Below are 57,798 nucleotides of genomic sequence, written 5' to 3'. Positions count from 1 at the left end.
TCACCTTTATGGTTTGAGTGAGAAACTATTTTTCTCCATTAATTAAAGATGGAATAGTTGAGAGAACAGGAATGGAATGTAGGTATAATGATGATCCATGAAACATGGAAAAAGCTAATAATTATTCACAAGAAGTATTTGTGCTTAGAAAAACATTAGATATGAAAGGAAAATTGTTAAGATGATTTGCTGTTGGAAAACTTTTTGAGATGCATTCCATGAAGCTAAAAAAAAATTAAATGACAGTAGTAACAGTAGTAACAGTTTACATAATTCAAATATTAATAATAATAATAATCTTCCACAGTCTCTATTTAGACCTGTATGCATTCAAAAAGACAACTGTGATGTTATAATTTTTCCCTCATTTTGGTTTTTAAAAAGTTATAAATATTATTCATAGAAAATACATAAAAAGAGAGAAAGGATAAGAGCGTATATGTGCATGGAAGTCAAAGTAACCTATCAGAAGATATTAAAAGATGATGTGATAAAAGACAAAAAAGCTTTAATAAATGTTTGCTCTCACAGATTCAGTGATGATGAATCAAAGCCCACCCAATGACTGATTGAATAACAAGCCTTCAGTACACCAGCAGAATGTTAAGTTATATTGGGCCATATATATATATATATATATATATATATATATATATATATATATATATATATATATATATATATATACTTAAATGAATATATATATATATATATATATATATATATATATATATATATATATATATATATACTTAAATATATATATACTAAATACTGATAAAATCACATTTAAGGTCGTCCAAATTAAGTCCTTAGCAACAAATATTACTAATGATAATATATTTTTGATACAGTAGGGAATGCACTTAATATCTTCATGGAATATGATCTTTACTTAATATCCTAATGATTTTAGGCATAAAAGAAAAATTGACAATTTCGAACCATACAATGTATTGTTGGCAAAAAATATACTCGTGTGACTTAATGCTGGTTTTGTGGTTGTCCCGGGTCTCACACACACACACACACACACACACACACATATCTATATGGATATGTTTTTGTGACATATCAGGACACAACTCTGTATAATGACGTGGGTATGACACAGGTATTACAAGGAGAGGGTGACTTATGAGGACATAACCCATGTCCCCATTTTTCAAAATGCTTATAAACCATAAAGAATGAGTTTTTTTTTTTTTTAGAAAGTAAAAATGCACAAAGTTTCCTGTGGGGGTTAGGGTTAGTTGTAGGGTTGGTGTAGGGCCATAGAATATACAGTTTGTACAGTATAAAAACCATTACGCCTATGGGATGTCCCCACTTTTCACAAAAACAAATGTGTGTTTGTGTGTGTGTGTGTGTATGTATAAAGTGGATATAGAAAAGAATTACCCCCCTTTAAAATAATAAAATTTTGTTGCTTTGCAGCCTAAAATGAAGATGCACACAGTTTTTGTTTTATCAAGCTATAACACACTTTTTTTTTTTTTTTTTAATTAGTATGGCACGCTCCAAATGGTTTTGATAGCAGATAAATGGTTTCCATTGTGTAATAGTATTTTCTAGTCATAATACCATCTTGTATCTCTTAAAAAAAAAGAAAAAAAAGAAAGAAAAAAAAACAGGCTTGTAAAAATTAGGGGATTTTTTCTTTTTTGCTCCGCTATGGCCCTCTCCAAGAATAATATTTCACTACCTCCACTGAAATTGATTGAAAGAGATACAAATCAAATAGGAGCCCTGACTCACTGTTTAAATCGGACACAATTTGACTTTACTCTAGCTGTATTTCAGATGAATTATGGATTATTGCAAAACACAAAGGTATGCTTGAAAGTAATATTGTGTAATAAATAAATGCATTGTGAGGAAGATAAAACAGATAATCCCTGTTTAATTAAAACAACAACAAACAAATGGATTATTCTCACGCATAGGGTTTACTATGAATAACCATATATCAAAACTCTCTAGACAAAAAACAAGATAGCCAAAATGACTACCCTTAATCAAGAGCTGAATCTTTATCTTTGTTTTATTACAGTTGTTGGTCCTAGAAGATACTGACACCCTACAGTAGGTCAGAGATTTGATCTCTGTGCTTTCTGATGTTCTTATACAAGCACTATATTTTTGCTCATGCTGGAATGGAAAATGTGAGCGTATAGTATTTGATGGGCTGACACTGAAACAGGTTACGCAAGTGTGTTGTGCAAGTGAACATTCCTTCAACCGCCACAGGATAGTAATTAAATAAACATACTACCCTTTACAGCAAATCCCTCTCTCTTTATGATCCGAGCATTATTATAATTCTGTCTCAGTGGATTTAGAAAAGTCAACATCCAAGATAAGTGTAAGGCATCTTGCCATTTTCAAACTTTCCTTCAAAACAAAGAAAACATTTGTTTTAAATCATTTAATTATGGCTGTCTATAGGACAATAATGGACTCAAATATACAAAGAGTTTAAAGAGTTTATCTGTATGTTTTTGGTGTATTTTCTGGACACATGCTTTTTTTTTCTTTTTCTTTTTTGCATTTATATTTTGATTGGTAATAAAGTGTAACATAAAACAGCAAAACTGACAATTATTGGCAGTGATTTTTGATTGAGTCTTTTTGTACGTTACATCAATACACCAGTAGGTGGTGACAAATGAGTAATGTTAGATAAGTGAATCAGTGAATCATTTACTCAAACGATTCGATCACAATCCTCATTCATTCAGGAACGAAATAAGTGTATTAATGAATGACTCACTGAATATTCATACAAGATTATTTTAGCCATGAAAAATAAGCAAGTACTATCACTATGTAACTCTGAATTTAGCCACTGATACATCTATATAGTCTAAGTTATGTATGACTGGATGAGTCCTTGATTCACTCACTTAACTGATTCATTCAAAAAAAAAAAAAAATTAGGAATTAAGAAATCTCTGTCTCTAATATGGCATTTTGAAATCACAAAGTTCACAAATGTCGGGTTTGTACATTTGTTTGTCTCGGATTCCAACATTCTGCATGTTTCTGTCATCACTACCATGCAGACTGATTGATGAAAGCTGACATAAACGGATAGTGATGCCTATGTTCTGACGTAAATCGGCCAGACGTCCTGTCAATGTCAGTGCCAGTGCCAACAGCCAAAGCAATTAAGAATCATGCCTTTATGCTGACCTGAGGAGCATTGGAAGGTAATTTGGGTGGAACCGTTGTCTAACTCCAAGGCGGTTGAAGTAAAAAAAAAAAAAAAGGATGAAAGCCTTCGATTTGATCCAGCTCACCATGCACAGGTCATGATCCTGCCTTTAATCTTTAGTCAGATACCAGTTTTGGATTAAAGGGTGGCCGGGTGCTAGTAGGCCTACCAGCTTCCTAAACTCTTTCACACAGAAACCGCCTTTGTGCAATTCAGTTTCATTTAATTACTAACTCTTTAAGTTCACACTGACCGAGCTCAGATGGTTTACTAGTTTCACTGATTGGAGGCAAAGATGGTTCAAGCTTTCAAGGGTGAAAAGAACTAAATTGTGAAGCTGAAGGCACGCAGATTAAAGATGTACATTTCGGTTGATTGGCATCAAAGAATCAAAGCAGGTGCTGCTGAAGGGCATTGGAATAGCACAGTGAATGATCCACTTCAGTAATTAACTTGCATTTTTGCCACAAGCATGACAGTACGTGCAGATCTCAGTTATGCATTTTATGAACCAAATCTTGGGGCTGACAGTTCTACAATTTCAGAGAAGCAAGGCATTCAAGTAAAAGTTTCACTTTTATAATATTGTGCAGCACTATAGGACTATTCATTGTTTGCATAATTTGTCTTATCTATGTTTATGCGTTCCTGAACAGACTGTCAATCTTTTCATATTGAATTTAGATCAGTATTAAAATGTAATATAAAAAGAGAAAGGACAGAGTGTTAGTTTGCTTTAGTTGTGTGGTGGGGATGTATGACTCTTTTTACATTGTTATAGTAGGTGATGCAACAACTTTATGATTCTTACGAGACAATTTAATCTGATTCGTTCAAAATTCTGTTATATTTTGATATGTTATACTGCTATATAAATATATGCCAGAAATAGTAAATAACGACAGTATGCTATTCTGAATTCAGTCTCGGGTTTATTTTGTGAAATAAATTAATTACTGTCTATTAAATAAATAAATACTGTCAATCAACTTATTCATTTAAAAACAATTATACAGTATATTTAGAAACAAAATAAGGGACTATTTATGAGTGAATCTTTGATTCATTCAGTCAAATAATTTGTTTGAAAATGCTGAAACGAGAAGCCTATGTCTAGGCTAGGTTCTAGCTCTAGGCTATTCAGAACCTTTTCATTCAAAACATTTCAGTAAAATAAATTAGCCGGGTTTCAAAATATAAAACAATGGATACTTATTTTAAACTGTAATGAACTACACATATGTACTTGGGGAAAATACTGTACATCCACTAAATTTACATCGGGGTCAATTTTTTTAAGCTTTTACAAAAATAAATAAATCAAAGAAAATAAATAAATAAATACAATTTTAAAAAAAATTCATATGCTTACACATTTATTATATAGTTAAATAAAACTAAAACATTTTGTTAATTGAAATAAAGCTGAATTAAAGTATAACATTGGATGAAAAACTTAAAGTAAACAAAAATGTTTTCTACAATAAAAATAAACCTAGAGAGAGAGAGATACTTATTATGCCCACTGCATAATGCCCAAAATTAAATCAGTGACAAAGTAAGAGAATCATCAAGAATTTGTGTGAATATTGTCACAAGGTTCATAACTTCCTTTGAGCATCTTTATCATAGGAATAGCCAATGTTTCTCTCAGTGGCTTCCCCTCCTCGAGCTGAACACTGGCTTCCCAGGAACACAACAATGTATTTTTAGTCTGACTGATAAGGATGAAGAGGGAAGACCATTATCTGTAAGAAGCAGCACACTCCTACTGTAAGTGTGTAGGATGGACAGAAGTGTTTGAGCCTCGACTGTTGACAGCCAGGACAGGGGCCACCCATGCAACACTATCACACAAAACTTATTGCAACTGCTCCATAAGTGATCTATGGCCATATTACAGAGTGATATATGAATCTTATTGTAATTGTTTTGATAGTCACTTTTATTAAAGACATTCTGTTTAATAAGACATATCAGTGTATATTAGGTGTAAATATTCTCTCAACAGCAATTGCGACACGCTTACTTCCTGGACATAGTGTTTTTTTTTGTGTGTGTTTGTTTGTTTAAACCAGGCTAGTTTCAGTGTGATTTACAGTGTGCTGTTGAGCTGACGAATCGTATCATTCCTCCTACTTGCCGATAGCATGCAGAGGTTATCTGTAGGGATGTACTACATACACGACCATACTGCCAGCTTTGAACAATGTACGCCCTTTTCTGATACCTACACAATGAAAGGCAGGGTTGAGCGGCCTCCAGGGTGTGACAGAAAATGATAGCGCTAAGGTCTGATGAGAATTTGTGATGGAAAGCACAATGAGAGGGGTAAAGAGCGAAGCTCCTTGACTCTGCAGGCTGTTCCAAAAGCTGAAAACAGCCCACCTTTCTAATATAAATGGCAACACATAATACAGAGTTTTTGTTTTTTGTCTTTAGGCTACTTCTTGACAGTCAAATGTTGTTCGCAACTCGTTTTACTATTATAATATGTAGTTTTGAGTGGAACAGGACATGTAATATGCAGAAGCTTTTTTATTCATTGGTATTTAGATTGATCGTGTTTTTACTCAAATAAATAGATAGCATTCAGAATTGTGATTGTCTCAGAATTCAAGTTTTACATCTTACAATTTTGATTTTGTTTCATTCACAAAATAAGAAATGAAAAAGGTAATTGTGACTTTTCTCACAGTGGACTTTTTTCCCCTCATGATTGCAAGTTTATCCTTTTCAATTCTGTGTTTATATCTTTCAATTCTGATTTTATATAACACAACTCTGAGAATTGTGAGATATAAACTCGCAGTTGAGAGAAATAAGAAGTCAGAATTATGAGATAAAATTTCACAATTTACATAATTTACTAATTGACCAAAATTGTGAGATATACACAATTGACCTTTTTATTGTGTTAATCAATTGATTAACGTTTTCAAAATCCCACAAAGAAAAGTCCTTTCAGAGAAAGAGCAAGATATTGCTTTTTTTATTAAAGATTACAAGCATTTTTTCTTTTTAATAACAAGCGCTGATAAATCGTTTACAAAAAGACCAGGGGGGACATCGATTGAACAAAAATAATGTTGACTTTAAATGCATTTGATAGTACAATAAAATGCATCATTACTTGTGCAATTATATCATCATAAAATTTGATGGTGGTTTATTGCTAATGCAACATGCCGAAATCACAGTGAGCCTCAGGCCACAAGCTATACTTCATCTTTCCACCACTAGGAGGTGGTCTTTTATTTTTTATAAAAACGGAACAAACAAATGAAGTGACAAACATCTGAAGTAATCTCTAAGATCATAATAAAAGTATTGATGTTGCTTTTATTGAAGAACTGAATCCACTAAGACAGATATGTACTACATTATTACACTGATACATTTGGTTGTTGCATGAATTTAATGAAAATGAAGCTCTTTTATGTTGATATTCAATATGATTTCCGATATGATGTGCATTACAGAGTATATCGAGATTATTTTATGCTTTACCCTGAGACGGATTTTCAAGACAGTAATTCAATAAAATAGGTCCAGTATTACAAAATAACAATGAAAACATTCTCAGTGCTGCTTTGGAGCTCACACACTCTTCATGTATGCGTGTCAAATGTTTCCAAAATGGTATATTAGCACCAAGAGCTACATAGGAAGCGCAACTGAAACAAACATCAGAATCTATAATAACAATCATACACCTTTTTAATTGCAAGTGTTCAATGCAATGATTACAGATGTTCTCTTTGGCGGGCTGGTTTGCTCCGAACTGAGGCACTCATGTGAATTATACATTTTCAAATACAGTTATCAGTTATTTCGAATGAGCTGTGAAATTAATAGATGTTTAAATGGCACAGTACTTCAACGGCTTATGTTTGAAACGTGACAGCCATTACAAATATGTAACTCTACCTCAGCTCTATTCTGCTAACCCCCCCGAGGAGTAACATAGTGATGTTAGAAAAATAATGAAGTGCTATAAAAAGCAGTTTCAGGCAATCAGGATAAATTGGTACAGTATAAATAGCAGCTGGTGTAAAGTACTTTCAAAACTTTGAAGAGGAAAAGCCAGGACTTTTTAAAGCCAAATGTTTCTGTCAGTCTCTGTACTCCATCCTGTTTGTTCTCACTCTACTCAAAAAATATAAAAATAAAATAAAATACAAAAAGCGGTTGGATCCCACTGGGAGAGTCCCATCAAAGTCTCTCTGAGCAAAATCGGTTAGGCAAACAGAAGCCTAAAGATCTAAGATGACCACTTCAAGGCAAAAGCTTGAAGAGTTTAGCACCATGTGGAATCAAAGGCATTATTAAAGACGAGTGTAACATCACATGGAGTTTGCAGTGATGAACACGTAGATGCGGGCCAGGAAAGTTGTGAAAGTTCCTTGACGCAGCAGCTTCATTTCCACATCGATGAGGAAGTCCCGCGGCTCCCGCACCTGCCGGTGCAGGTACACCGCGCCCGTGAAGCTGTTAAGCTTCCGTGTGCTGAAGTAGCCTTCCTCATTTCCTCGCGGGATGCTGATGATGATGTTGTCACCCGAGTAGGCGGGCGAGGGTCCGATGCGGAAGATCTGAGCTGGGATGATGATGTTGGTCTGGAAGCTCAGCTGGTAGTACGTGATGCGTAATGGCATGGTCTGGCATTGCTGGAAGTTGGGGCAACTTATTCGCTCGCAGCGTCTAAAAGCAGGGGAGAGGTCAGGGTTTTGGCATACAGAATGTGTAAGGTTTGTCCTGCAAAGACCCTGGCCAAATTTATGTTTTAATGTCAAACATCTAAAATTGCTCTTAGGACAGGCTATCTTAAAGTGATAGCTCAATATGTCATTCCAAAGATGTTTGTCTTTCTGCCGTGGAACATACAAGGTGATATTTTGAAAGAAATGTCTCACTGTTGTTCTTTCCATACAATAAAAATAATTGGAGTTTGGTGTCGTTTCAGTTTTCTGTTGTTGTAGCATTTATCAAAATGTTTAAACTGTATTGAAAAATGCTTCACTGCCCTGTTTATAAACTGAAATTTGTTATTTATTCATTTATTAGTTTTATTCAAAAGAATTTAAGCAAAACGAAACATTCTCCAAAATATCTTCTTTTGTGTTCAACAGAAAAAAAAACACTGGAATAACAAATCGATAAATAAACAAATAGAACATTAAAGCACAGTACAAAACAACAACAGAACACATGAGGTGTGCTGTTCGGTGATAATATGAAGGAGCCATATAGATACTTAGGGGTGGGCTCTTTTGATGTGGATTAATAAGGACCACCCATTTGAAAACACCCTGACTTGATTGTCTTGATCCGCTGTTTAACTAAATCTTCTACAGCATGACATACAGTACATGGGCAACATTAGAGTAATACAGTGATACGGTCTCCTTAAATGACCACAACGTAGTCAGCGCAGGTGTTTCGGGACCTGCTGACTCCTAGCTGCTGTTAAATCTCTGACAAAGCTACGAATCTCAGGGGGGCTGATGGTGAGCAGTGGGAGTTCCCACCAGTCAGAGTCCATGCTGACACTGGCCAGACGTGTGTGTTTGAACTACTGCCTAATCAACACAATCTGCCTCCATTCCCTTTGCTTAGCAGGAACCATGCTCTGTAAGGAGCCGGCGTCAATACAGAAGACACAAGGATGCTGTAATGAATGTATTTATGCTCTAAGCAATGCGGATGTACAGAGCTAGTACAGCAGGTGTGCATGTGCATCTGGATAATTTCCAGTTTCACCATTATGTAATAATACTTTAAATCAGACAGATCATTTAATTCTTGTATTAAAAGGGCAGTTAATCAAAACTTAAAAGCTCCAAAAAGGTTATAAATGTTATAAAGTTTTATTGATGGATGCACTTTATTTTGCTTTAAAATCTCAACCACCATTCACTGCCATTATAAAGCTTGGAACAGCCAAGACATTTTTTTTTTTATATATAACACCCATTTGTATTTGTCTGAAAGAAGAAAGTCATATACACCTAGGATGGTTTGAGGGTGAGTAAATCATGGGGTAATTTTCATTTTTGGGTGAACTATCCCTTTAAGTTTGTTGTGGTTCTTGGTTTGATTGGGATCCTGGGTGAACTATCCCTTTAAGAGTTATGAAACTTTTTGATCACGGTGGTGAGTTGGACAGGCTCCATCCACGCTGGCAGGTTCACTGTTGGAGCCCACATGTGTTCTGCATGATAAATGTGATTGGGGAAAACCCCGCAGGCCATACTTACATGTCTGACACTCTCCTGTAGTTGTCTGGACAAGCAAATGACAAGCAACGGAAGCCTCCTTGGATGTTGAAACAAGTCTGGGAAGCAGAGCAATTGTGCGATCCAGTGGCACATTCATCAATATCTGAGAACAAAAGGGAAGACAACAGCTAAATAGATGTCATATATCCATTCGATTAACTGCTTAAATCTTTCAGGTCAACAATTCCTTTCCTAAGTATTCTTTTTAGTTCTCATTTCTTACATAAAAAAAGTAAATGGAAATTCAATGGGGAATAAAAAAGTAAACTATTAGATTTTGTAAGGCTTTATTACATAAATAAATAGCTAAATGGCAGCGCATGTAACATTTTATCTGGCCCCAATCAATGCTAGCAGGGTTGTCAGGGGCTTCATTCTGGTAGGAGTCGATTTTGGCCCCTCCAGAAGTAATTTATTATTCATCTCATTTTACAAAAGCAAAGTCCTCGTTACAGCTCGCCGGCTCCAATCCGCAGACTAATTTGTTTGGTGCAGGCTAGCGCTACCCTTCGGGAGCAAGTATAGGCTCTTCTTCACCTCTCATCGACTTTCCTATCTTGAGAGCCTGAGGGAGTTTCGTCAATTTCGTGATCTTTTGGTGAGCGATGGAGGACACCGAGCAGCTCTGTGTTGAACCTGAGGTTAGCTCTTCACAACACAATGTGCCAATTAGAGAAATTAAGGCTCAGGATTAGGTTTGTAGCATTTGGCTTTAGAAAGGAGTTGGCAAGAATATGAACCACAGTCTAAAAGAACTGTTCACCCAAAAACTGCACTTACTTCTTTGTGCTAAATAAGACTGAGATACTTAGCAGAATGTCCGAACTGCTTTTTGTGAAAGGAGAGCAGCGACATCAATGGGGGAAATATAATATAATATAATATAATATAATATAATATAATATAATATAATATAATATAATATAATATAATAGCCACTGAAACACAATCAGCAGTGAAAGAGGAATCAATTTGCTACATGTGCGCCCTGTCTGAGAGACTGTCAGAGCAGTGTTGCCAGCTTGGATGGATGATTCCCAGCCTAAAACCTAATCAATACCCAACCACTCCAACAACAAGAAAAAAAAAACACCCAAAACGATAACTGTCAAAATAATGTTACAGAATGTTATTGCCATGTCAATCAAGGCATTGATAAGGACCATTTGAACTCCTTAAAATAAAATAATGATGACAAAATAATATGAAAATAGATACATTTCCCAGGAAAATGGATAAAATCTGTGCAAATACATTAAAGAAAATGACCAGATATAACTAAAATATGCAGACAGACACTATGACACAACAGCAATCATGAATTTAACCAATGCCCTAGAAAAAAACATGCATCATTTTCAGTGTTAACAGTCAGAATAAGCCAATTTAAATGCAAAAAGAGGCCAATATAAGTAACTGAAAAAATCAAAGTAAATAACAGGTATTTCATGGTGTTGCATTTTACTATTAGACACTCCACATGCCCAAACCAATTTTAAAGCTAAATTATTTAAAGCAAATATAACTATTCTGTGATATATATTGTTACCATGAAATAAAATTACTCGTGATATAAGATTTTGGTCATATTCCCCACCCCTACATACAGGTTTGTAACAGTTAATGATGACAGAATTTTAATTTTGAGAAGACTATCATTTTAATAGGACAGTCAGAACATAAATCCTAAACATTTGGTCTTATGAAATGTTATTTTATTCATACAGAAGATGAAGCAAAGACTTATATGTAATAAGATGAAGTAAAATATGACTTTAGTGTTACCTTGACAAGTGCGTCCATTAGGTGACATAGAGTAACCATGGGGAGGACAGGCACATGTGTAGCTGCCTGGGACGTTCACACACTGGAATTCACAGAGGTTTCCAATGCTCTGTGAACACTCGTCGATATCTAGAAATCAAATAAGAGCATTTCATCTGTATCACTGAGAAAACTAGCTATTTATAAAGAACATCACAACAAACCTCTGTGAGATGGATTTGGCCATTAACCAGAAAGATTTGTGTTTAAGAAAATGTGCCAACAGCACACTAATTGTTACACTGTGCTGAAAAAAAAATCCATTCTTATTCAAATATTCAAGACATTATCGATCTCATATCCCCATCATCTTTTTAATCAACATACAGTATAATGTGAATGTGTCCTTGCTCTTTCATCCTTAATGGGTACAAATGAAATGATGAAAACTAATTTTTATATATTTCCTGGCTTAAGGACATCAATAGCACCTCACCTTCACACGAGTGCCCATCCTCTTTCAGGTAGTAGCCCATTCGGCAATAACACTGGTAAGAGCCGTAAATGTTTGCACACTCCTGACTGCAGGGATTGCCGTCACATTCATTAATATCTATGAGAGAACACAGAAAACATCAAGTTTCTGGACTAAAAACCGTTTGTTTGTACAAATTTGCATAAATCATTACAGTCTTGGCGGGTGTCATATATCAGTGCATATATAAACGGGGTCCAAAAGTCTGATACCACACAGAAATTTGGGGATTGAAAATCTAATTAAAACCTGGGGAAAAGGTTAGACAGCTGCCAAATAAAATAAAATAAATATAATAAAAAAAGAGTTAATATTTATGATTCTGCACTATTTATGTATGACTAATGGATTATTCTCGGATCATAATGGAGAACATGAATAGCTGTTTCTTATATTCAACTATCATGTTCATGAATAAAAAAAAATTGTATTATTAAACTACTAACTCTGCAAATGGCACATGGAGTATATTTTTGTTTACTGTTTATTTTACTCCCTCCCTCACCTCATAAAAAGTTCCTCAGGCTATATCACCCGCCAAGTCCTTGAAACAAACTCTGAATAAATTAATGGATCTGGCCATAATAGAACTAGTAAAAAAAAGGGTGCTTCAGTCCTCTAGAAAACTCTTCAGCTGACAGTTTGCTCGTCTATTTTTGTTTTTCACTCTATTCGTGTCTCACTCTAATTGGAAAGAAAGAAGATTCATACTGCCAAAACGCAACACATTCTTCGCAGGCAGACAGATCCCTGTTCAATTCCGCTAGTGCAAATGGATGTACCTTCACAGTTCTTGCCATCAAAGGCCAGGGAGAAGCCAGTGGTACAGGAGCACTGGTAGGAGCCCGGCGTGTTATCACAGGTCTGGGCGCACAGGCGGCCCGTGTACCGCCAACACTCATTTACATCTGCCAGCAGAAAAGATGCAGAGAACTGCATTAGTTAAAAAACATACTATAGTCTGGGGAGCATCTCTCTCTCTCTTCCTGCCTTGCTGTCTTCTTTCACTCTGCTATAGGAATAAAAGAGATAAGACATTAGGATAATCTGCATGCTCTATGGCGCATGAGCTGCTGTCAGCTTCTTTTATCCGCACACTGTTAGTCTGGCTAATCACAGAGAAGATGATATCCTTCAGGTGATTCAGTCACGGTATCCAAACTCTTTTTAAACCCTTCAAGTGCTTTATTTTGTAGGTGTGGTTTCAGGTACTTCTTTTTTTTTTTTTAGGTTTAAGGTCAGAAGTCAGTTTTCCTGTGATACAGATGCTAATGCTAATGTAAACAAAACACACAAACAAACTTCCTCCTGTATTGCATAGTATTCTGTAAGATCATATTTGTAGTGAAGTTCTGGTCAGCATGCCTACTGTGTGAACTTGCTATTCTGACTAAAGATGTGTTGTGGCTGTGTATTTGTTGTGTGTGTCATTGTGTGTGTTGATACGCACCCACACAGAGCTGGCGAACGGCGTCGTACTGGTAGCCGGTTTGGCAGTCACAGCGGTAGCTGCCGGGCAGGTTGTGACAGATTTGGCCCTCTCCACAGCGGTGGGTGCCCGTCTGACATTCATCTACATCTGTACATATTAAACAGTCTTACTAGTTATTGCAGACTTTACAAGTCCAGTTAGCATATGCTTACAGAAATGGCAACAAAAATGTCCATGCTAATAAAGTGGTTTTTCAAAATTGTAATGCACCATGATACAAACAGCATGATTTTTTTGTACATGCGTCATAGTAGTAGCTTGGTATTTTTCAGGTTCCTTGGTATATGAATGAGGTTATCGTTCAGTATCATGGTATTATCATGTCATACCATAGTTTACTATAGTACAGACACAGTACTTCTTAGGTATGTTGTTTAAACAAGTGGAACTGGCTTTTGTCAAGCCTTGCTTCAAAAAAACAAAAACAAAAAAAGTAATCATAATATGTATAATTAATATGTATCTATAAACAATATTTTATCTAATATTGTACACTACCAGTTTGGGGTCAGTATGATTTTTGAATGTTTTTAAAAGAAGGATCATGCTTACCATTTATTTAATCAAAAATAAAGTTAAAATAGTAATATTGTGAAATATGATTACAATCTAAAATTCCTGTTTTTTCTGTAATATATTTGTCATAAATGTCATTTATTCCTGTGATGGCAAAGCTGAATTTGGACAGTCTTCAGTGTCACATGATCCTTCACAAATTATTCTATGCTGATTTGGTCCTCAAGAAACATTTTTTTTTTCATCAATGTTGAAAACAGTTATGCTGCTTATATTTTTGTGGAACCATGATACAAGGATTCAGGATTCTAATAAAAATAATTGAAATAAAAATCTTTTGTAATCCTCACTAAATAACAGTATTGGTTTCTTAAAAAATACATCTTGCTGACCCCAAACTTTTCAATATTAATGTATGTCTATTTTTATATATTAAATTTAAATTAAATTAAATGTATGCATTTAGCAGATGCTTGTATCCAAAGCGACTTACAGTGCATTCAGGCTAACATTTTTTACAGAATGTATATATACTGTATATATAATAAAAAATATCTAAAACCATTGAAAGGTTTGAAAGAGTTTGTTCTTAGAAGTTGTAGGATTAAGGTATAGGTGTTTATATTCATGTGCATCATTACCGATACATCGTGCTCCATCAGGACTGGAATGGTAACCCCGACTGCACATGATAATCTTGCGCTGACAGGTGTAAGAGCCCACAGTATTTATGCAGTTAAAGCCGGATGTACATGGGTCTTTCACACTACTGCATTCATCGATGTCTAAAATACAATTAGAGAGAGCATAAAAATCACAAAAGTGTAGGCAAAAGAAACAAAAAGCAACTTTCTTGTAACAAAAAAAACAAAAAAAAAACGTGTTTGTCATGTAAGTGTTTTTGCTTGATGGGACATTAAATTAAATTAAAATTTTCAGATTTTGGTATTCTTCATGCATATGTCCACTAGGGGGCACTGAGTGACTCTCCTGTCTTACCGATGCAGTTGCCATGTGAGTCCTGAGTGAAGCCTGTGAGGCAGCCTTGCTTTGGGATACACGTGAATGAGCCGTCAGTGTTCTGACACTGGAAGCCCATCCCACAGTTATGGGTTCGAGTAACACACTCATCGATGTCTAGAAATGAAAGAGTACATCAGATGTCAAAACAGGCCAGTGGAACAGACAGCAGGACACCACAGTCGGGTTCCTGCTCTGATAGATTTGTTTAGCTTACGAGACTGATGCTGTTATAATGTCCAAACAGTTTACGTTTTTCTCTCTTAAAACCTTCAGGAAAATCTGTAAATCTCACCAAATTTGGCAAGCATAGCAGCATAATGAATAGACAGAGCTCATCTGAGATATCTGATGGAGGAGATGGTTTTGGACAGAGATCACAACACTACTCAATTACAAGTTAGAACTTCACATTAGGTGGCACTGTGGCTCAATAACAGGCCAGGAAAGCATGCTTCCACTTCAAGGCAGATGATCTCACAGGATCAAACCCTGGTTTCTTTACAGTCATCCACAATTGCATGCTATTAAAGTAAAAAAAAAAAGGATTTTTTATTTCACAAGTTGTTGACATAAAACTTTCTTCATCATTACAGTGATTAAACTTTCTTCATCATTACACCATTAAAAGCAATAATAACCTGCATTTCAAGTAACTGCGTCAAATGTTGATTCAATATCCGTTCTGATGGAATAAGTTCAGAGAAGGATTCAAACTGGTATCTTGTCTTTTTGAACTCATAATCATTAAAATAACCATAAGAATCAGTGATTGACTTGGGAACTGAATTTCCACCGTCTGAACCATCCATCATTTGATTCATTAAAAAATTAATAAATATATAACATCAGCTTATAAGACTCATTTGTTCATGAATCACATTGCACTGGTCATGCTGTGTGTTTCTGATTCACTAAAAATAATTGGCTTATAATGAGTCATTTGTTTATGAATTGGACAGGGGCGGATTTAGTGATTTGTTGGGGGCCACAGGCAAAATATATGAATGGGCCCCAATGTATTTGCACACATTTATAAATTTAGCCTTAAGGTTCCTTTTTTTGTAGTGATGCTTGCTGCTGCATAGTGGTGCCCCACAGTTGTGTCCAGTGTTTCTACATTTTCCATGTACGTTATAATTGCTTTTTTTTTTTTACCTTGTAGACCATGAAATAGCAATTGATTTACAGTTTTTTACAAAAACAAATAAAATTATAAAACCTCACAGCTGAGCCTTTAAAAAGTTTTTTAAGATAAGAAATGAGTCGGAAATATAAATTATGATATTAATTTAAAACGGGGTTATCTGGGTGGATTTTCACATTGGTCTGAACAAAAACTGCAAATGTGTTTATAAAAAAATGCACATTGATTCTCTGCCAGCAGTAATCTCTTTTGGAACATCAGAAATACAGCGGTTTCCCCGGTAACAAATGTAAACAAAGCAGCACTGCGCTCATAAACGCTACTTTATCAGATAAAATGAAAATGCCATGGAATGTTTTCTGAAGACGATTCTTTTCATTCATTGAATAAGTGTGAGCAGCATAAGCCTGCCAAAGGCTGTCTAATTATAAACTTTAAAATACACTTATTTTAGTTATTTCAATTACAAATTTGAATGAAAAAAAAAAAAATATATATATATATATATATATATATATATATATATATATATATATATATATATATATATATATATATATATATATATATATATATATATATATACATAAAAAATAAATTATACATTTACAAACCTAAGGATCATATCAACCAAACACACTGTGTATGTGTCCTCTACTTGGGTTGTTATGAACAAGTAAGCCGCATTTAAACCAATAAACATATAATACGCACTGTTGCTCAATATAAAATCACAGCTTCAGATTCATGATATTTTCAAGTGTGTTCAACTCCGACACGCAGATGGTTGTCGTGGTGATAAACAAAGTAAAAAGCACCCGTGGGGGCCCTTGACTTTTGGGGTCCCATGGTGGTTGCCTACCTTTGGCTAATGGGTAAGTCCACCTCTGGAATTGGACTACACTGGTCACACTGTATGTTGTTGTTTCACTAAAAAATAACCAGCTTAAAAAAGAGATTCGTTTGGAATCAGATTACCATGATCATGCAGTTTTTAATTCACAAAAAAAGAATCCTCTAAAAATTAATACATTTTTCATGAATCATACTGTATGGTCATGCTGTATATTTATTAAAAAGAACAAGCTCATTAATGTCATTTGTTTTTTAACTGGAGTGCACTGCTCATGTTTGAATGTTGTTTTAGCATGTAGCCCGAAGACAAGTCAACAGAAAAAAATTCATGATATTGTCTGGTACACCATTTTCATTGCATTATATTCAACATTCAGAAATCAGGTAAAATATAATTTCTTAGAACCATTACATAAACATGCAACATGAAGCCTACTTTCCCACCCCCTCAATTTCAGATATCCAAAGCCTGCAATTAGTTAAAATCCACTATTTCCATTCTGACACTTATTCTGATTATTATTCTTCCACATTTACAGTATTAGAATGCTTCAGGCCAATCCTGACAAGAGTCAGAGACTCTTGCAAAGTTTTCTCTGTTCAAAGGCAATGGTTAGATGTGTCTAGGCATCTGCTTTGTGTAAAAACAGACTGCGAGAATCTTTAGATGTTAGCAAGCAAGAGCCGGAGGCAATCAGCTGTGGCCTCTTTCGAACTGCGAAGGCCTGCAAAATTCACATTTTACTGCACAGATTAATGAATGGTTTCTGGTTCTTCTCTGAAGCGGTGACGGTGGTGTGTTTAGATGATGAAGACACTGGTCCATGATCTGTGGAATAGTATGTGCTAGAGGACTCTGACAAGGATGGAAGACCGTTTGTTATTGATTTTGTCCATATGCATCACCACAAGATGACTCTTATAGCAGGGCGAGAGTTGGGTCGCTGTCATGTTTCTGCTGATCTGTTTTCCTGATCACTTCTCCGTTTCTCACTGGTGACACAAACTGACAGTCCCACCCCCAAATTCACACTGTTGCTTGAACAAATATTGCTAAATGCAATGGACCACAAAACCAGTCACTGAGGTATATTTGTAGGTAAGATACACATTAAATTAAACACAGTTTAAGTATTTTAATTAAATATAGTTGAATTTGTTTAACTGAATACAAATACTTGCATTATATTTATGCTTTCCCTAAAACATTTTAATTTTAAAAATTATTTCAGATTTATTTATCTGTTGTGCACTGATTTATTTGGTAACAGACTGAATGTTATTTTTATTTTTCGAAAATATCTATTCCTTAAAAGTACTAAGAGACTCATTAATGGAAATTAAGAAATTAGGAAAAGGTGAATTAGGTAAATTAGGAAAACAAAATTGCATGTGTGTTGTGTGTGTGTATATGTGTGAGCATTTGTTGATATTTTGCCCACCTTCACACACTCCATTCCTCAGCTGGTAACCGCTCGAACATGAGATCTGCCTCTCACACACAAACCCTCCTATCGTGTTCACGCAGCGTTCCTCAGCCTGGCAGGTATGTGTGTTTGTCACACACTCGTTCATATCTGCAAAGCAAAAGCACAGCATAATTTTACAGAGCTCAAAAGTATAACATCCTCACACAGAGCCAGGGAAACAAATGGAGAGTTGCATCCACAAAAACCTATAATGGAGAAGCTGATGCTGATGGAGACGCAAGCAGGTGAGAAAGCAGTGTAAAAAACAAAGACCGGCAGAACCTGCAGCATAATTTCATTAGACATGGCACACATAAGGCATTTTATTTCAAGTTCTTTATAGTTCTGGCACTGTGGTGAACTGTCAAGATATTTGGTTAGCCAGATTCATTCAATAACTCTAGACTATATTGAAGAAAGTAAAAAAAAAATCTAAACAAGATTGGAAAACAATCATGGCCCAGGGAGAGGAGAAAATAATTACTTGAAGCCTAGGCAATGGCTTATTGGTGGGCCAATAAAGGGATTCAATCTGTCATGTTATAGCCAGAGTAAATAATTTCAGGGGACTGGGTGGAAATGTTTGAGCTTTCTTCTGGCCACATTAGGAGAAAAAAACAACAACAACACATGATACCTTAAATGTTCCACACAACAACTGGTAACATCAAAAACATTTTCATGAAAGTTTTATTGGGCACCCATATTTGGACTTTCCACCACGAAAGCTTTTAGGTAAAACAGAGTCACTTCACTATTGTAATGACAGTGACCACACATTGTGAACCTTGTTTTCAGGAAGCACACATTAATAGTCAATGCCATTGAATGTGTGTTAATATGTGAATATGTGAAAGTCTATTGAGTTGTTTTGAGAGAAAAAGGGAGAAGTTTGAAAAAAAAGAGATTACTCTAAATAAAAATATCTATAAACAATTTTTTATACAGTTTACAAATCAGGACATACGTCAGGCACACCAGCTATTAAAGGGTCTTTTTATGTTCCACAGAGAATGACATGAACTCAAGTAAACGATGACAGGTTTTTTTTTTTTATGTGGACGAACCCTTTAATGATCCACACTTGTGGCTCCAGGCAAGTGAGATCACTGTAAGATCTTTTTTTAAAGCTTCCTGCATTCATGTGCATGTTATTTAGCACCAAAAGGCAGACAGAAAGCAGCTTTGACACCCTCTTGCACTCTGTTGCAGATCCAGCACAGAAGTGTCATAAGCTGCCTCATCAGCGTACACGAACAGTGGCACTTATTCAAAAAATTTGCTTTATCATAACAATATGGTCTATTCTCTTTTAAAACGTGGTGCTCTTTAATGCATTAGAGGAAATGCATGGGATGAATAATACATTTCTGTAGACCAGAGGCAAAGGGCAGTGGGTTAGTGCTATTGCAAGGGGATGTGACTTCAGTGCAAGATATCACGATTATGGTATATCAACATTATTTCTACATCAGTGGTGTTGCCGTGATCGATCAAGGTTAGGATGAAAGGGTGATGATGACCTGCAAAGATGGCTTCATGCTTGGGTTCACATGTTTGTCAGTGTTGTTTTTTAACTAAAACTAAAACTAAATAAAACATTATTGTCACAACCCTGGACTTTCTTTGTGTGTGTTTTGCTCCCTGTGTGTTCCCCTTGACCCAGTTTCTCCCTCGTTTGATTTTCTTTCATTTGGTTCAGGTGTGTCTTGTCTATTCCCCTCATTTACCCCTGTATTTATAGTGTTGTCTGTCCCGTGTTGTCTGTCCTGCATTGTTCGTCTCCTGATGGTGCTATGTGTGTCTCCTGCCTACCCTGTGTAACCTTTGGTTTGTCTATTAAAGACTGTTATTCCTGCAACCTCCTACGTCCCCTTGTTCCTCGTTCCTACACAGTAGATAACCATGACAATTGTAATGTATTACAAATATTATTGTCTCTTTGACAAATTGCTTTTGTTCCTCTTTTTACTTTGCCACTTTGGATAAAAGCGTACAAATGTAAAATGAAAAACTTTATTTTTTAAACTTAAAAATTAGAAATGTTGCCTGTTAACTGAAATAAATAAGATTAAGTCTAGGTACTAAAACTGAAATAAAAATGTAAGCTAAATATAAATATATTTTGCACGTAAAAATGCATGCAAAAGTACAAAAGCTTAATTTCAAATTAAAACTGAAAATTAAAAAAATAAGAGATAATTCTAATAAATACTACTGTAGCTGATAAAGTTAGTTAATAAATAACATAATAGTATATAAATAATACTAAAATAACATTATTATGAACACGCATACAAACACATTTCAATTCTTCATTTTGTAGATACTTATGAAAGTACTAAGAAGTCATATATAAATCAATTCATTACAAATGTATTAAAGTATTAAACCATAAACTGTATGATAAAATTATTTAGAATAAGATATAAATAATATAAATATGAGGGCAAATTTTGTCAACAAAAATGAACAACAATTAGTAAATAGTAAAAGAAATTTCATTTTTGGTGCACTGGTCCTTTAACCAAGAGCATTTTTGAAAAAAGTTGCCAGCCACTGCCAGCGATTTTGATGATTTTCATTAAAATGTTATGGCCTACAGTATATTTTGCTGTATGAATATTTGAATATGCAATACACCAAAATAAAGATCAAAGCCTCTACTTTTTTTTTTTATTATTTTTTTTTTTTAAGCATTTTATTCTAGCTTAAAGCATTCTTTTTTTTTTTTAATCCACACTTGAATATAGGTAGGTTTCATAAAAATGTATAATTTAGAGCAAAAAGGTAAGAAAATCACATTTTTATGAAAAACTACATCTGGACAATATTCAGTATGATTATCAAACTATAAATCCAGTAAATCACTTCCACCAACACCTCCAAAGCTTGCACAGACATATACCACTTCCTGTTTCATCAAACTTTATGCAGTTTTCACTTATATGCTGTCCATTGCTGACAATCACATTATTTTTCATATGCATCTGTTTCCATAAGAGATCGCTAGTTTTTCCATCCTGTTCATGCGTGCTTTTGTTCAAGAGGTTTTGTACTCGTTCATTATACCCCTGAGTATATAATAGTGAAAACACAAAAAGCAGTAAAGATTCGTCAATGGCTGGAAAACGTTGTCTTCTAAATGACGAGATAACTCGTCAATGTCAGGGAAATTGTTGACATGCATGATCATTATTTGCTTCATCATTCGTTTTTCAAAACCATTAAAAAACTGTCCAAATGTAAAAACTGAACTATAATTTTCAAAGCCTACACCCATTTTCCGTCTGTACTACGGCATTTCTTCTATTTGGTTTAGAGGCCATTCTAAGACTCCCATTAACTTTCTCAAGAATCAAACTGTTTTGTAATTAATTGAGACATTCGTGTATGCTAACCACCAATGCCTGCTATGTTTTGGTTATGTCTGGAGCAAGGCAACACAAATTCAGTGGGGCCCCTCAGCTTCTGGTGAGAATTCTGAGCAAACATAATACCCATAATGCAAACATATGTATGTGAGCTAGTTGTAAGAGCATGCTGATGAGTTTTGTATTTCCTCCTTGTGTGTTAGTGAGTGTTTATCTGGGCAAGAAATGGACAAACATGCCCCAACAGTGAGCTAAAATGGTCCCACAGTGCCAGTTGAAACCTCTTATCCACACAATCTCTATTCTGGTTGAGAATAAAGCCCTCATAGCACATCTCATTCAGCCGCACACACTGGTAGGACCCCTCCTGGTTCACACACACCATGTCCCGAGAGCACTTGTGTCTGCCGCTTGTGCACTCATTCACATCTAAGGTGCACAACAGTTTAGTGGAAGAAAACAACACATGCACACATGCAAAAACACATGTAATATATAAACGCCACCTCCACCATCATGAATTCATACTAGCATTTTACGAGGTACAAAACCAGACCAGGTTTTGTTTCTAATAATGCGGTTTGCTCTCAGTTAATCAACCATTTTATTGTTGTTCAAAATGGGGCAAAATCAAATGCATGCATGGCTTTATGAATCTATAACTCTTAATGTTTACCATGTGAATATGACTTACAAAGAGAAACAGATGCTAGAGAAACTCCAGGAAGGATTTAAATATGTAGTCTTCTATTTTGCATTTGGAAGTGTAAATTGATCTGATATGTTGAATGATAGCTAATACTAAAACATTTTATAAAAAAAAATCCATCCAGTTTCTGTAAGTTTTTGGCTTGTTACTTCCAAAAACGAAATCAAGGTCTCTGCCCACCCACATTCAGCATATGGGAACGCTTTGACGGAGAGACACAGAAAGAGAGAGAAATAAACTCTTGAAATACTGAGATAATTCAACAGTAAAAACTGCTCTCTCAGCTGAAGCCATTTCAATTTTATCATCCCTTAAATTGTCCTCACATGCAAAAATTACACTGATTTACAGTTTAGGTCTCCTGAATCAAGTATATAGTAAAATTTGACATTCATGTTGTGCCTCATGTAGGCAATTCAAGTTTCAGTCAGATACAAAATATTAATTGTTGTTGAATGTCACCGTACGTAATTCAAAACAAGCTTAAGTCAATCAGAGAATGTGAAATGACTATTTGTTACTTCTACATTTGCTGTAGAAGTTAAAAGCTGATGTACACTGTGCAATTTGTTCTGTCCTTTACGACCATTGCTGGTCAGATTGTAGAATATGATCCCAGTGAGATCTTGGGTGAAGGCCAAGCAGATACATAAACAGTATTTTATGCCAGACTGTATGATATAAAGCTAATATTAGTCACAACTGACAGAACTGACAGGCCATTTAATGTTATTAATCCACATCACGTTTTGAAATCCTCATTGCAATTTAAAATGGTACAACATAAACCCAAATCCTTTGAATGTTGAAAAAAATCATTGAAAAATTAGCAAAAATGTAGAAATAAAGGAGTCTAAGAATGTTTTTAATTGCATTTATGTATTTTAGTATATTTAATACATTACATAAACGTTTTTCTTACTGTATCGCATTTTTCACCTGTCACAGTCGTTTATAGTCAGGTGTCATACCGTAAATTAAAAAAAGAAATCTGTATCAACAAAATATTGTGTTTCTGATCCGGTTTATAGTAACAGCGGTGTATGGCAATTTTATTAGCCCCCTCCATGACAAGTTCAGGATATGGATTGGAAAGACCTTGAAATATATTGTCTGCAATACTATCAGTCCATTAAATAAACATGCGGTAAAAGTGTCGGATCGGACAGGAAGATGTATTGTGAGAGAGCGGAGCTGTCGAACCCGAGGCTGAGGTCACTGTTTATTATTGTAGTCAGGGCTGAAGGAGAGTAATTGGTCATGGATCAGGGAAGATGAAGGAAGCAGATCCTCAGGTAAGACTGTGATGTTCAGGTCATGAAAAATCTCTTGTCTTAATCCTTTGGGCATAACTGTTATACATGAGTGATTCAGTCCAATAAAGGATTGATTCGTGGGGTAGTTTTCCCAGCAAACCGGGAACTTTCCCATAACTTTCACTGACGTTCTTTCAAAGAAATGTAAATGTTAGGACAAAACATTCTGAAGATAATGTTTATCGGACGTTCTTATAACGTTATTGATATTCAATTATGTTCTCGTAACGTAGAGAGAAAATGTTCTTAGAAGTTCTTAAGACATCCTTATGATATTATTTGTACTTAATGAATGTTCTTATAATGTTGAGAGAAAACATTCCATGACTAATATTCTCAAAGCATCCTTATAATATTTTTATATGCTGAATGTTTTCATTATCATCACATCCATGGAACATCCATAAACTGTTATTTTTACTCTGTGTACATTCTCATATCATTGAGATAAAACATTCTTGGAACAACATACTTATGATGTTATTTTTACTTGAAGAATGTTTGAATGAATGTTTGTTCAAAGTTATCATGGTCTTTAAAAATTAGAAACAAAAATGTTATATATACATCATACATGGAACATATTTTTTGGAATGGTTTAGTTGGACGTTCATCAAATCTTTTTTTAAACATTAATTCTTATTTGATCATTAAAGAGAACTGAAGACAACATGTAGTCACAAGACATGCATAAGGAATAAACAAAGACTGCATGTTGTATATACCCTAACTTCATCCCAGCTAACAAAAAATGATCCTCTAAAGTTGAGTTAACATTCCCATTAACTTTTAGTGAACTAATACAGTAAAATAACAGTAGTACAATACTACTACAGTAAAATGTCAATTTTAAAGTGAAGTCTTATTTATTATTTTTGTAATTTAGACATTTAATGCACTCTGGAAAAATGCAAACACTCTTAAAAATGTGTCTAAACTTTTTATTACTTACAATTTCTGTTCATTTTAAAATCTATACCTGTGGCTTTAAGAAATTAATTAATTTTCATAATTTAAATAATATCAACATTACTATAAGCAGGGCAGCACAGTGGCTCAGTGGGGAGCTCTGTTACCTCACAAACTGTTTTCATAACTTAATGGGAATGCTAGCAAAACTTTCGAAGAACATATTTTTTGTTACCAAAGTTATCAGGGTTTTCTGACAGCTGGGCTGAGAAGTGATTGTGTGTGTAGTTTTAGACCAATTTAGAGTACTTTACCTTCACAGGTGTGTCCATCAGCCATCAGAGAGAATCCTGGGAAACAGGAACATTGGGCCAGTCCTCTAACAACCGAGCACTTCTGAGAGCAAGGCCCATTACCTGCAGACCATAGCAAAACCCAGTTAATGAATCTTTCACACTTCGTTTTTAGACATTACATTATACCTACTACAGCAAGGATCACTATCGTTATTGTTCATACTTGAGGTTATAAGGATTTGAACTACCCCCTAAATATTAAAAGTTGCAAAATTTGTGCTATAGACATGAATGATACCTCAAACCTGAAAAGACTTTCCAGGATGTGTGAGAGAATGATCAAATGTCATGAAAAAAAACAACAACATAAAAATAATAAAATAATAAAAAATTTAATATAATGTTTAAAACACTAGTGTGAACACATAGAAGTTGTTTAAATTTGTGTTATTTTTAGTATCATTAATGTAATGTTATAGTGTATAATAATAGTTTAAATTTGGTTTTATTTTTACATTTTAAATTAATTGATAAGTTTTAGTAGTCATTTGTCATTTTTCTTATTATTTTCTCTTAAATATGTCTATAGTTCTAAATAATTTTATTTCAGTTTTTGTTCTTTTAGTACTTAAAGTTAAATTAAAAGTAAATGAGAATGGATGCTTTGGCAGCTAGTTTTTAGATACAGTATATTTCATTTTATTTCCTCTTCCGTTTATTTCAAGTGATGAAACAATTTTTTATGGTTTTAATTTTTCATTTTAGAAGCAAGAGCCCAGATATAAAAGCACCTTGCTGAGTGCGGGCCTTCTGTATGGCCCTAACAGATTTACTTGAAAATTAAACTGTAATCAGCATGACTTAATGAGTCACCCAGATACTTCCAGATCATTTCCGTACTGATTGATACTCCAGAAACACGACAGTGCCCCAGACAACACAGACTTCCAGTAAATGCTTAAGTCCTTAAACGCCTACCATCAGTCCCAAACCAGATATACATTAAACCTTGTGGCGTACTACAGACTATATCTTGTAAAGTGCTATATCTTCTGGATGGCCAGCTGGATGAGGAGGGAAAAAGAGTCAGTGATGATTTTCCTTCTCTGTTCAGCATGTTTCTATTAAGATAACATATGTAGTGCAGAATACTGGAATGACCTTACAGTACCTGTGAGAGGCTACACGATTTGGAATTTAGTTCTCTGTCACAGTGCCAGAATGTTACAGATCATTGAAATAGTATATCCATCTCATGACAATTGAAAGAACAATGTTATATGCACATCAAAACAACCCAATATGTCAAGACATGACTAATAGGCCGGCTACTGATCAAAATAATAAAAAAATGTAAAAAGTATTTTGTGATATGTGATCATATGTGATGCTGTAATAGGTACAAAAACTAATAAAATGAGGTTAATAGTCAATATAAATAAAAAAATTTATGTATGATAAATAGATAAATATTATAAAACTATATAATTATTAATATATTACATAACTATAATGTAATAATAAAATATGCTACCATGTTTATTGTTATAGTGAAAATCAATGAGATCGATGGCATCGTATACCACATACCTGAACATGGGTTACGTAAGTCTAGGGTTTGAGTTGCAGTTTCTTGTCTTGCTGGAGCTACAGTAAGCAGCCTGTCTTCCTCACCTACTCTGTTGTCTTCTTCCTGGTTCTCTGTGGAAAAAACAGAGAGAAAACAGTGAGTCATTCTTTTTCATTCTGCATCTGTTAGATGGCCTTAGAATAACTGCATATGATGGAGAGTTTTTCTCCAACATTTAATCATGACCAGATGATAAATTATGGAAAGTGCTTTGATTTGTGACATTTGCCAACATATATCTTGTCATCAGAATTCCTTCCATTCCTAAAGTAGGCTGAAGATTGCTGGAGAGAAGTTTGTACTGTATCATTAGTTCATTCCAGACATGAGATCATGAGTCAAGTGTCACACTGGAGCAGAACAACACTTTCTCTATCAACACGTCCAATATTGACACATGATTGTAATCCCATCATGCAGTGGCATTGCTAGGGTTTGGCCATATAACTAGGGAAGCAAGATAAATAATTACAAACTGCAGTGAATCAGGCAACACAAAGGTAGAATCTTTAGGAATAGTTCCATATCAGTTAGTAACGTTCAGTGTTACATCAGTGACTGAATAATTGGGATCTTGCCTGAAAGCTCCAATCACCTTCAAGTGGTACAAAACAAACCAATGAATAATGGAGATTGAGATTTGCATCTCAATCCACAACCATTTACTAAGAGTATGTAAGGAAGCATCGCATCTCACTTATTCATCTTTTGCTTCGGAGCCAAGCATTCAATACTTCTCTGCTCTTCTTTCATCTTTAAGCAAGCTCTTCTGTGTGTTGGTGTTACGCGGTGGTCGTTGAGACAGTGGTGCAGAGTGCCTGTTGTTTTTAGCTATTCCCAGAGCATTTCAGCATTAAAAGATTTATTAAAAGACTTCTTAAAAGAGCAAGCATGGGTGTGACGCTGCTAGTGCCTCCTCCACCCTCGCTACCCTCAGAGGCGAGGTAGCCAAGGGATAATTGGAGATTCCTCAGGTTAAACCTGCAGTTGCGATGCAGCTTTGCAACCAAATTCACTATAGCACCCAATGCTTACAATGCCAAGGCACTCAAGGAATTGCACAAGGGTAGTGCTGACCCAGAGTTGATGCAGGATCTGCACACAGTTACGGATCTCACCCTCCAGGCAATGAAAGTCACCGTCTGCCCAAGGGAGCACACAATGTCCTCACTTCTGGTCCAGGAACCTTACTCTGGCATATATGAGGGATGCTGACAAAACTCATTTTCTTGACTCCCTGATCTCTCAGGGCGGCCTCTTCAGTGATGCTGTCAAGAACTTTGCTCAGCAATTTTCTGCAATACAGAAGCAGACGATAGCGATTAAACACATCCTTCTGCTGCCACCCAGCCACCTGCGGCAGTCCCCCAACCTGCTCATTGCAGAGGGCATCCTAATCCACCTCCGCTCCAGGACAGCACAAGCAGCAGCCTCCACCTAGGGAGGAGCGAGATGCAGGAAGCTGACGCTACCCATCCCAGCCTCCACTGCACCTTCTAAGTGTCCAGCGAAGCATAGTACCTGAGACGGGCAACCTGGAGATGGAGGAAGTTGCACTTCATGAGTCGGTGACCGCACTGCTCCTTTCTCCAGAGGAACACAGTGTGGACAGTGTTTTACTTATTTTTCCTTCTGTTGACACCAATGACCCCTCTTTCATGAGTACTTAATCACTCAAAGAAAGAGCAGTTTCCTCAATCTCAGGGTCACAAGAGGGTCCAGATGATAGTGAGCGACACTGGGCCTTGCCACTCTCATCCCCTCCTATTGCCAGTAGTCAAGAGTTCACAATTTGAGGACACAATGGATTCTCACATTACTTCTGTCATTCCCTCAGTGGAACTTTGGAGTCTGGCGAGTGCTACACAGCTGCAGGTACATCTGTGGTCCCATTAGTCCTGCTTGCATGGTCTTTGGCTCTTTCCAATCTCTGGCTCATTCAGACAGTAAGACTCTGCTATGCGATTCAGTTCGCCCAGCGCCCAGGTTCAATGGCATTTGGTTCACCTAATTGGCGGGCAAGAATGCTTATGTCCTGTGTGTGGAAAATTGCAGTCTTACTGGCATAGAACGCGATAGAGCAAGACCCTCCAGCTGACATGAAGTTGAGCTTTACAGCCCAAACTTTATAGTACCAAAGAAAGGCAGTGGGCTACAACCAATCTTGGAATGGCATGTCTTGAATCAGGCATTTCACAAGCTCCCATTCAAGATCTTCGAGTGCATTTGGCCCCAAAATTGGTTTGCAGTTGTCGACCTGAAGGACACAAAATTTCATGTCTCTATCCTCCCTTGAAACAGAATATTCTATGCTTTATGTTAGATGGGCGAGTATATCAGTACAAGGTCCTACCCTTTGGGATTTCCCTGTCACCCCATGTCTTTATGAAGATCGTGGAGGCCGCCCTTGTTCTGTTCATGATCTCGGTGACTGGCTCATTTTGGCCCACTCGCGAGGTATGTTGTGTTTGCGTTCGCGAGTGTGCCAAAATGAGCCACTCACCGAGACACAGGCCAAACACAGGGACCTGGTGCTCATCACCTCACCCATCTGGCACGTCTGGTCAACTGGGAAAAAGAACTCTCCCCTCTGCAGAAGATCTCTTTTCTCATTATTTAAAATGACAGCATGTCTCACAGAGGAGCTGCAGAACGTTCAGCCCATAGTCTTGACTTTTTTTTCTTTGTGTGTTATATTTTTCACTTGGATGTTTTAAAATTGTGTAAATACAGCTGGATGAAACAAAAACTGTCCATCTTCATTTCAGGTTGCAAAGCAACAAAAAGTGATTATTTTTTAAGGGTGATTGGGGCTTTCAAGCAAGATCCCAATTCGTCAGTCACTGACTTCTCCTTTCCCTCCTTCAAGAAACAAAGGTTACATACTGTATGTAACCGAGATGTTCACCCAGAAATGAACTACTTTTATGTTGCTTTTTAAACATTTTCCTCCAAGTTCTCCATGATTTTATAATACTGAAAAGATATTCTTCAAAAATGTGTTTTATGTTTTAAGATGAATCTTATAGAGGTTTAAAATAACATACAGTGTTGTTACTGTTAGCAAAAAAACAAAAAACAACTAAAACTAATTTTAGATAATTGAAATAAAGAATTGTTAATGTTGAGAGAGAGCTGTTTTGTGCTGTATTTTATAATTAAAGTTTGATTTAAATGTCTGCCAGTTCCCACCTCCTTCTTTCCAACTTACAAACAGTGTCACAAAAATATAAATATTAGATAAAAAAAAAAAAAAATTCAAATAAAGCTAGAAATGCTGATCAGACAACTAACTACATATATACTATAATTCAGCGATATTTATATGGCAATTTTACTGTATTTCATCTTTATGTAAAATCACATATGTTTTATAATGAATTAATATTATTCAAGTGGTTCCTTGGAGTTCCAAGTTTTGAAAAATAATATATCAGGACGTCAAATTCACTGATTCATCATAAAAATCTTACTGTATACACAAGCACGTATCTAAAGGCACTCACAGCACAGAGTTAATTTAGAAGTAATTTTGAATCCAAATAAGATCTAAGTAACACACACACAGTGCAGGCAGGATGTTGAGCAGGTACTAAGATTAATACCTATATTTAATGCAGGGCAGATAATGTGTGTTTTGAGTGCATAAAGGCTAGACTTAAATAATCTATGTTGTATACAAAAGCAGATCTCTGCTGTGAAAGTTTATAAATAACAAACCCTGCTGGTTTTCAATCTTTATGCATATTCAAATAGTATATTTTATTGAACTACACCAGTTACATCTAAAAACTGTTGACATATATGAAACTGACTCTGTATGAAACAAGTATATGGGTTTTTCTTAGTATGCAAAGTCACCAGAACTCAAAGAGGGGCTGATCTTACCTGGCACACAGGTGCGGGCATCCTGCAGGAGTGTGTATCCAGGGTAGCAGGCGCACAGGTAGGATTCACGAACGTTGATGCAGGTGTGATCGCAGTGCGGTGCAAATCTCTGGCACTTGTCATCATGCTTCAAATCCTCCAGTGAATTTGCTGCAGGATCCACATCCCCAACCGACAATGCCTGCTTCGGAAACTGACTGCCTGATACTGAGGAAGGGAAGAGATAGTAAGATTAAAGTCATCAAACAGAGTTAGATATGACTGTATACCTCTTGCATATGACTCTATTTACTTTATTTACTGTACATTACTTGCCTACCAGTGAATCATCTGCTATGAATGGGTGCCGTCAGAATGACCCTTCAAGCAGCTGATAAAAACATCATAATCCACAAGCAATCCATGCAAATTCAGTCCAACAAAACATCTTGTGAAGTGAATAGCTGTGTGTTTGGATTACATGTGGACTATTATGAAGTTTTTCTCAGCTGTTTGAACTCATTCTGACGGCACCCACTCACTGCAGACAATCCACTGGTGAGCAAGCCATGTGATGCTACATTTCTCCAAATCTGTTTTGATGAAGAAACAAACTCATCTACGTTTTGGATGGCCTAAGGATGAGAACATTTTTATGAAATTATCTTCACTATTTCTTTAAACATTATCTGAAAAAAATGTTTTCTTTTTAAAAAAAAATGAATTAAATAAATAAGAAAATCTCCTCTGTTAGCTGATAACTGTACTTTATATATATATTGTGTATCCCTAAATGTCATTGGAAATGATTTTCAAAATGAGGATTTAATGAAAAACTAATTTAAAAATCTGATTTAAAAAACAAAATTAGAAATGCAAAGTTAATTTCACAGTATATCTGTATTAATGTTGGTTTCATGGGTATTAGAAAATGTTTGTTTTTTTTAAACAAAGATTTCAATTTAATCAAATAACATAACACAAATACATTACTTAACCGAACATTTTAAGGTAAAAAAATGTTTTACACATTTTATCAGGGTAATACAATTTGATGTGAACCTGAAATAACCTTCCCATGTCATAAAAAGGATAAATTGACTGTTATTTTGAGAGACTTACAGACTTTGACTCATAGAAAGCGTTTGATTTGAAGGGCCCTTTGAAGAAGTTATTTCTGAGCACTTCTGTCTGGAACAGCTGCTGTGATTGTCTCCCTTCGAAATGCCCTGAATAGTTATCATTTATGCCATCTGAAATGGCATGACAGTCATAAGGGGCTACAGGGGTCCTCTCTTTGATAATATTTCCAATCTTTTTTTCTTTTCTTTTTTCACATAATGGCTTTCACACTAACTTTTGGGAAAGTGATTTGCAGGATTTGCAAGTTTTTTCAAATATCAGGAATGTTTTACAACCAATGACCTTCATTCCTTATTCTATTTAAATTATTAACAATATATACAGTAAATATATATTTTTTCCCTCCAAAACAATCCAAGGATCATTTCATGACATCTTGAACTTAATATCCAAAATTCACTTTTTTGTTTGTTTTTAAATCAGTGATATATGTATCATGGTGTCTTACTATGCTGATCAGTCGATACTGTTTCTCAACTGAACTTTTATCAATAATACATTAATGTAAAGAAATCAGCTGAATTCAGATTTGAAATCCCTTTCTTGCATTCTTGGAGAACTGTGAAGTCGAGGAAACTCTGGACACTTGAAGGCGATAAGTCCCTAACTGTTGATACCTCCTAAGCTGTGTATGATTATATAATGTCATTACCCAGTTTTTTGTTTTTGTTTTTTTTTTCTCTTTCTTTTGGGGTGTGGATACTTTTATAGTTTGGCTGTTATAGGTTTTTGTAAACTGTTACAACTCAATAAATACATGTTTATAAAAAAATTATAATACATGAATATAATTTAATAATACATAATGAAAATTGAGTCTCTGATGAAGGATAAACCAGATGTCAACCAGCATGACACGCCAATAAAGAACTATTCGTACATAAAAAAATACATATTAAAGCCACACGCCAGTCAACATCTGTCATTTCACTGCTGCCAGCTGTTCCTGTCACGCCCTGTGTGTCCTCCATCTGCCAATCACGTCCTGTCAATCCCAAATCACCATATTCTACACAACAACTGACCCAGGCTTTCCAGCATTGCGCATCAATTTGGCAAAGTGTTCGACTGACTTGGAAATGAACTTCTGTCTAAACATAATAAACAGGCTCAGCTTCACCTTACACGGCATGCTGGTGTAAAGTAAATATTTCTCATAGTCATTAACTGAATGTAAATGCAATGGAGCGAGAAAGAGATTAAACATTTCCGCTATAATTAATCACGTTATACGGGTGTGAGGTGACAGGGGTCCTGAGAAACCAGCCCTTATAGAAATAATTACCTCTCAACTGTTTTTATATCGCTTAAACCTCTGATGCAACTGAAACGCCTGACGTAGTTAGCAACAGACTCATTAAAAAGAGAAAGAACAGACATCTCTGTGGGTACCGGAATGGAGGCATTTTCACTGAACCTATTTTAGTGTTCCATCATCTGTGTGTGCACCACGAAAAGGAAATAAGTCAGTCCTAATGTACTGACACGGCTACAGCAAATCTCACCTTGCCTCGGGATATCAGGTAGGCTGTTTAGGGGAAGCAAGGCACTGGGCCAAAGGAATGTGCCACTTGAGACATACCAAGAGGTAAAGTCTGGGTTTTATGTCTCATTCAAAGGAATAGTGACCTGGGTCTATTGATTGGGGCTTTGCTGATAACTTTGGAAGTGCTAGTTGCACAATGAGTGTCTGCCGTTACATTGATATGGCACTTTGGGTCTCAGGGTGATAGAATAAAAGCCAGGACAGTGTTGTGCAACTTTATTCAGCTGTAAGCCACAAACAGATTTAATGCATTAATTAAACTGAGGGAAATTTCCAAGCAATTTTCCACCACCTAATTTATTAGACCATGTTCACAAATGTTCCATAATATAAAATAATTTTATTGAGCAGAGTACTAAATTAAATAAACTTCACAGGCTGGTTATTTTAGATAAAAAGTATGAAAAACTATTACAACTTATATTACAAATTTGAATGCATTTTTTTTTCTATTGCCTTTTTATCAAACATGGATTATTTTTTATATAAATATATTTTATATTAGATGCCATGTAACAAGTTAAAAACATATTTAAAAAAATAATAAAAATACATATTTTACTTTGAAGTTAAATAAACCATGCACAGGCAGGTAATTAATGAATCTTGACTCTTTGTCTTCTGTGTCTGTGCTGATCTGGATTTCTGATGGATTTTCTCCAAATGTATTCCCATATATGTATACAATTTTTTTTTTCAAAATTTAAATAGATTTCACGTAATGAGATCAGGTTAAGATGAAATAATTGTTTTGCATTAGCTCATTTGAACAAATCTGAATTAAAAAAAAAAATGTAATTGATTTCTGAAGTGTACACAGTCTGTTTCTAAAGCTAATACCAGGTCTCATCACAGGGTAAACACATAGCACATTTCACAGGATGAATAGAAATCCAAAAAGATAACAATGTTTCCATGCAAATCCTGTTAAAAATTAGTGAAATTTGTCAGCTGAAACATTTGAGACAGAAGGAAAGTTTGCTGGCACGGGCGGAAAAGCAACAGCCTGCTTTGCCATTTGCCACTGATTCAGCCCAGCTTGCCAGCATCTTTGTGTGTTATTCTGAACGGTAACGTGACACCTGACCAATCAGCTCTGGGCATCTTTCTTTCCTCTGATTCATCAATGTCAACCTCTCGGTCAGCAGTGTGATGAACTTGAATGTGAAACTGAAGGCCAAGACACATCAAGGCCTCAGACGCTTCCAAATATGAGCCAGGCTTCAAAAAACAAACAAGCAAAATCATGACTGAGGCTCTGATGTTAATATGAAGACATAAATTCAAAACATTTAGAGATAACTGGGACATTGTGTTAAAAACTGCAGCTCAAAACCGAGACCTTCCAGGTCCTCGTGTGGTGTCACATCATATGGTGTGTCTCCATGACAACGCTTTCTTGGCATGACATCCTGTCTAGATCTGTTCGTCAAAATAAAATATGAACTCTCCCTCACCCCAGACCCCAGCCACTGGAATTCAGCCATATGCTACAGGATACACATTGCAAACCATGGGTACATTCTGCTGTAAAAACAAAACACCTGGTTGTGTAAAAGAAAAGTATTTCACCTTTCTTAGGAAGAGCGGTCGGTTTAGGCATCTGTTTCTTCTTGATCATAGGTGGAGCAAGTCCTTCCTCACCCTCCTCGCAGCACGTGAGGAAGACGTGTCCACATGGGTAGCTCAGGTGCTGATGTGCTTCACAACCTTTACCTTCCCTCCGAAAAACCAGACCCAGCGCACAGCAGTTACAGCAATCCTACAGAACACATATTCATTAAAAACTGCATTTTGTTTTATATAAATCCTCATTATTTGTGATGTAACTGTCGACCAACAAGTGATTTCCACACAAAAGTGAAAATTATGTGTGCCAATCATGGCCAATCAGAATTTTTTTTAGGGTTTAAGCTGAAAACGTTTGGGGTCAAGTAAGATTTCATTTTTTACAAACACATTTAATAACGTTAAAACTATGTAAAATCAGTTCCATAAAATGAGAACTTTTATTCAGCTATGACCTGTTAAACTGATTAAAAGTGACAGTAAAGACATCTATAGTGTTACATCTATTTCAAATTAATGCTGTTCGTTTGAACAGACATTTTTTCTTTTTTTTATTAATCTTCTGTTCTTTCTATAGTTTCTATAATCAATAAATGAATCACAGTTTCCACATAAATAGTCAGCAGAACAATTATCAACAATGATACTAAGAAATGTTTCTTGAACACCAAAAGAACATATCAGAATGATTTCTGATGGATGATGCGACACAAAATACTGGAGTTATGCCTTCACAGGAATAAATTACATTTTACAAATATAAATACTAATTTATAAATTACAAATTACATATCATGTAAAAAAAAGTTTATTAAAATAGAAAACAATGTACAAATTAATTTTAATAAATTTTTACAATATTTTTGTCTTTATTTTTTTATTTCAAAAAATAAATAAATGAAAAAATAAATGCTGCCTTGGTGAGCATAAGACAATTCTCTTTAAACAGCAAAAATATCTGTAAAAAAATCTTACTGTCCCCAAACTTTTAAATAGTTTTATTTATTATTGGTAGTGTAGTTATGGAATTTCACTGTAGGTGGTCAAATAGAAATAAAAAGACAAAATGTCATGCTGCTTGTTGTGTTCACAACTGGTTAAGACAGAAATGTTTAGTTTTTGGCCTGGACATGTAATATTCAGCCATTCACAAGACCAGATAGTATTTAGTAAATAATTCTGAGTTGCCAAAATAATGAATGTTTCCAAACACGTGGAATCCCACAGAGATTATACATCATTAGTATTTTTCTGTCATTATTTTGTGGTCTCTATGGACTTTAAAAACAGTTATTATTGTGTAGTCGGTTTGATGCCACCATTTAAGATCTTACCGCTAGGGAATCTTCTCCACAGAGTGGGCTGTTTCCCTCACAGGCATGTCCGGCCCTAGCTGCATTCATGCCAGCCTGACACCTGCTCTCTCTCAGAGCACCTGAACAACACTGCTTCTGGACCACACTTCAACAAAGCACGAAAAAAGAGTTTCAGCATAATTTAATACCTGATTCTTAAACAAAGGATGTCAACGCCTTTCCCATGTTTATAGTTATTTATTATGTTAATTCTTGTGCATCAAATCATCATAACAGAATGGTTTCTGAAGGGTTTAGTAATGACTGAACAGAGAAATTACTTTAAATTGTAATATTATTTTACAGTATTCTTGTTTTATTACTGTATTGTTGATATTTCTGTATTTTCTGCTTTGGTGAGCAATCCTCTAAAAAAAATGTTTAAATCTTACCAACCCCCAAACCCCCAAATTTGAAACAGTATTCTATTCTATTCTATTCTATTCTATTCTATTCTATTATATTATATTATATTATATTATATTAAAGACTAATAAACTTTCCCTTCTACTGCTTGACTGAATATCAAAAGAAGCTCACAAGCCACAACTGGTCCTGTAGCTTTAAACATTATAAAAGGGATAGTTCACCCAAAAATACAAATTCTGTCATCATTTACTGACCTTTAAGTTGTTCCAAAACCATATGGGTTTCTTTCTTCTGTTGAGCACAAAAGAAGATAATTTTTTTGATGAATGTTAGTAATCAAACAGTTGACGGTAACCATTGATTTGCATAATATGGAAGTCAGTGGCTACCGTCAACTGTCTAGTTACCATCGTTCTTCAATATATCTTCTTTTGTGCTCAAAAGGGGAAATAACCTCATACAGTTTTGGACCAAACGGTGGGTAAGTAAATGATGACAGAATTTGCATTTTTGGGTGAACTACGCCTTTAATTTTTGTGGTTGGTGGTTTTTGGGTCACCAACATATACTGCTGGTCAGAGGACATATAAAAAGGATTCTGTGATGTGTTGAGGAGCATTACCAAGGCATTGAAATAGTCAGCCAGCTTACCCACATACAGAGTTGAGGTCTTCTGTTTTTACAGGCATACGGTTGCAGTGCTGCTTCTCCTCTGCCCATTTCTGCCCGGCCACACAACAGCTCTGGATCTCCACCAGTCCTGGAGGTAAAATCACCAAGATGACACCAATGTTTTAGCTAACATAAACCAGCCAAAAGCATATAGATAGATTACAGTCAATGCTTTTCTGACAAGAAAAGGGCAGACAGGCAGACAAGAAACTCAGCAATGATAGAGCCCCAGAGGTGAGCCAGACATCGGATCCATAGAAGCAGCATACAAAATGTAATTTGCAGCCTTTGTATAGAGGGAAACAGAGAGACTGACTCAAAGAGTTGATGGGACACTGTCAAGGCATGTGCATCATCATTAGCACAAACTAACTCAGCCTTCAAATAATTTAGTTTAAAAAGCACCGATTTTGATAAGCCGGCTATTGAATGTGATTTCGAGGAGCACATCTGCCTGATCTTTTCAATAAATTGTTACAAAGAAACAAGAATTTAATAATGACTCATTTCAACACTTGACATTTTGAATTATTCATCCCTCAGTGTGAACGAAGGTCTGAATTAAATTACGTGTACAAAATCAGCTTGCTAGAGTGATGGATGGAAATCATATAAAAATATTTTTTTTTTTTTTTTTTTTACATGCTGTGAATCAGCTAAATGAATTTTATATGATTAAATCCCATTACTTCTACCAGTGCAGAGAGTATGGAAATGTAGAGGGGACTTGAAAACCCTGAATTACAAGTCAAGGGTTACTTCCCATCAGATCATAAGAGGGTAATAAAAAATGCCTGCTTAGGTGTCAGTCTTAAAGCCCTTTCATACCAAATGCTAATATTCAGTGCAAACATTTGGACCGGATAATACTTGAAATAGAAACAATGGATTCCCATGGAGTTATCCAGCCCAGGAGTGAACATTCAGCTGCAGAAGAAGGGGGACAGGGCTAGTTGTCACAAGGACTTTATTTTCTGAAATAAAAGCTATTTTATGAATTGCTTTGTATTTCATAATTATATATTTAATTGTAATGCATATAAGCGAGGGATTTTGTGTTCAGTAAAATATGTAGTATACAGTATATATATTTTTAATTCCTGGGCAAAACTGTGAAAATGTTGAATATCTTGAATATCCAAAAGAAAAGGCTCTCAAATAGTTATGTTTAAGGACCCAGATTTTAAAAATCATAAAAATATATCTATATATAATTATTAAGGTTTGAGCTCAGAAATGAGCCCCATTTTGGGTCCTCTGCCCTCCTGCTTTAAGGTATGTGTTTCCACAAAAACTGACTAACTAACTTTTCATTTAAATAAATACATCCTGAAAAATATTCACTGAGGGAAAAATTGTGACAACTAGCCCCAATCTCCCCTAAAACCAGACACATTCATAATCTTTGAATTTACATGGAGAAGATCTGATTGAATAATCGCTGGAGCAGTGACATGAGGCCCAGAGCACTCTGGGATTCCGGGAATGCTCGACAAGGGTCACTAGCTGCTGTTCCAGGTGACTTTTTGAACTTTGTGATTAACTACCATCTGTACTAAATATTTCAGAAACAATAGTGCCTCTAAGCTATTTATATCTAGTCAGTGGACAGACATACAAGAGATAAACAGAGTGGAAGGTCTGATTGACTTCCATAGAACGAACAACAAATACATACTAATTCAGCCACATGCACAATTTGTGCCTGCAGAACTCACAGGAAAAAAATGCTAGCAGAACTGAAACAGTAGTTATTCACAGTTCTTTACACCCCTTGTATGTATGTTTTTTTTTTTTTTTTGATTTTTGCTAATTTGATTGTGTTTGTAGCTGCCAATAAAATACTCTCACCTCTGATCTTCCATTTACAAAAAAGTTAGACAAGTAATCATCAACAAAAAAGGTCACCATATAAAGCCTAACGGCCCCGATATACTTTAAACGAAGTTTGTTTTCGTTCATCATTTGGGGGCAAAAATATGTTCAAAAAGGCTGAGCGACGTTATGTTTTCCAAAATTTCAACACCCCGCGCAGCTGTAGGCAGGTCGTAGATTAATGTAAAAATGTGTCGCGATGCTCGCATGTATCCCCTAAACACAACAGTGATGAAATTAGGAAGTGTAGGCAATGTAGGTGTGAGACGGGCACCAAATTTCTTTCTAGGAATGTAATGCTTTCTCTGTATCTTTAAAGTGTAATCGCGAGCGGTCGTACAGGTGTGGATATATTTGTGCCAGATCAGCTAATCGACAATCCAGTGTATTCATGTTGCTAGTGACTAGGCCGGAGATATATAGTTCTACTGCATGACCTTCGTTGAATAATAAACAAATCAGGAAAAAAGAAAAATCGCAGGTCAAAGAGGGTGGAGTTTCAGAACACACCCACCGATTGCGCAACCACCACGGACCAATGGAAGCTCAAAGGTTTTTAGGAGCCAAAACGAACTTTCCCAGAAACAAACTCAAAACTAACTTCATTTCTGCATGATTTTGTTCGCAATGTCATAATATCAGTTCGTTCCTCAATTTCATTTTAGGTATATCCGGGCATTAACTGTTTCCAAATTCCAAAAATATAAAATTGCTTAAATTTTCTTGTTGTTTGATTTCCATTTTTGTCGCATTGTGCCAGATCGCAAAGAAAAGGCATTGGACCAAAATCCTGCTTAAACATCACAACATTATTAGCAAAACCATAAAAAGAATGGAGAAGCACCATGTGTTCTTAGTTTTCTTTGAGTTTCCAGTGCAGTAAGTCCTGTGGCACTTTCACTTTCAATGTGGACAAAAGAAAAAAAAATGTGTGCACTGGAATCTAGTCATTTCATCAACATTTATTAGGACATTGTGTAATGCTTAAAAAGTGTTTCATGTTTGTCTTTAAATTCCTCTAAATACAGCAGAGGTAACACTCTTTAACAAAGAGTCTCCAGAGACAGAGTGATAAGAGGTAAAAACTGACTTCAAGACAAAACAACTCAAGTCTTAGAGCAATCAGCTAAAAAACAACTTCTCTGCTTTTCCTGATTAACTTTCACAACCATAAAAAGTGTGTGATGCTATTTTTTGAGCCTTGAATTGCACTGGGGTTTGTTTATTTGTACAAGGGTATATATGTTGTGTTCCTCTTTTTGCAATGTATGCCAACACCATAAAAGCAGGAGGGCTTAAAGGTATAGTACACCCAAAAATAAAAACTCAATCATCATTTACTCACCCACATGCTGTTCCGGATCCCATTGACATCCATTGTACTTTGTCTATACAATGGAGGTCAATAAAAACTTAAACTGTTTATTTACCAGCATTCTTAGAAATATATTATTTTGTGCTCAGAAGAATACAATCACTTGGTTTGACATGAGGGTGAGTAAACATGATGGTAAGTAAATGAAAACAGACTTAATTTATGGGCTGACTATCTCTTTAATTGGTGATTCATAACAGTCGAATATGTAGCACCAAATGAATGGTAAAATCAGTAAATGCACTTTTCAAAAATAAAAGTCTAATAAAACAATGCATGTGTCTCTCATTAATTCCAGACTTTTTTTGAATGAAGGCCTTTTGCAGTAAGATAAACAAAGTTAATGTTTAGACTTTGACTTCATTAAAACATCATTCTGAAGGATTTTCTTCAAATAGTTACTAAAAGACTGTATATTAAGAGGCTGATGATTCTCAGTATTGATCAAGTTGTTCTTGAAGTTTATCTGTAACAAATCCCACGGATAAGACGTGGTGATAAATGTTCACATGAAGGGGTGGGTGCTAAAACGAGAGCCGTTGCCATTGCTCATCATTAGATCATCATTAGGTCATCTGTAAAGCAGATGGTTACAATACAAAGCGCTCTTCAAAACAGGTCCTCTCTGAGCTCGACAGAATTCACCTTTTATTTTGCAGATGATCACAAAACATCTGCAGGATCAAAACAAGAGAGATTTGTGAAAGCCTTGAAACAATTTCGACTTTCATCATTTCAGTATTTTCCTTAAAAAGTCATTGATCAATCAACATCTTTAAAAAATATAGCAGTTCAGTTTGTAAATCAAGAAGAAAAATATATATTTAAAATTTTTAGAACAATTTAACTTTTTAGAAAAACAGCTTTCACTTTGTTATTATAATTTTTTCTATTCAAATAAATAATCAGTATATAACAGGAATATAATTCATAAATAAAAATTTGTATTTGTAAATGTGTAAAACCATCGTTCTAAAAAAAACAACAACAATCAATTAACAATTCCCAAAGGAACTCAAAACAAATTAGCTTAGGTTGACCTACAAATTGATGTCAAGGCTGAACAGATCTTTTGGGTCGCACAGATGCCATAATTAGCCAAAAACTGCAGATTCAGTCACCTTAATTATCTCACTTTTAATCTTCTCAAAAGTGTTCATGGCTCACTGGCATTCAACGACATATCTGTGATGACAAACTTGAGGTCATAAGTTAACCATATGCCCCTTTAACTAGTGACAGAATCACATTTTGACCTCAAAGTAACAATTGTCTGGGCAACCATGTGGAAGAGATCTTGACATTGGTTATTTACTCCCAGATAATAATGAGAAATCCATTGTTCATGGGAAGCCGTGGCCTAATGGTTAGACAGTCGGACTTGTAACCGAAAGGGAGGGATTGTAGGATGAGGGAGTGAATGTACAGCGCTCTCTCCCACCTTCAGTACTATGAATGAGGTGCCCTTGAGCAAAGCACTGAACCCCCAACTGCTCCCTGGGTGCTGCAGCAAAAAAAATGGCTTCCCACTGCTCCTTGTGTGTGTACACTGGTGTGTGTGTCACGTCACTCTTCATTCCCACAGAAAAAACAGATGTTAAACAACCAATGCATTCTGTTTTGATTTAAACTTTTATCAAATGTCACAAATCTTTCCTTCCCTGTTTGAATCCGGAAGTTCAATGTTAATGTCTGTCTATACATTAGTCAGAAACATCAACATTGTGCATGCATCATGATACAGTATATTCCATATACAAACAAAGACAGTACATCATCAGAAAGCCAGTGTTTTAAGGAAATTGACATTTTTCCTGTTGTTTGGACTGAGGAGGAAACTGAGGAACTAAACACTTCTAACTAGACCCAGACACAATCTGCTGACACTTTTCTGCATTGGTTTGGAGGGAACAATCGGTGGAGGTCTGTGAAATGAATGTAAATAGGGTAAAATTAGTTACATAAATATATTTGCCAATATACTCAATAAGCAAACCAACAGGGTACTGGAGATACATATAAAATCTCCAAGACGTCCTAAAATCTAAATTATGGCTTTCCAAAACCATCACTGCATACACTGGGACTTATGACAAAATTGTCACTTCACAGGGGACACAATTTAAAATCCGAGCACTCTGATTTCTGGCTGCATTTCAACACAGGGCCCCAAATGTACATTTTCCCATGTACTTCTAAATATGCAGCATACTCTGTTTTATAATAAACAATATCTATGAACTCAGCGTTTTGAATAAGTGCCTGAAGCTTTTCAATGTTAAGCGAGCATGCCGAGCTGCTCTCCGCTCATGACTGAAAATTGATTTCTTCTAAATTAGTAGACTTATTCTCACATTCTCACATGAATGTGGTCTTCATTTTTTTTGTTTTTCTATATCAAGTAAATGGAAACGCACTGCACAAATAGGTTTGAGAAAAAAGAACATAAAATGGCTTGCCTTGGAAATTAGACATGGACATAATGCAAAACCAATACCATGACATCTTCTGGATGTCCCTTTCTATTCCATCATTATAATAACTGACGCACTCGTAATGGCAAATGACGCTTCATACTTGATCTTATACCTCTGAGCTATATACACATTCCTTATTATTTTACTCTAGCCTGTGAAAAGCAAAAAAGTCACCTCTAAATTCCCCTATAAGCAAAAATAAATGTAAAACAAGTAAGCCTTGAGTAAACCTTGTTATTTGAGTAATTATAGAGCTCTTTGTTCATGTTAACTCTTATGTGTAAATAATAGGTGTAAACTCATGTATATAACAGCAATCAGCTCTATTAAATTCAACATCTCCTCCTCCCATCATTGATCTGTAGAAGTCATCCTTTGATAACTGTACTAAAAGCCTTTAGATGCATAATGCATTTCCTGGAACAATGAACTCCCGGGCTTTGTTGGTAAAACTCTAGATAAAAAGTCTCTTTGTTTAACAAGTCTAATCTCTTGCAGTGACCTGCATCTCCATCCAGTTCTCCATACTCCATCCAGTTGTTCTTGTCTGGTAATCTATCACTCTCAGGAACACGTCAACATGCTTTTGCATACAAAGGAACATCCAGGAAAGAGGCTGAGGCATAGCTGGCATGTGTCAGAGAATTGTGCATTTCTGCTAATGTGAAGGAGCACAAAGAGGATTTAGACTGGAGTCCTGCATTCCAGCACTTGCATTCCAGGTCAAGTCATTTCCTATTCTGCTAACCGATATCATTGTAACATCACTCAAATGGTTTCTGCACACTGCGCAGTAATAAACTGAATTATTAAAAGAATGAACAAAATTTGAGATATAAAACCCTTAAACAGAACTGCTAGTGTTGTATGTGATTTTTGCAATTGTAGGTGGTCAAAGTATTACGTCTATAATAATATTATCTAAATAAATATTATTTAATACATTTAAAATAACAACGTTTTTACCTATTTTATCATCCAATGAAAAAAAGTATATTACAATATTTTAAATCAATATTGTATAATAAATGTTATTTAAAATATAAATAGTTTAATCTATACTAAAAAATGATAGATGTATAATTTAAAATATTATAATTATTGTGTAATTTGTTATAATAAAATAACAAATAAATATCATAGATATTACTTAAAAATAAATAACATATATACTTTTTTTTTTTAAAGTAAGCATATACTAATAACAAGTAGAGAAAATCAGTTCTATAATAAGGCAGATCATCTCATTTACACAAGCAGTGTTATGACTCACCAGATGGAATTACATTACTGTCATCATCTGAATCTTTAACCAATAATTTCTTCATTTCCTGGGAATGATTACTGTATAAAGCAGTGCTCCGCCTGCCAGAAACGCAACATCCAATAAAATGATTAGATCTGGACAAATCAATAGCCTAAATAATGTCATAACTATGAAACCTCCACAAAAAACCTGCACTATACAATATTTACTAGTTTGGATACATTTCTGCAAAGACATTGCAATGTGTCCATAACTTCACCCAAAAAATGACATTATTTATTCCCCATTGTCACGATGAGCTGTGTACAAAAACACACAAAGATGAAGGTGAGAGTTCATGAGTCTGTAATAATCCACACAGGGTTAATTCAACAAAGAAACTGGCAATCCAACACAACAGATTTAGTCACTGTTATGCTTTTGCAGGACAGATTAGCTACTTGTAAAGGAATAGTGACACACAATATAAATCAGATCCCCCCCCATACACCTTTATTTTTTTCATTGAGTCAACTGCACTTACTAGCTGAGTAAGAGATCTATAGACTAGGGTCAGCCAGAATCTTAGTTCTTTTTATTGAGAGCCTTTTATGAGCTAACACAATTATACTGCATCATTATCTTGAGATGCTGAGAGTATAATGTCAGCCGCTTTTATCTAAACTCTTATTTAATAATAATACAAAAAAACCTAGGTTATTGATTGTTAAAAAGATAAATGCTTGCTAAGAGCACCATTGTTCCACATTGAGATCCCTTTCTTAATTGCTATTCAAAATACAATCAACTCCCTATGTTGATTTCTTGAGGCATTTAAGCAGCCCATGAGTGATTTTCCAAAACAGACGTTTCACTTATGTCAAACTCAAAATAATTGCAAATGGCTATCCATGATGGCCTGCTTTTTAGAGAAAATATGCAGAACAGAAAAAAAATAAATAAGGTGAAATGAAAAACTAAACAAAAGGAGGAAAGCCCCGAGCATGGTTGTCCAACTGCATTTCCAGATAAGCTAAAAAATGTAAATAAAGCAGAAACGGCACTGACAAAAACAGGTAAAACTTTAGTGTGAATGTGCCTGAAATTGGCATAAAAAAATTGCTATTATTCACCACCCCAAATAAAAAAACCTCATATGGGGCTCGTATTTTAAATGCCCTGCTTCATAGGCTGTTTTGACATTTTTTGCTTTCGGAAGGAGTCATGGCAGCTTTTCTACTCTGTCAGCTCGGAAGAGAGAATTACTGCTCCAACTCGCATATATCAGGAGGAACAAAAAAACCAAAGGTGCAGTGAGAATAAAGGGCCATTTCTCAAGGACAGTAAAACCATCAGACACATTGGCAAAAACCCAAACACACCATCCTACTCATATTTCCTATAGAAAGGGCTACATGAGCAGAAGCACATGACTGGTCCGTTTCATCATGCTGGTGCATAAACATGCACTTGAAATGAAAATGTGTGATGGAGACCTTCGGTTAAGCAAGAACGGTTGTAAACGTATGGATGATTCTTGGTAATTGCAGTGTTTTCTGAGACATTGTGGGCCTATGGGATTTGAGAAATCACTTCTGCTGAGAGCAGCACCCAGTCGCCTGGCTCCTAAAAGCAATAACTGGACCTTTTCAACCATTCTGTGGAATGATGTATTCTCACGGTGACTTCAAATCATCCTGTCATGCTAGGCATAAGGAAAGGGTTTAATAGGACATCTCATATTTCTCCTAACTCCAAAGGCCCTGAACGTTTTTTTCTTCCTTTCATACCATACTGATATAGAAAACCCATGCCAATTACAAAAGACTATATAGCTTGTAATTTTCTGATAAAATCTCTGTGCTGTAATGTCAGATAGTTTTTCATTGGATTAAAGTGGAGTTTTAAGGCTTTTAGTTATTTTGTTTCTGTTGAGGCTATGCAGTTGTTTACTTGACAAAATTAACTTTTAGAAGATATACACTTTCAAGAACATGGACTGTGTTAGGGGATGTGACACACCTTTGATCAACTTGTATTTTCCAGCTCTTTCAGCATGACCGTCTGGTCCCAGACCTGTCCTAAAAAAAAACTAAGAAGCAATCTCACATTCAGTTCAATCTTTTATATACAGACCAAAAAGACTGAAGAGAAAAACCTACTCCACAACAGACTCTGACACTCCTGTAATATTAATCACAAACAAGAAACGTGATCACACTAAACCTGTGATTGACATCCACTGACTCTCACAGTGATTTCTTGTGTGATTTTGGGCTGTGCTGATGTTTCAGGTGATGCTGTTGGACATTTAATCTCCAAGCTCTCCTCCATCAGAGTTCCTCGGACAGACACACTACCTTGTGTGTGTCCTAGATGTCAGATGATTGATCTTTCATGTCTGTAGACATATTGTTTACCTCATCTCATCTACATTCCTCAACAGCCATTGAGCTATAAGCACAATAAGAGCATGCATTTCTATGGGTTTTCTATGCTACTTTCACTGTTTGTCCTACATTCACTGCTTGTTAGTCTAACTTTTACGTGACAAATAAAATATTGAATCTTGAATCTTGCTGCAAACATGAACCATTCATAAGGTGTCACAGTGATGATGTCACTACATTAGCATATGACCACAACCATATCAACATATGATTTAAATATTAATGCATTATTAGTATTCAAACGACCTGGTAGGGGCACTGATACCTATAATTTGGGGCCACTATCTTATATTTCCATATATTTGAAATGTAATTTATTCCTGTGATGCAAAGCTGAATTTTCAACAGCCATTACTCTAGTCTTTTGTGTCTCGTGATGCTAAACAATAATAAAATGTAACCTGTTTATTTTTCTATGAGTGTCTTCTCATTTTCAAAAAAACAAAATCACTGTAATCTCTAAAATATTAAGACATATAATATATTCTGAATCTGGATCAGCATGTATTATGGACAGAAGGAACCTAGTAGATATCTTATTCATAAATGAGTGTAAGAGCTAATCGTCGACAGACAAGATTCAAATTAATGTGCATTTTAACACCATATGCATGAGGATCACTGCCATTTATCTTAGCACAAACAAACTCATATTTTCAAGGATGCAGAAAGCATACATTAATAATCTGTTTGTTAGATTCCATATATTTTGGACTCTGACTAAATCACAGAGGCCATTCATCTCAGAAATCACCAAATCTATTGACGTCTCACACATACTCTGTTTCTCCACAAAATCTTTCTGGCATCAGACTCGAACCCACAACCTTAGAGTTAGGAGGCAAACTCTCTAACCATTAGGTCACGACTTTCCCACAGCTGTCCTTATGAGACTGTAGCCTATAACAAATCTGTGCAGAAACTTAAATGAAGGCCTGACTTCCTGCAGTAAGTTCCAGCCTTGAGGGTAAACATAAATCTCCTGAGTCCTGTCTTTATCATTATCTCTGTGTGGCTCTGAGTCTCCTTAATTCTTAAATGTGAGCAGAGCCTAGATGCATTTGAATGAGGAGAAGACAGGATCACAAATCACTGCATTACTGCTGGCAGGAAACAATAAGACGAAAAAAAGGATATCAGCAAAGAGCTCACTAAAGCAAAGCACCACATGCACATAAAGACATATTAGCACTAGCACCTTTTTATCCCAAGCAAATAAGAGAACACTTTCTTGTAGCTTGATTTTGACACATGTTCCTGATTTCCTCCACAAATTTCCTTTTCAATCATTTTCTGAAAGCTACAGTCTGTTTAATATAGTGCCTTCATGTGATTAGCATATGCTCGTATTGGATCACAATCTTAGAGCAAGAGAACACAAATCCTAAGACTTTCAAAATAAAAATGGTTTAGATATTATAGCTGGAATGACATCAAATACTCACCTTTAATAACTGCCTTGGTTCAAGGAGAAACTGAACAATAAAACTTGAAGGCAGACAGTCGATGAGCCCTCAGATATGCATTTTCATCTCCCCTCCCTGTACTGTGATTTCACTTTAAATGCCTATTTAGCCATATTTTGGATTCTTAATGTGGCTAAAGAAATCTTTTCAGGCTTTTTTTCTTTTTTTTGCCACAAACACACACAAAAAACATATCCACATTTGGTCTCACATGACAAGTTTCCCATTGGACGATGCTTATCTCGATGTCAGACATTCATGATGGGCAGGTGAGATGCATCATGCAATGCAAACAGTCAAGGCTGCTATCCCTGAACTTCTGACTTTAAATTTAGTGCTCATGTTGGTCACGCCTGTATGTGCAAAACGCTAAACTGCTTTCCTGCCAAACATAATATCAGTACAGTATGCATCCACTTTTCCTGATTATAATACTCATGCAATGCAGAAAGTCAAACTGTTGAGAGCTCCAAGTGTTTCTATCCTGTGAGAGCTGCTTATTTTGAGCAATGGCCAACTGGAATCTTGCAAGATAACTAATTCCTCTCCTTATCTAACTAATAGTGCAATGTTGACTTTTGGTTGAAGTAGCTTTATCACAACGATCTGGACTGACCATTCCAGTCGGAGATTTAACTCTTTACTATTATCAGGGAATCCACTTGACAGAGCTTTACCAGCTTTATTTTAGAGCATCTTGTCTTGGTCACAACAAAAATAGCACTTATCTTGCAGAGACAAGCTGTGACCTTGCCTAAACAATGAAATCTGCACAAGACAAAACAGTCTGATCTTGGCAGCCAAACAGTAACTAGACAATAAGAAACAATAACGGACTGAGTTATTCTGTGCTATTCAAAAGGTTACATCTATCAGTTTTACATTGAACAGTTCATCATTTCATAAAACCTTTTGAGCAAAATTGAAAACTCTATATGGGTGAATCTCGTAAAAACATGTTCAGGTCAATCCAACATTTAATTCTTCCGGATGTTTTACAATTCAGTGGTGATGCTCTTCATTATAATACAGAAACATAAGCATTTAAAGGTACTAAAAGAAATACCAAAATAAAACATGTATAAATACTTACTTACAATTTATATAATACATCTGTAATATATGTTACAATATTTAATAATATAACGGCTAAAAACGTCTCTTCCTTTTAATTTAGCAATGAAATATGACCTGGGCTTGTTCTTGACAGGTTTAGTCATATTCACCCCAAACACTGTAGTGGACTTATTTTCATAGTACAATATATTATTATTATCAGACTCGCCATCTGAACTTATAAAAAATCTGAAGTCAGCGATTTCGTCAGGCGATATTTTAGTAGGCACTGGGAACATATTAAGTTACCTTGGTGCCTCATTCGAAAGCCCAATTAAATATTTCTGTTCCAGTACAAGTCAAGATGAATTATGCAGACAAAACCTATAAACACCTTTTGGTTCAAAGTCACAAGCCATTTTCCAGTCAATGGTGTGTTTATAGTTAGCAATGTTTTCTGCTAATTGAATCTTAGAGCGAGCTAAACGACACACGGGTGTTAGGTGGTGTGTGAGCGAATATGATGACTGAGCCAGGAGGATGTTCCCAGCGGGTGCGGCGTTCGGCTTCACAATCCAGACGGACCCCCTGAGTTGAATATTTATGCTCCAGCTCACAATTCCTGAGACTAGCAAGAGTCCCTACATTTACACGTTGAAATCAAACATGACAGCAAACAGTTTTCCTAAGCACTGTGTGATACCAGAAATACTTTAATTGGTAACCTGCCATGTGATCTGTGAAAACAAGCCACCTTAAGCATCTCAAGAGGGGCCTGTTTGTTTTGTCTTGCCATACTACAGGGTGCAAGGCCCGGTGTATTCCCTGGCAATGTATTACAGTCGTCTTTACACAGCTGGGATTGTCTATGGCAAGTCGCCAAGCACTCAAAATAAGAGTTTATTGTACCAGGTGAATGTCAACTATTAATCACATTAGCATTAATTATGCAGTAAAACTCTTTGGTAAACAGTTCAGCACTTGAACACTGAATAAATGACAAGCAACTGCTTGTTAACTCACCCTCCTCCATCCTAGAATGAGATCTGAGGGTGTTGTCTGCCTCTTCCTCCTCCTCTCTGAAGTTAAACAGACTGTGCGACTGTTTGTTTGAAGGTGGGCTGGTTGGACTAAATTTAACTGGAGAGAACAACTGCCACTGATGTTTCCTTTCAAGCTCAGTGTTGTGTTTTCCTAAAATCTGCACATGTTCTGCTTCAGGTTTTTGTCGCTCAAGGTGTTTTATGTGTTCAGCAGGATGTTGTTTGTGGTCTACAGAAGGTTCTTTGTGGTCCACTGAATGTCTTTTGTGTTCCTCTTCAAGTTTTCCATGTTCTGTTAAAGTTTCGGTAGGGATGGTCACACTTTGCTTAAATGGACTTTGAATACTTAGGATATGCTGATACTGAATACCATCAATGCTAGTGGTAGAATTCAAAACAGCTAGTTTTTCCTTACTAGAACCTCTTGTGATTGTTTCTTCTTCTATGGAGCTGTCCGTTTCCACAGTGTGGGGGTGTATGTGATGTGAATGGATTTGACTCTCTGATACACCATCCCAAATGGTCTGCAATGAAGTTGTGGTTTCCCAAAGCGGAGATGTGGTTTGCTCAACAGTCACCGGAGAGCCAGTAACCGTTTCACTGTTTGTGTTGTCATCCTGTGAGGTATATGTATCCCCATCAGTAGTTTCTAAAGGAAATTCAAGCTGTTCATCATCTATTTGGGCCTCTTGATTGGAGTTGTCTTTATAAAGACTAAAGCTCTGTATCTCTGTGGTATCTCTGTCTGTTGAGAATCCCACTCTGTTTGTAGTTTCTACAGGACGGATGAATCGTTCACGATCTGTTTCATATTTCAGAGGGCTGAACAGCTCATTTTTTGCTTTGTCGTTGTGAATGCCGACTCTCATCCTGTCAGTACTTTCCTTATGGAAAGGAAGCTGCGGCCTGTCTGTTGTGGACTTATGAATACCAAACATCTCCCTCAGCTCTTGCTTGGCTCCCCTGTGCATGCCCTGGCGGGGGGTGAAATTATCTGAACGAGATACAGGGATGATGGATGACTCCGTGGGAGCATCAAAATCATGCAGAGATAGAGCTAAGGAATCAGTGGGTGGATAATCATAGTCTTCGTCATCCTCTTCCTTCTCATCTACGTTTCTCATACGTAGCTTAAAAGGAAGATTGCTATCACGGTGTAAAGGAAAGTGTTTGTTAAAATGACCTCTAGAGTCTTGATGGTTAACAATTTGTCGCATAGGGTCTCGGTTGCGTCTCTCTGATGTGCTTTCCACAGCTGTCATGGTCAGCATGGGTTCTGAAGTGCGATTTGGGTCACAGTTTGGAATCGGATAGCACATTAGGTTCCCTCCTTCATTTGGGCAGTGGCATACTTGGCAAGGGTCAATTTGGAATGAGTGTCCAGCATCGTACTTTTGCTCCTCGTGAACGCATCCAATTCGCTCGCACTGTATGCACCCATCTGACGGTTCAGACAATTCTATACAGTTGACTGGAAGCTCAGGGCATGGAATAAAATGGCAGCTGATCCGTCCACCTCCTTGTGGGCAGGAGCATTCAGTACTCCCAAAGTCCACATAGTACGACTCGCCTTCTGGAACCTTGCCGGTTCTAAAGCCAGCACTGATGCAGTCGTAATACTGGTAACCCTCGCACATGCAGCCCGTTTGCATGCAGGTAGCGCAACACGCTCCGGTGTCCAAAACCTCTTCGATGCAGTTATGCAATTCAGGGCAATTTACACCAGTGCAATCCCTTTGACAAAGGCAGCCAGTTACACTCAGCAAAAACACCAAGTTCAAGAGGCCACGGGCCATTTTGACTTGGTGCCTGGTGTGTCAATAGCCGATAAATGTCTCCAGTACACTCCAACCTCTCCAGATCCCAAACAGTCTGTTCTCCTCTTGTGAACTGCAAGCAGTCAGTGAAACCTTGAATGAAGAGAGAGAGGGATGGAAGTTAGAGAGCACTCTGAAAATTTCCTGTGGAGTTCTTCCAGCCAGCCCAAAGTAAGTATGTAAAAGCCAACATCTGGCTTCACAGTTGAGCTCACCCTTCTAAGACCATCCCACATTTTAAAATCACAGGGTAGTCCAAGCCTGATCTCATGAGCAAGTTTCCCCTTAATCATGAAGCACCAGCATTCAAGCTCATTTCCATTATGCGACCGCCACACGAACAGTGCATTCAGCGGCATTCAATTTGTAATATTCCATTTGATGGGACCTTAAAAGCTGTACCACACCATTCGACTTCTCTATTAATTTTGATTGCTTTTTCTGATTTGTTTGACATTTATGGGACAACTGTGATTTGCCTCTGTGCAGGTCTATGATGAAGGAAGTCATAATGAACTCTCATTTGCAAATAGCAAAGCCAACTGAAAGGACTCAATTTGAAGCATTCAGTGCAGACACAAAGCCATTTTTGTAGTTGATGGAGTGTTTTGTGGGTTAAACTTAGAGGGGATTTTAAATAATTTAGCTAAGCTGTGTTTTTCTGTAGTTGCGATGACTACAGCAGACTACAGCAGTACAAGACTTGTTTCTAGTACTGTAAAAGCCATTTGTATTGAATTGCTTTCCATTCAGCAGCTGAGAAACATATTCTATTTACTTTGGAAAACCATTGGAGTCCCGAGCCCCTGAACATGTAGATTTCACGGCAAATGACAGGAACTTCTTTAATTGTTTCCAAAAAACACCATTAACCTTAATATCTTAAAGTCTGGGCAAAACATTTGTCTCTTTTACATGCCAACATGCCATTTGCAAGGTCTAGTCTTGATTTATAAAAACTGGTCTGGCTAATTCTAGAACATGACAAGTTAAAGGGAGAGTTCATCACAAAAAAACAAACACAAAAAATGATTCTGTCCTTATTTATTCAAGCTTAGGTTGTTTTACTATTTGACTTCTTTGTTCTGCAGGACACAAAAAGTGAAATTTGAATGTTAATGTTAATGAGTGGTAACTAACTCAAATCGCAAATTCATCATAAGGCTACAGTAAGTGGTCTGAATGATTTGTTCATTAATCTAGTTCTCAACTCAAGCCATTACAATGTTATGGTTATTGAACAATTACATAAATCAGGCTCTATTTCTAACAAAGTTACCAAAGTTAATATTTATGGTGAATCTTTAGTTTTTAATTTTATTTATTTATTTTATTGTACATAACAAAGACAGTCTGGTTTGGAACAAGGGTTAGTAAAAGATCTATCTATCTATCTATCATATATATATATATATATATATATATATATATATATGTGTGTGTGTGTGTGTGTGTGTGTGTGTGTGTGTGTGTGTGTGTGTGTGTGTGTGTGTGTGTGTGTGTGTGTGTGTGTGTGTGTGTGTGTGTGTGTATGTATGTATATGTATGTATGTATGTATGTATATATATATATATATATATATATATATATATATATATATATATATATGTGTGTGTGTGTGTGTGTGTGTGTGTGTGTGTGTCCACAACATAAATAAATACCAAACTATTATTTTTCATTAAATTATTAAATCTACGTGTACTCCAAGCATATAAAATGATATCAAACTATATCAAAATTATGCTACCTCTTTATAAAAATTACTATAGTAACCAAAATTTTCGCCAAAACTCGGTAAAAAGTGGTTACTAGCCAACACTGTCATGTTGTTTTTAAAACTATTCGCGAAATAATACTTTATTGCTGTTTTAAAGTAGTAGCATAACTAAATAACGGTTATTTGCTGGTAAGCGCATATGAAAGACACCTCAAGCGCGCGCTCAAGTAGGCTACCAAACGCAGCACCAGTTCTATAAAAACAAATACAAAAGCACTAAAAACTATGTGCAACGTAGTCGGTCGTCCTACTTTATAAATCTGCCATTGAAGCATTAAACTTGTTTTTGGTTGCAGAGTATAAGATTCTTATGATACACGTGAGGAGCGCTCTTTTGCTGACTTTACAAAATGAAAAGCGTTAAAAAACTTTTTTTTTTTTACCTCGTTGGAGTCATGTTATTCCGTGCGTCCATAGGTTACAAGCAGATTACAAGGTGCAGACACCTAACCTGCCTTTCAAGCCTACACAGTGAAGCTTAGAGAGCGTTAAGAAAGGGGAGGGACAAAGTCGGAGACCTCCATACGTACGGTGCATACTTTCTGAAGCAGCCCATTCATTCAACCTTGACTTAAGAACATAAGAACCTTAACCATTAGACCATCAACGATTAATCATTTGAGACCATTAAACACAATAACATAATATTTACTGAAAACATGAAAATGCATCAGAAGCCTACCCATGTATTTAGACATTAATTAAATTATTTCATTAAAATACATATTAAACAGATGTAGTTGTGCATAAAAAGTGTACTTGGATGGACTCGCAAACTGCAATCAATCAATCAATCATGCTGCTGATGATGTAAACAAATACATTCATTACATTTTTTATAAATCAATTTAAATATCCCTTGTGTCATTTTATTCTTTTAAATATTAGTTACAAGCTTTTATTTTATTCTATGTCCAAGTAAATAGTACGGACAGCCACCTTAGCATTACTCTTTAATACTGTAAATATAGGCTGTGTCTCTTGTTAATCTTAGATAAAAGACATTCAACCACAAACAAACCAAACTCACTACATATAGGAGTTGGTTTTTGTTTGTCTTGTTAAATTATTGCTTTTCCGCTTCAAAGCCAAGCCTGTTTTGGGGCATTTAGAAATCGACATCTTGACGAGTTTGTCTTCTGTCTACAAAGTTTCAACGGAACTTGGATGTACCTCTTGGGATCAGAAGGGTCATACTCGTTCAGACAAATTCCCACCCAAGTTTGTCTGTCTTCCACCTGATCATTTGATTAATTTATATTTATAATACATATAAAAGCACACGTTGCCATGCATCATTCCCTAACCATGCCTGCCCTACTTCTCTGTGCAGTGTGTTTGATCAGTGTTGAGCTGCACAGCTTTTAATGAGCATTCAGTTTCAGCAACAAAGCGATCTGAAGTCATTCATTATCAATCAGAAGTGGGATTTCCAAGAAGATGCAATAAGCAGTGATGCAATGTTAAAACAACCAATGTAAGAGAAGATATTCAGAACCTGATTTTGTTAGATGAAACAACACAACCTGGCAACCTCCAATGATTTTATTCTATAACAGTTTATACTCCCATTAGTCGTCACCTCATCGGGTCACTCAGCTGGCTTTAGAAGTAGTACCGTGTTATACTCATATGAGACCTGTCCAAAACAATCTGATTGCATGACATCATCACAGGAATAATGTGAAATTATTCACATTGATTAAAAATTCCTCAGAACTTTATGATCTAATATGCGTATCTCTAGAGTCTCGACAAAGTCCTCTTAGAAATCCAGTAACATTCAATTTTAATTCCCAGCTTTACCATTAAATTCAGGCAGGAAGATGAAACTGTTCCAAGCAAATATAGCGCACATATGACTTCATATTTCCAATCTCAAGTGTTTACAGGTCGTGCACAATACCATATATCCAGAAACCATTTCAATCAGTTCATCTAACACAAAGCAAATATTATTTTTCTATATGGAAAAGTCTGGTATTAAAATATTTACCTGCATGTATTTAAACACTATGGATTTAAATGCGAAGAAAAAATAATTTAACCTGTGATTCCCAACACAGGATATACGTCAAATCATTTAGTTTTCAATTTTTGGTTAAACTAACATAAAATATTAGGAACTTAAATGAATTAAAATAACTAATCATAAATATCATGTTTTTTTTCCCCAGCTCCTTTTTAAAGAATAAACAAATCAATGGGGTTTATTCATGGAACATTGTTCTGAAAACCATTCTTACATAAGTTGTTACAATTTATTGTTTTGCTTTTTGCACTAAGGGCAAAAGGTTTGAAGGTGTACTTGAGCTTTACTGATGGGGCTGAGGGGTACATAACATTTTTTTAAACCATTATTTCCACTGTTCGAAGCCAAGCAAATCATTTTCCTCAACAGTATACTCAAACAGCCATGTCTTTTATCTGCAGGCTATCATAAATTCATCTCTTGGTAGGAATTTTAGTGGTGGAATTTTTGTCTTTGAATTGGTCTAAATGATGTTGCTCAGGCACTGACCTGATCAGGATTCTGACCCTGGGCTCCAATGAGGCCCCTCTAATGACCAGGCTTTAGGAGAGCAGTGCAGGCTGTCTGATGCAAAGACAGATGAGATTTACTCTGATCCTTGTAATTGATACTTCTCTTTCCAGGTCTACGCTCCTCCAGCAGATGAATGAGACAGGGAAATTAGCAGACTTTCAAATGCATTTAGATGCTCTGTTTTGATATGCTCAACTGGAGCAAAAAAAGGTCCACCGTTAAATGCGCATTAACGCAGGATTAATTCTTGAAGCAAATGTGCTGAAATGCAAAGCTGTAATCAACATCCAGTGCCAGTTAATTCAGGACATTCAGTGCAAAGACATTTACCAAGTTTGTTTTGTTGTCGAATAACACTGAACTCAGAATTGGTTTAGAAAATGGTTCAAAGAAGGGCACATGGCACTTTCATTAAAAGTTGGTCTAGAGTCATACTGTCTCCTTGACTTTTAGGTTGATTTAAAAAAAATAAAATACATTTCAGCACCACAAACTGCTCAAAATATGACGGGTCATTCCCATGTGTATTATGCGCATGAAAGCCAATTGTTCAGCATGGAGGACAGCATCTGGGACTGCTATTAGCTTCTACTGCTGAGCCTGGATTAATCCATTTATGCAATATTTTACAGATCATACAGATCACCTCTGGAAGAGAAGACAATAAATTAAAATAGTGTTCCCAAACCGTTATTTCTCAGCATTTGAGGACTACAAACAAAAGGTTTCTATTTTGCATTTTTCTACAGTATTAAAAATGTTTTCACTGCAAATTATACAATAAGCATAACATGAGTGAAAGCTTAAACTGGAAATAATCTTACAGAGTGCATTTGCAAGGTTTCCCTTTTGCTTTATCGTACAGCTAAAAAAAAAAATCTTAATTTTATAAGATCTTATAAACTTTATAAGGGAGACAACCAATGGATAAAGGTGACCCTGATGAATTCTTTGTAATCCCTGCACTCAGTGCAGAGAAATGTATATTGTACACTTATGATAAATGTTTAAAACATGGATCTCTTATTGACTACTTTATCTCTTCAATGAAAACCTGCAGGAAAAACAGGGTATCACCCGAAGGTCCCATAATACAGGGGGACCACCCAGTGGAGTGATGAACATGTTGGTGTGGCCTAGCAATAAGCAGGTTATCTTTGTGATGCAGTGGTGTTAAAGGGCTTGTAAATTGTGGGAAAAACCGAGAAAGCCCAGAGAGAAATGAAAAGGGAGAGAGAAAGGAAGTGGGTGTAGCAGGAGGTTCTGGAATCTCAATCAGCACCACCCTCCATCTGTATAGACTACTGTGTTTTGGAGTGCTTCTCTTAGCATTGTGACAGGTAACCGTGATCCTGACAAAAACAGCTGAATGTACTGCAACAGCAGGGAGGATAGGGTATAAATACCATAAAAACATATCCTGTGTTTGATGCGAACACATTGACAGGAACCGCTCAGATAACCATAACATTTTTTCCATTCTGTTAATGCACGTGCTTTGCCGATTATAACTGTGGAAGATATTCCGCAAGCTCTGGTGACATCCTGTGAAACCACACATTAGCAAGCATGGAAAGTTTGGAAAATTGTCCCATTTCATGGGATATTTAAACACTAAT

At 36.0% G+C, this 57,798-nt stretch overlaps 1 protein-coding gene across 1 annotated transcript; it reads right to left on the bottom strand.

Annotated features, from left to right (window-relative positions):
- Positions 1-6,193: 6,193 nt before the first annotated feature.
- LOC113095913 (fibulin-2-like) lies at positions 6,194-54,118 on the bottom strand. Its single transcript, XM_026261245.1, has 17 exons — positions 54,018-54,118; positions 50,020-51,949; positions 37,031-37,139; positions 35,990-36,116; positions 34,659-34,848; positions 30,419-30,625; positions 26,491-26,601; positions 24,919-25,020; positions 18,270-18,404; positions 14,805-14,942; positions 14,447-14,590; positions 13,248-13,376; positions 12,580-12,705; positions 11,759-11,875; positions 11,284-11,412; positions 9,478-9,601; positions 6,194-7,921 (listed from the first exon to the last, which is right to left on the bottom strand). Exons 2-17 carry the CDS (start codon positions 51,833-51,835, stop codon positions 7,564-7,566), a joined length of 4,062 nt encoding a protein of 1,353 aa, XP_026117030.1. The 5' UTR covers positions 51,836-51,949; positions 54,018-54,118; the 3' UTR covers positions 6,194-7,563.
- Positions 54,119-57,798: the final 3,680 nt, after the last annotated feature.

Source organism: Carassius auratus, unplaced genomic scaffold (assembly GCF_003368295.1).
Source record: "Carassius auratus strain Wakin unplaced genomic scaffold, ASM336829v1 scaf_tig00215808, whole genome shotgun sequence".
Classification (NCBI taxonomy): domain Eukaryota; kingdom Metazoa; phylum Chordata; class Actinopteri; order Cypriniformes; family Cyprinidae; genus Carassius; species Carassius auratus.
Note: the sequence above shows the minus strand (reverse complement) of the source record. Positions and strands in the feature narration are given on the sequence as shown.

What these genes read in the sequence shown, in the direction of transcription:
- LOC113095913 (XM_026261245.1), bottom strand. Translation starts at nt 51,835, where the DNA reads ATGGCCCGTGGCCTCTTGAACTTGGTGTTTTTGCTGAGTGTAACTGGC. An exon ending in GTGGAGAAGATTCCCTAGCG is followed by an intron (nt 34,849 to 35,989) that starts GTAAGATCTTAA and finishes TGTGTTCTGTAG; the next exon opens with GATTGCTGTAACTGCTGTGC. An exon ending in TGCCCGCACCTGTGTGCCAG is followed by an intron (nt 26,602 to 30,418) that starts GTAAGATCAGCC and finishes TTTTTTCCACAG; the next exon opens with AGAACCAGGAAGAAGACAAC.